The 72,089-nt window shown below is 41.2% G+C and overlaps 1 protein-coding gene and 1 long non-coding RNA gene across 5 annotated transcripts; one reads left to right on the forward strand and one right to left on the reverse strand.

Moving 5' to 3' along the window:
• The first annotated feature begins 7,152 nt into the window (after positions 1-7,152).
• On the forward strand, positions 7,153-14,179 carry ZBTB14 (zinc finger and BTB domain containing 14). Of its 3 annotated transcripts, none has more exons than XM_042962650.1 (3): positions 7,153-7,240; positions 9,653-9,736; positions 10,938-14,179. In XM_042962650.1, the coding sequence occupies exons 2-3, from the start codon at positions 9,734-9,736 to the stop codon at positions 12,282-12,284; spliced, it is 1,350 nt and encodes a 449-aa protein (XP_042818584.1). In that variant the 5' UTR covers positions 7,153-7,240; positions 9,653-9,733; the 3' UTR covers positions 12,285-14,179. The 3 variants fall into 3 exon arrangements, with proteins under 3 accessions (XP_042818584.1, XP_042818585.1, XP_007089547.1); XM_042962651.1 differs by having other exon boundaries at positions 7,199-7,240; positions 9,469-9,736; XM_007089485.3 differs by lacking the exon at positions 7,153-7,240 and adding an exon at positions 8,237-8,996.
• A 36,383-nt stretch (positions 14,180-50,562) lies between these two features.
• LOC122232747 lies at positions 50,563-56,857 on the reverse strand. Of its 2 annotated transcripts, XR_006210137.1 has the most exons (3): positions 55,777-56,857; positions 53,803-53,892; positions 50,563-52,111 (listed from the first exon to the last, which is right to left on the reverse strand). It is a non-coding gene; the product is annotated as an uncharacterized LOC122232747 (long non-coding RNA). The 2 variants fall into 2 exon arrangements; XR_006210136.1 differs by lacking the exon at positions 50,563-52,111 and having other exon boundaries at positions 53,669-53,892.
• Positions 56,858-72,089: the final 15,232 nt, after the last annotated feature.

The following is a 72,089-nucleotide window of genomic DNA, read 5'->3' on the forward strand; positions in this document are numbered from 1 at the left end:
TCTTCTAGGATTTTTATGGTTTCAGGTCTCACATTTAGGTCTGTAACCCATTTTGAATTTATTTTTTGTGGATGGTGTAAGAAAGTGGTCCAGTTTCTTTCTTTTGTTTACTGCTGTCCACTTTTCCCAACACTGTTTATTGAAGAGACTGTCCTTTCCCCATTGGATATTCTTTCCTGCTTTTTTCAAAGATTAATTGACTGTATAGTTGTGGGATTATTTCTGGGTTTTCTATTCAGTTCCATCGATCCATGTGTCTATTTTTGTGCCAGTACCATACTTTGTAAAATAATGTGAAGTCCAGAATTGTGATGCCTCCAGCTTTGGTATTTTGATAGGGATTGCATTAAATGTGTAGAATTCTTTGGGCAGTCTAGAAATTTTAGCAATACTTATTCTTCTAATCCATGAGCATGGAATGTCTTTCCATTTCTATGTGTCATCTTTAACTTATTTCATCAGTATTTTTAGTTTTCAGAGTACAGATCTTTCGCCTCTTTATATTTATTCCTTGGTGTCTTATTATTTTTGGTGTAGTTGTAAATGGGATTGTATTTTTAATTTCTCTTTCTACTACTTCATTCATTTGATGTATAGAAACGCAACAGATTCCTGTACATTGACTTTTGTATCCTGTGACTTTACTGAAGTTGTTTATCAGTTCTAGCAGAAAACTACCCCAATTTAGAGAAAGATAGAATCCCACAGATTCAAGCAGCTCAATGAATCCCAAATAGAATAAACTTAATGAACTCCATACCCAGAAATGCCTTAATCAAAATGCTAAATAAAAACTAAAACGAAGAAAAAATCTTGAAAGCAGTCAAAGAAAAAAAAATTACCTGTACAGAAAAACGGTCTGTTTTGAAATAATACACTATTTCCAGAGAGTGGTTAAGATAGTACAGAATGGTCCCATAAAGAGTTCACCCAGCTCCTTCTGATGTTAACCCAAGAAGATCATGAAGGAACCCTCTGGATGACCAGATTTCAGAGAAAGGAGACGCAACGGGCTATCTTGCCATGGGGATCCAGGGTCTGGTGTCCCGGTAGACCTGATGCTTCTTCAGATTCAAACCCGCACTGGGGGGATCCCTCTGTTCAGCCAACCCCATCCTTATACAGGGGTTCCTCCACAAATATAAGGCACACTTGTGCTTGTGCACCTTGCCCTAGCAGATATTCAGAACTTTTTCTTGACTTAACTCTCCCACCTCAAAGAGGAGCTGCTGGCCCAGACTCTTCCTTCGGAGTTCAGATGTGACAGAGAAGTCTTAGGGGGCAGTTTCCGAGAAGAGAATACCCTGTTATGTCCTTCTTCTAGAAAGTGAGAACAAACCTCTCCAGAAATTCATCCCGCCAAGCGACTTCCCTGGCCAGCACGTCTGAAATTAGCAACAAGAAATGTCTAAAGAAAGTGCTGGATTCAATCTTCTGTCCACAAAACCAGAAAACGGAAGTAAATCACATCTTAAGTAGACCCTATCTTCCCAAATGCATACTTCTGAAGATATAGAACAAAAACAAGGTACTTTTCCCCCTTTCTACTAAAGTAACTTTGCTTTTTTGTCTCTTCGTTTTATTGCTATTAATTAAGGGACTATTCAAGGCCTAAATGGAAGTTTGATATAATTATACTTCTTAGAATAATGTTCTATATTTGAATGTGACTCTTATAAATTAATTGCTCCCATTTTATTCCATTTGTAGGTAATGTAATTACAGTATTTTTTTTTCTTAAGGAGACAACTAAAATAATCCAGAAACATAGCAATAATATTTCTTTCTTTCCATTAAATTTTTTTAAGGTTTATTTATTTATTTATTTATTTATTTTTAAAAATTTTTTTAACATTTATTTATTTTTGAGACCGAGAGAGAGAGAGAGCATGAACAGGGGAGGGTCAGAGAAAGAGGGACACACAGAATCTGAAACAGGCTCCAGGCTCTGAGCTGTCAGCACAGAGCCCGACGCGGGGCTCAAACCCACGGACTGTGAGATCATGACCTGAGCCGAAGTCGGACGCTTAACCGACTGAGCCACCCAGGCACCCCTAAGGTTTATTTATTTTTGAGAGAGAGAGAGAGAGAGAGAGAGAGGGAGAGAGGGCCAGAGCACAAATGGGGGAGGGGCAGAGAGAGAGGGAGACACAGATCCAAAGCAGACTCCAGGCTCCAAACTGTCAGCACAGAGCCCGATGTGGGGCTCAAACCCATGAACTGCAAGATCATGACCTGAGCCGAAGTTGGATGGTTAATCGACTGAGCCACCCAGCCACCCCTCCTTCTTCTAAAATAAGTTTGAGTTTGGGGGCACCTGAGTGGCTCAGTCGGTTAAGCATCCAACTTTGCCTCAGGTCACAATCCCGTGGTTGGTGAGTTTGAGCCCCATGTCAGGCTCTGTGCTGACTGCTCAGAGCCTGGAGCCTCCTTCAGATTCTGTGTCTCCCTCTCTCTGCCCCTCCCCTGCTGATGCTCTGTCTCTCTTTCTCTCCCCAAAATAAACATTAAAAAAAAAATTTTTTTTAAATAAGTTTGTTTTTCCTTTTTCTGTTCCACTGCTATTATTTAAGTACCTATTGAATAGCTCCAATGAAACTTCTTAGGATGATGTTTTACAAATGTATATTCTGTAAATGTGAGTCTTATTAGTAATTTGTTTTCTTTTCATTTGGTTTTTAGATACTGTATAGTATTTTCATTGTGGTTAATCAACAAGTTTCTTCTACTGATCCAGAAACAGCAAGCATACAGCAGCTCAAATGCAAGTTTGACTGAAATTATACTACTTAGGATAGTGTTTAATAAATGTATTTTATTTAAAAGTAAATTTCACGGGGTGCCTGGGTGGCTCAGTCGGTTAAGCCTCCGACTCTTGATTTTGGCTCAGTTCATGATCTCAAGGTTCCTGAGATTGAGCCCCATTTAGGGCTCTGTGCTTACTGGGGGGAGCCTGTTTGAAATTCTCTCTCCCTCTCTCTCTGCTCCTCCCCAGCTTTCTCTCAAAAATAAACATGTTTATTTTTGAGAGACAGCTAGATAGAAGTGAGTAGAAGAGGGGCAGAGAGAGAAAGAGAGACAGAATCCGAAGAAGGCTCTGGGCTCTGAGCTGCCAGCACAGAGCCCGACGCGGGGCTTGAACCCACAAACTGTGAGATCGTGACCTGAGCCCAAGTCACAGTTGGGCGCTTAACCAACTGAGCCACCCAGGCGCCCCAATAAACATTTTTTTTTAAGTAAATGTCATGAGTAAATTGTTAACTTTTTTTTCCTATTGCTAGATAACGAAGGCTAGTATTTCACTTGATTGTATTTAAAACATTCCCCACGACCTAAACTATGGCAAGAGTTTTACATGAGTGGTCTCACCATTGGAGGTATTTGAAATTCAAAGTCCATGTCTGCGTTCCATGGGCCTAATCTATTCTAGTCGTGAGACTAATAAATTCACCTAAGTAAATGTTAGTTTAAAAGAAAAACCCTCTGATGGCTCTCACTGTGCTTAGCGTAAAAGCCAAACCCCTCACTGCAGCTGCAAGTTCCTGAACGTGCTGGGCCCTGCCGTTCCCACTGACCCAGGCCATGCTCACTGTGCTCCCGTCTGCAGGACAGAGTGACTGGCACTCTGTCAGAGCCTCAGGCACACCTAGCTCCTTCCACCTGCTCGTTCATAGTGTTCCCCCTGTGCCCGAAATGCTATCTCCCCTCTTTGCCTATCCTTCATCCTTCAGACCTTAAATGTGTATCTTTCCAGATACTTTTATTGATTTCTCAGTCAAAATTAATTCTTTTCCATCACATCTTATGCTTTTTAACTTATTAAAGCATGCGTTACAATGTGCAGTTGTATAATTATGCATGTGATTATTTGTTGAATGTGTGTATTCCTACCTCTGTGTTATTAGGGATTGGATATATTTATTGTTCATTTACTGTAGCCAGTGTTCTCAGAGCAATGAGGGCAGGTTGCTTATTGGCCCCTGATGGGACATTCTTCCTTGTGTAGGCATATGAGGTGTTGCTGGGATAACAAATCACAAAACACAATCTCCCAGGGATTTACAAAAACAAGTGTTTATTTCTCACTCATGGATCTGCGGATCAGCCTGGGCTTGCCCGGGCTCAGGTTCTGGATCGGCTTCATTCTCCCAGGTGTGCCTGTCATTGAGGGGCCCAGGCTGTAGAGGCAGTAGCATCGTGGGCATGGTCCTCTCACTGTGGACCACACAAGCACAGGAGTCAAAGCAAAACACACACTGCTTCTCCCAGCCTCTGCTCCAAACTCATTCTCTTGTCTGCCCATCTTCCACTGGTCAAAACCAGTCAGAGGGCCCAAGGTCGGTGTGATAGAGAAATCAGCCTCCCCCCCCCCCCCGCCCCGACTGTGAGAACCCCAATGATTTAACACTTCCAAAGGTCTCTGGGAGCTGCTCCATCACCACCCTAGGCCCCGGCACCTTGAATTCCATACCACAGACCCCATACATCAGGCCTCACAGTTCTTAGAAGCAGGCTCCACTCAGGAGGAGTCTGTGGGCATTCCAGGGGAGACATAAGGGGCTCCCAGCCAAGTACTTGGACAGAGAAGTCCACACAGAGTGATAGTAGGAGAGAGAGATTTCCTTCAAGGGCCTCAGGTTGGTGCATTTCAGGAAGGCCCTCACCTCCCCCTCCCCATCAGTCCCACAATGCGCCCTTGTAACTCTCCTTGGTATCGAGTTCTGGGTTGTCACTTATCTGTCACCAAAATTTATCGAGGGCCTAATGGGTGCTGCACAATGCCGAGTTAAGGCTGGTGACCAGGCAAAGTGCCAGGTCCGGGTCAGGCCCTTCCTGTATGGTTTCCCAATCCTTCCCTCTGCCTTCCCATGGAGTTGCCCTTTTAATTTAGCCTCAGACCCGTGATCCTCATGAAGCAAGGAACAGATGGGCAGAGCCCATAAAACGAATGAGACAAGAGGGTTAATTGACGCCTAGATGTCAGGAATCTGCCACTTGGGAAGTGCAGTCTAGTGCTTGAGATCTCTTCCGAACTATTTTCATTTCCTCAGATGAGTCCGGTGCTGGGAAGACTTTACCTAGCCGTACGCAAACAGACTGTCTTTACATAGGAGGCAGACCAACACACGCAGACTGAGTTCGTGAACCTCGGCAAGTACGTGGTATGGAAGAATGGGGAACGGTAGCAGACGATGAACCATAAGTGCTAGCCACGCCCACCACTGGTACAGGCAGTCGCAACCTTGTTGCTTGATAGCATAGCCCTATGATACAGTACTATTATCATCCCCTTTAAATACAAAACAGGATTGAAGCGTAATCTTAAAATCTGTGTAAATAGGAATAAACAGGCCCAGCCGTGGCGTTAGGCTACATAGGGATCCGGAGCCAGCATGAACTTCGGCCGTTCCGGTCCTGCCCCGCCACTTAACCCCACTCTCTATGGAGAGAGGGCAGGTCACTTAACATCATGGAGCTAATATTTGAGCTAGGCGCTTAACCAAGCGTTATTTCATTTAATCCGTGCAACTGCTCTAATAGGTGCTTCCTTTATCTCCATTTCAGAGAATAAGAAGGTGAGGTTTAGAGAAGCTAAACAATGTACCTAATATTGGAACTGGATGTCTGACCCCTAAAACTGGTCTATGCTGTCCTTTTTCATTCAGCAGACCTCCTAAATGCCATGCTTTTGTGAACATCAAAAAGGATGTGCATAAAATTATCTATCGTTCAGAACATTGAAACGCATGTCAAATATTATAAAATCCACTGAAACCCTCTAGAATTTCTTTAGAATTGAACACAGCCAATGATATTATTTCTTAAATGTTTGCTATGTAATCATCACACAAGCCCGAGAGGAAGGTCCTATTCTAATTTTTAGATGTCAAATCATGCGTGCTTTTGTGAAACGCTGTTAAAGCAGGTATGATAAAGCAGCATAAGCAACTCCAAGGACATGCGGTAGTGCTGTCCCGCTTCCTATGTTTGGGTGAAGAGAAAACCTCAGGAGCGGAAGGGACTTCCCAGGTCCCCATATGCCAGACACAAGCCCAGCCACACCATCAGAAGGAACAAGACATACTTTGAACACTAACAGAGCCATTACTTTTGCTGAACAGGGATGTTAAGAACAGTGCTGTTCTCAGAGTTCTCTGAGGAAGCTTCAAATGAAATTAAGTCCAATCTCACTACTGCCACAAAAGAGCGAGGGCCTCCAGCCCCCGAGATTTCAGAGTGTTCGGGTAAATGCGGGAGCGGGGGCACAGGTTTGGCTGGATCCAGAGCTTTATGGGTGTTCCCTTTCTCCTGGGTGACTCGGGTCACCCCTCACATTCCAAATGAAAGATGTCATTTTATTCATTTGCTTTGCTAACGTTTGTCGAGCGCCTATCATTCTCCCAATACACACAAGACACCAGCAACACCAGCCAAGACACAACGTCCGAAACCTCGTGTCCGAGCCTCTGCCAGTGTGCGCGAAGGGCTAAGGTGCCCGGAACCCCCACGCTGGAGCCGTGGGCGAGCCCCGCAGGCGCAGCGCCCGACCTGCGCGCGCCCGAGGGCGGCACTGCCCCACGAACATGCACACGCACGGGAGCGCCGCGCTCCCGCGTCCCCGGCGCAGCGCCGGCGGCGGGCGCGGGCGGGAGCCCAGGAGTCTGGGCGGGAGGCGGGAGCACCAGGCAGGGCGGGTGCCCGCGAGCGGCGCTCGTGCTTACGCTCGTCTGCTCACGAAGCCCCGCCCCCGCCCCGCCCACCCCTTCTCCCGCGCGCGGGCTCCGCGCGCCCCAAGCCGCGCGCGTGCGCGCGCGTGCGCAGGCCAGGGCCCTCCGGGGGCGGCCCCGTAGACTCCATCCTAAAGCGTCGCAAGGTCCCGGATTAACCCTTTCCTTGTAGGCCCATTTAGAGGCCCTGTCGGGTTCCGTGCCTGCGCAAGCCGGTGGCGCGCCTTCCCCCCAGCCCGCACCGCGCATGCACGGGAAGGGGGGGGTGCCGGTGGGGGTGTTCACGGCCGGCTAGACATTCTGTGCTCGTGCAGGAGGAGGGCTGCTACCATCAGGGACGTGCACGATTCCCTCCCACCCCGCCCCCTCCCCAAACTCCAAAAAAAAAAAAAAAATTCAAAATACACTGCCACCCACCGTGCCCCCGCGCCCCGCGTCCAACCCGTCCCCGGCCTGCGTGCAGTGAGCGCGGGGAGCCCACGGCGAGTGTCTGTGGCTGTGCCAGGCTGCAGGTAAGCGCGGGCCGGGGGTGCGGAAGGGGCCCGGGCCATCCGCGAGGCGGCCGCGGGGGCGCGGGGGCGGCCGGCCGCCGGCGCGGCGGGGCGGCCCGGAAGAAGCGCGTTCTCGCCGAGCTCTGGGGCACCAGCCAGTTCCAGGATGTGCGGGCGGCCGCTGGCGGCGCGATGCGAGCGGCGCCGGGCGTGGGCCGGGGCCGGGCCGGGCGAAGGGACCGGGCGCCCTAGGGACCGCGCAGGCCGGCGAGCGGGCTCCGGTAGCGGCCGGGCGGCGGCGGCGGCGGCGGCCCCGCGCGCGCGCTCGCCGAGTCTCGGCGGCGGAGTTCATGGCCGCCCCCGCTCGCACCGCCGCAGTGCACCGCGGTGGGGGTGGGGGTGGGGACGGCTCAGAGCCCGGCGCGGAGCGCGGCCCGCCGGGCGCCGCCCCTACGAGCCGCGGGCCCCGCCGCGCCGCCCCCAGCTGCCTGCCGCGGAGGGGGCCGGGACCCCCGCGCACGCACTCCCGGGTGCGCCCGCGGAGCTTGGAAGCCGGCCGCGCGCCGCCCCCGCCCCCGGCCGCGGGAGGGCGGGGGAGGGCCCGGCGCGAGCCGGCCGGGGAGTGCGCGGGGCGCGAGCTCCGGGCTCGCGGGGCGCGGCGCGGGGCTGCGGAGCCGGGCTGCACGCCCGCTCCCGCTCCCGCTCGCCGCCGCCGGCCCTCCCTCTTGGGCGCGGAGCCGCGGCCCCCAGCCTGCTCTGGACTGCGATTTTGAAAGGGAAAGTGGCTCTTTCACCTCCCGGCTGCGAGGCGGGGAGCTTTTGTTTAGGAAGGGATGCAAAGGGCCTTATCCGACCCCCCACCTCCCGGGCCGAAAGGGACGAGAGCGAGGCCTGAGAGGCTCCGAAGTCCTCTTGGGTCTTGCGCTTCGTTCCCTGCTTCCTCCCCATCCCGAAGTTGCGAGCTTTCAACCGGGAAGTCGCGCCGCCGCCATTGTCGCGGCTGCTCCGGGGTAGGGGAGGCGGCTGCCGCTGCTTATGTAAGTTTGACTTTGCTGGAGCCCCTGCTCCCTGCTGTCTAACGGCGGCCCAGCGCGCCAGCGGTTTGGAGAACCACAATAAAGGGGCAGCTTTGTTTGGAGGTGTAGTTGGGGCTACAGCTTTCCCTGCACCTACACAAATACCGGCAACGGCCGTCTTTCAGTTTAACTCACCTGAACTTAGCAACTGGAACGTCTCAGCAGAAAGTAATGGTCCTCGGCGATCTTGCGAGAGAGTGGGGACCAAATATCACACTGCACCCTCCATCCCACCAAATTCAGCACCGTGGTGTGTCGCCATGGGTACTGCAGGGCCACTCCTCTCCCTAGTCCCATGCACTTTTATCCCACAAGCCTTAGGGAGAGTTACAACAGTGGGAAGCGAATAGGTAGGAAGGTTTTGCGTGGCTGTCTTCCCTTGGAGATGACTGCAGGCCGAGGTGCATCGAAGGGACTGGCGGGGTCCGCAGCTATTAGTAATGTTGCCCAGCTCTCACAGTGTGCAGATGAGAAACCCCCTGCTACTTTAGGCAGCTTAGGGGTGTGTTTGTTTTTCTGGAGAGGGAACTTGGGAGGGTTTTCAGAATGTTGGTCTCTAAGTTCGGTTCTTGCACCACAATTTTTGTGGAAGAATATTGCAGCTCAGTCCTTGGTTCTACCACACCGAAGTTTGCGTGCTCACTGTTCAGTCGAGGAAAGATGTTTTTCAGAATATTGGTCTGCAGGATGGAGTCCCTCTGGTAAGAGTTAAAACCCCCTAAATGCTAGAATTTTTTCAGTCTCCCAGTAGGGATAGAGGTGAAAACACCAGGATTTCTCAGTTACAACAATAAACAGCAGTGTAGTTTAAGTGGTAGGTGCACATCACATAGAAGCGTGGAAAGAAGAAAGCAGCTACTGTTCTCTCTCCTCCAAGGTTAATTGTGGGGTATGGGCACGTCTATGACTTTATATTGATTTTTAAAACGTACACACTATATGCTTCTATGAGCCTAGAAATAAAGGTGGAGGGCTACATGCCCAAGCAGGAAATGGTGGGGGTAGGGGATACTTACTGGCTTTTTCTGTATCTGTGTAGCTATCAACCTCTGTGCAAATCTGGGCATGGGCTTTGTTAGGACTTCCTTAGTGGTTCTCCAACCCATTCCTCTAATCCCAGTGTACCGCCCCAAGTGCCACAGCCTTTATCTGTTCTCATTCATATCTGTTCAGAGCTGGACCTGATGCTGCCAGTCACCCTCCTCTCTGTTCCCAACCTGAAAATGGGTACATGTGCAAGTGGCAGGACGAGAAAGGAAAGTTTATTTTTAAAAATCAATTCTTGAAAATATTCTTGTTTAGAATTTGGGATGGGGGAAGGTCCTACCTTATTCTTGTTTGTCCTTTTCTCTTATAGGACTGGCGCATCCCTGATCAGAGTTATTCTGATCTGAAGAATTTGGTGTTTGAAGCATTAAGATAATAGCCTGAGTTGTTCATGGTAACTATAACTCTGGATATTAAATCTTGAAAATATGGTTTGGTGTTTGCTTTAAAAAACACAGTGTGTATAACGTATACAACATATAACGTATATGCACAGTAACATATGTGCACAGTATGATATATATATATACGTATCGGTTATGCATTAGAACTTCTGTTTCTTTGGGGAGAATGCTTTGTTAAATAAAAGGAAAACAATGTTTCAAAAAGAAATCATACAGAACACATTCTTTTAAAAAGATAATTCTTTAGAACGGTCTTTTGCGCCAGATGTCTCGTGCCAGTTCAGAAGTTTTTTAGCTTATAAAATACAGCACTTGCCAAGCACATCCAGTCCCGATGACGCTTTCGTCCGGATGGCAGATAGATTGGCATCCAGGTGGACTGAAGACACTTATCACTGTCCTCCCAAATGCCATCTGATTGTCTGAGGGTCATATTAAACCATAACCCTCATTCAGAAGTAGCCCAAGGCCGGTGAGGAAAAAACCCCAGAAGACAACACTAAGTGGGATGTTTTGGCAATGATATCTCTTTCTGGTTCTACGGGAGTGATGCATCTCTTCTGTCCAGGAAGTAGAACACTGGGTGCTGTTAGTTGCTTCACGGAATTAGAGTAGACACGACAGGAGTAGAGGCTCTTGGCCTCGCACCTCTTTCTTAAACCTTGAGGTTATTTGTTGTCATTACCTCTCGTTGTCAGAAGCACAAGTTTTGGAGTAGGTTGCCTGGATTGGAGTCCCAGCTCTCCAGTAAATAACCAGAGTATTGAGCAGGTTCCTAAAGTCATGTATAAAGCGGGGGGGGGGGGGGGGGGGGGGGGGTGGGGGGGGGGGTGGTGGCGGGTAGGAATGCCTGTGTCCTAAGGTTATTTAATCAGTACATTTGTGAAGGCACGCAAAGCACACAGAACAGGGTCTAGCATGTATTACGTGCCCACTCAAAGTGGCTGTTATTATTACTAAACAAATACTTTTTAAACTGAAGATGAATAGAAGTGACAACATGGCCATCCCCAAGCTGGGATGGATATCCCAGTCTTTCGTACTCCTGTTCTTGAACCACTCCTAACATTGACTTTCTGAAATTGCTAGCTACTGAAAATTCATAAGGAAATGAAAGCCCACCTGTGTTTTGTATGTGGAAAAAGTATTGGTCGTAAATCTGAAACTCTGTTTTTAACAATTTTTTTGCAGGAGTTTTTCATCAGTATGTCTGAAACCATTAAATATAATGACGACGATCATAAAACTCTGTTTCTGAAAACACTAAACGAACAACGCCTGGAAGGAGAATTCTGTGATATCGCCATTGTGGTCGAAGATGTGAAATTCCGAGCACACAGGTGTGTTCTTGCCGCCTGCAGCACCTACTTTAAGAAGCTTTTCAAGAAGCTTGAGGTTGATAGCTCTTCGGTAATAGAAATAGATTTTCTTCGTTCTGATATATTCGAAGAGGTCCTGAACTACATGTACACAGCAAAGATTTCTGTGAAAAAAGAAGATGTCAACCTAATGATGTCATCGGGTCAGATTCTTGGTATCCGGTTTTTGGATAAACTCTGTACTCAGAAGCGTGATGTCTCCAGTCCCGATGAAAACAACGGCCAGTCAAAGAGTAAGTATTGCCTCAAAATAAATCGCCCCATTGGAGATGCTGCTGACACTCAGGATGATGACGTGGAAGAAATTGGAGACCAGGATGACAGTCCTTCCGATGACACGGTAGAAGGCACCCCCCCGAGTCAGGAGGACGGCAAGTCGCCGACGACAACGCTCAGGGTTCAGGAAGCAATCTTAAAAGAGCTGGGGAGTGAGGAAGTCCGGAAAGTAAATTGCTACGGGCAGGAGGTAGAATCCATGGAGACCCCGGAATCGAAAGATTTGGGGTCCCAGACTCCTCAAGCCTTAACATTTAACGACGGAATGAGTGAAGTGAAGGATGAACAGACGCCAGGCTGGACAACAGCTGCCAGTGACATGAAGTTCGAGTACTTACTCTATGGCCACCATCGGGAGCAGATAGCCTGCCAGGCGTGCGGTAAGACATTCTCTGACGAAGGCAGGTTGAGGAAGCATGAGAAACTCCACACGGCAGACAGGCCGTTTGTCTGTGAAATGTGCACAAAAGGTTTTACCACACAGGCCCACCTGAAAGAACACCTAAAAATCCACACAGGGTACAAACCCTACAGTTGCGAGGTGTGTGGAAAATCATTTATCCGCGCCCCAGACTTAAAGAAGCACGAGAGAGTTCACAGTAACGAGAGACCTTTTGCGTGCCACATGTGTGACAAAGCCTTCAAACACAAGTCCCACCTCAAAGACCACGAACGAAGACACAGAGGGGAGAAGCCCTTTGTATGTGGCTCTTGCACCAAGGCATTTGCCAAGGCGTCTGATCTGAAAAGGCACGAGAACAATATGCACAGTGAAAGGAAGCAGGTGACCCCCAGTGCCATCCAGAGCGAGACAGAACAGTTGCAGGCAGCAGCGATGGCCGCTGAAGCCGAGCAGCAGTTGGAAACGATAGCCTGTAGCTAGAGGTGATGGGACAGGACCCCGCTTCGCCTGAGCCCCGGAGACTGAGACTGCATTGTTCGTCATACATGAACGCCAGTCGCTGTATTTTTGTGGAAACTTACGGAGCATTGTACTCGCTGGACTTAAGGCAGTGCTTGGTTAGGTAGTTTTAAAACTTTGCAAGGAAGTCAGGTTCCTTGGTTCCGACCAAACAGTGTCACTGTCCTGTCTGGTGTCTGGTAGTAATGTTGCCAGTAAGTCCCCCTCCCTCTTTTTTATGATTTTAATTTGAGAACTCCTGTGTCCAGTCCAGAAGTAGGAGACTTCTATTCCATTTTTAATTCCTCTCGACACTTGCTGCGCTGGTGAGTGTATTGCACAGAGTGATAATTGAGTAAATTGATTTCCTGATCATCACGCTTATTTGTGACTTCACAGTCAAAACAGCCTTTTTAATAACTTAATAAGAGTACGTCATGTAGATGCAGAAAATACTGGTGGGTGGTTGACCAAGAACACCGCGTGGATACGAACACAAGTTCCAGAAGTGCAGAATGGCATTAGATTTGTATTCGGTTTGTTAATTTTATATCACTGTTTTTCACTATTTTTGTGGACAAATGATGGTTGCTTTGCTAAAATGTTTCTTCATTTTGATTGCCCGTACTTCCCCCAAAAGATGTAGTCACAAGTCCCGAACACGAGGCTGAGCAAACCCACAGGGATGATGGTGGTCTGGGGGCTGAGTTCTTTTTGTTCCTCTCTTTTGGGGCATTGTCACTCGGCGGCAGATGTGGTTTGTGGGGTAGACCAGTTATTAGAGGGATAGCAAAGGGGGAATAGGAACCTGCTCTCAGGGACAAGGTTTTCATGTTTGCAACAATTCCAAGATTTTCTAGATCAAAATAATTCTCAATTGATTTTTGAACTTGGATTTTTATTTAGGATCAAATTAGGACAAGAACAGGTATGCTTCTTCGGATACATTTGTGTCACTTAAGAGAATGTCATCAAGCGTTTGGGCTCTCTGCAGCACGTGATTTATAGGAGATGTAATATCGTTACTTAAATTAATAAATTGAAAATCTTTTAAGTGTGTAAATAGTGTAGAAGTGTTGGTCTTATGTATTTCAAGTAAAAGTAGACAGCTGCACTTTTTTTTTTTTTTTTGCACATTGGATTAAAATAACTTTCATAAGCAGCAAACATCAGTCTCTTTTTTAACCAATATTAAAGACTATCAGACCAAATTTTTATTTTTTTGAAGTATATTTCATCATTGGTGGTTACAGTTTTAAGTAGAATTTGGTTGCCATTTCATAGTCATAAACAGAATTATAAACACTGTTCCAATTTTGGTGTATGAAAACTTTTTTTTTTTAACCGTTTCTTTAGGAATATATTGAAATGCCAAAATAGTTTGAATTATGTTCTGTAATAAAGTATTAGTCAATTATTTTAGAATGTACAATTTTAGGAAAATGTCATTTTTCAAAATTTATTTTTGATTCCTAGAACTTTTTTCCTCAAGATACATTAAAGTAATTTCATTTCATGCTTGTTGCATTAACACCTGTAATTGCTGTTACAGGAGAAATTTTATTTTTTAACTTGATGTATATGTTGTGCCCAAGATCATAGGATGGAGATGCTACCTTTTAAAGAAAGTTATTTATTGGTAAAATGTTTAGTTTAAAATTAATTTAATCTTCTTTCTTAAAAGTCGTTTATTCTGTCCGAAAAGTAGTGTTGTCACTGTGTTTATATGCTGTTAGTGGAAGGGGAACTGATTGGCGCTCCTTGGCTGTTTTAACCAAAGCAGAGGAAAAATAATTTAACGTCTTGTCGATAGCTACTGCAACAAACCATTTTTGGGGGCTTCATTTTTGTATATAAAAGAAAATATACTTCCGTTATTCCTGTTTTCATTTTTTTCATAGCAACGTTTCACACACCCAGCTTTCTGCCGAAGCACATTTTCTATGCTATCTTCATCATGGTTTTACACAGAGTTGCAAGTTAAACACATGCTATTGATCCTCAGTGAAACCAGAGTCTCGGTGGTACCCCAAAAAAGCTTAATTTTCAGCACTTGATTTGTATTGTGCACATACCTATCATCTGTCCACTTTTGCATGAGAAATGAATTTGTGGTTTACCGTGGCTAACACCGGTTACGGGGTCTGTATGTGTGCTAGCATGCTTGTTCCCTTTGTTTTTTGGTGGCAGCAAAATCATGACGTGGAACCTTTCCTGTTCTCTGGTCTTTCAGACTGCCTCTCCCACCCAGCTAACTTGAGTGGTCCCCTGGATGGTGAAGCCTTCATGTTAGACCTCCAGTCACAGGGCGTTAATTCTGAAATATGCTGACCCTGAATCTGCGATGTGAGAGGAAAGGAGATTCTAAATGTTAATGTTACTACCTTTACATTATCTGAAAGTCAGCCACTTTTTTCCTTTTGTACAAAGAAAATGTCGGTAGGCTTGGTTTTAACTTTTATGCCAAGGTGCAGTGTATTGGCAGTGACAGAGAATTTTAGAAAATCTGAATTTTAGGGAATTGCCTGTCGATTAACTTCATGAATTTGGGATTGTTAGAAATCGCAGAAGTCACCATCAAGTGAGCCAGATGCTAACAAATTCCTACTATTTTGTTGAAGAAAAAATTGAGGTGCACATTTATGCAGTCTCCAGCTCAATGGATTATGTTGTGCAAGGATAGCCGAGTCACTGGGAACCTGGAATTCATTTTCCTGAGTGATGCTGTTAGTGGTGACCAGTTCCCGGAGCAGCCATGAAAGCCTTCCCTGTAAGTGTGTTATAGGACTGGTATAATGTAAGGAGTTGAGGCTTCCAGGGAAGTGAATAATGGAGAACTCTCGCTTTCCTGTCATTTACCTTGAACCTCTACCTCCCTTTTCTCCGACGCCCAAACCTCCAACCCCCTCCCCACCGCCATGAATGGGAGACAAGACGGCAGGCTAGAGGCAAGGTGACCACTGACAACCATCGCAGAGGTGAGGGCCTTAGGTCATTCTGCGTCATTCTCATACTTCATGAGCACTTTAGTGATTGGCAGCTCCCCACCCCCCTCGTGATACACTGCCATTTTGAGATAGCCCTAACTGCTCATTGTTTTCTTGCATTTTGTCTTCATTGTAGCATACCCCCTTGTGACTGGGAATTTCTGCCTCTTGAAGCTATACACACTAAGTTTAATTCTTCATCTCTTTGATGACCCGAGATGTGTCAGGTAGTGTATCATTCATTGAACATCTGTTGAGCATCGTGTATGAGGCCCTGGGCTAGATCCTGGAGATACAAAGGCCGAAGAAATGTGGCTCCTGCCTAGCAGACTGTGCTTCCTTTCTCGGTCTTAAGTGTTCTTTTTTAAAAAATGAAGATGCCGTTTGGCCATCACCTATTATCCATGATTCCTTAGAGGTTGCCACGCTAATTTTATGTCAGGGCTTCTAGATGTAACTTATCTGGGTTATGACAGTTTTCAGCAGTGGTGTATGTTCATGATCTCTTCAAGAGAGATCATGAAAATTAGCAATATTCATGCAAATTTTTTCATCCTGATAAGGAAATGTGGTTTAGTGGAAAGACTTTTGGAAGCAAACTTGAATTGGATCCTGGTTCTGCTTAGAAATTAGATGGTGTAAATTTAGGCAAGTTCTTAACTGCCCCGAGCCTTAATTTAGTTTTGCCATTTCTAAAATAGGGATGGGGATTTCTGGTATACTGATATACTTTAGTTTTACTTTGTAGAAAGAATTTTATGTAAGATTAATGGAAATATTCTCAAAAGAAGAGCAAAGTGATTGAGTAAACTGGAATTCTGAAACTAAAAGGAAGACCAAGATTCCTGGGGTTGTGTCTTTGGGGGAGAAGGCTACACATCACCCTGGAACTCATACAGACTAGGAAGGAAAAGGTCGAGTGTCGTCTGAAATACGCTCAGTTTTAGAAAAGCAAATATCAACACGCTAGGAAACAAAAAATGAAGGTATATCACATGTGACGATTATATGTGATAACCAATATGAAATATCTAGCCTAGCCCCTACTGCTTTTTAGCTGCCCTGTAAATGTTCCCTTCTTCCCAAAGGACATCCTCATCAGAGAGGTAGAAGCAAAGTTGAAGTTCTCTTTTGGCTAACATCTGTCAGGTCTATAATCTTTAGCCCCAAGCTGTAGACCTAAACCTCACTTAGTCTTCTAAATTGGAAGTGTCTCCAGATGCACTTCTGTAAGCTTCAGTCCCTTCATGGCTCACTCATGTATTCATTTTAGAGTTGTCTTTGGTTTTGTAATCTCCCATCATTCATGTGGATCCTTGGATTGTGGCCAAATGTAAACCCTGGCCTCTGGATGGCTCCTTGCTTTCTGGGGGGCATATCTGATGGCAGGGTCAAAGCTGAAATTTGGAGAGCTGGCTCTCGAGTTTGAAATCACTTAATTTGTTTTAATTTTCTTTTTAAGTAAGCTTGATGCCCAACGTGGGGCTTAGAGATCCAGAGTCGCATGCTCCACCAAGCACTCTGAAATCACTTTATTTAATGTGTTGATTAAAGTGTATCGGTCAACAAATGCTTATTGAATGCCTTGTGTGTGCCAGGCACCGGAGCAGGCGCTAGGCCTACAACAGCACTGACCCTATTCCCGTATCACAGCTCACTCTTCAGGGGCGGGTTAAATGATTGCCTTTCTAAGTTTTATAGAATGTTACAAAGATTTACAAATAATTATCACACATATATAAAATGCTTTTTAAAAAAAGTCTGTGATACGTATTTTAATCCAGTTCTAGAACACACTTGAGAGAGTAATTAAGGGTTTTAGATAGTCACGAAATGTGTGGTTACCAAAAGGAGCATTCTCGAATGACTTTTTTGAATATACACTGGAAACGTATACTTGTTAAATATTACCATTTCCATGGAATGGTTCTCATTTTATCTCACTGGTAATTTTGGAAAGAGGAATGGTAATATGAGACTAAGGATGATATATTTCTTAAAAATCATGGATCCTGACATCAAGAAAGGATACTGATAGAAAGAAAATTAGAAGTATAAAAGAACAATAATCTGGGCTTCTAGCAGCTTTTAACAAGTATATTAATAACTCAGAAGGTCATAGTGAAGGCAGCTCATTGCGCAATACAGAATATGTTCAGCAGCAGCTCTGAAATGACAACACAGTCAGTAGGCATTCCCTTAGAGCCCACCAACAAGTTAAGGATGACGATGTGCAAAGCATAGGATAGCAAGTCAGCTAATGGAAACCGGAATAGAAAAGGTATTTCTTCTGTTGGTTTCAGATCACCATGAGATAGCCCATCATTCTGATGGAGTTCTGCAAAACCATCTTCTGTTATTAAACTTATTGGGAATGTAGTCATGTTCTGTTTTCAATCAGAGGGAAGAAGCCTCAGATGGATGATTCCTTTTTTTTTCCTTTTTAAATTTTTAATTATTTTTTATATGAAATTTATTGTCACATTGGTTTCCATACAACACCCAGTGCTCATCCCAACAGGTGGCCTCCTCAATGTCCATCACCCACTTTCCCCTCCCCCTCAACCCCCATCAACCCTTAGTTTGTTCTTAGTATTTAAGGGTCTCTTATGCTTTGTCTCCTTCCCTCACTGTAACTTTTTTTTTTCCCCCTTCCACTCCGCCCTGGTCTTCTGTTGAGTTTCTCAGGATCCATATATGAGTGAAAACATATCGTATCTGTCTTTCTCTGCCTGACTTATTTCATGTAGCATCACACTCTCCAGTTCCATCCATGTTGCTACAAATGGCCAGATTTGATTCTTTCTCATTGCCAAGTAGTATTCCATTGTACATATAAACCACAATTTCTGTATCCATTCATCAGTTGATGGACATTTAGGCTCGTTCCATAATTTGGCTGTTGTTGAAAGTGCTGCTATAAACATTGGGGTACAAGTGCCCCTATGCATCAGCACTCCTGTATCCCTCAGGTAAATTCCTAGCAGTGCTATTGCTGGGTCATAGGGTAGATCTATTTTTAATTTTCTGAGGAACCTCCACACTGTTTTCCAGAGTGGCTGCACCAGTTTGCATTCCCACCAACAGTGCAAGAGGGTTCCTGTTTTCTCCACATCCTCTCCAGCATCTATAGTCTCCTGATTTGTTCATTTTAGCCACTCTGACTGGCGTGAGGTGGTATCTGAGTGTGGTTTTGATTTGTATTTCCCTGATGAGGAGTGATGTTGAGCATCTTTTCATGTGCCCGTTGTCCATCTGGATGTCTTCTTTAGAAAACTGGCTATTCATGTCTTCTGCCTATTTCTTCACTGAATTATTTGTTTTTCGGGTGTGGAGTTTGGTGAGTTCTTTGTAGATTTTGGATACTAGCCCTTTGTCCGATATGTCATTTGCAAATATCTTTTCCCATTCCGTCGGTTGCCTTTGCAGTGCAGAAGCTTTTTATCTTGATGATGTCCCAATAGTTCATTTTTGCTTTTAATTTCCTTGCCTTCAGAGATGTGTCAAGTAAGAAATTGCTGTGGCTGAGGTCAGAGAGGTTTTCTCCTGCTTTCTCCTCTAGGGTTTTGATGGTTTCCTGTCTCACATCCAGGTCCTTTATCCATTTTGAGTTTATTTTTGTGAATGGTGTAAGAAAGCGGTCTAGTTTCATCCTTCTGCATGTTGCTGTTCAGTTCTCCCAGCACCATTTGTTAAAGAAACTGTCTTTTTTCCACTGGATATTCTTTCCTGTTTTGTCAAAGATGAGTTGGCCATACATTTGTGGGTCCAATTCTGTGGGTCCTATTCTATTCCATTGGTCTATGTGTCTGTTTTGTGCCAATACCATGCTGTCTTGATGATTACCGCTTTGTAGTAGAGGCTAAAGTCTGGGATTGTGATGCCTCCCACTTTGGTCTTCTTCAGTATTACTTTGGCTATTCGGGGTCTTTTGTGGTTCCATACGAATTTTATATGTATTCTTCCAATCCATGAGCACGGAATGCTTTTCCATTTCTTTGTATCTTCTTCAATTTCCTTCATAAGCTTTCTGTAGTTTTCAGCATACAGGTCTTTTAGATCTTTGGTTAGGTTTCTTCCTAGGTATTTTATGATTCTTGGTGCAGTTGTGAATGGGATCAGTTTCTTTATTTTTCTTTCTGTTGCTTCATTATTAGTGTATAAGAATGCAACCGATTTCTGTACATTAATTTTGTATCCTGCAACTTTGCTGAATTCATGTAACAGTTTTAGCAGACTTTTGGTGGAGTCTTTCGGGCTTTCCATGTAGAGCATCATGTCATCTGCAAAAAGTGAAAGCTTAACTTCATCTTTGTCAATTTTGATGCCTTTGATTTCCTTTTGTTGTCTGATTGCTGATGCCAGAACTTCCAACGCTATGTTAAACAACAGTGGTGAGAGTGGACATCCTGTCGTGTTCCTGATCTCAGGGGGAAAGCTCTCAGTTTTTCCCCATTGAGGGTGATATTAGCTGTGGGGTTTTCATAAATGGCTTTTATGATGTTTAAGTATGATCCTTCTATCCCGACTTTCTTGAGGGTTTTTATTAATAAAGGATGCTGAATTTTGTCAAATGCTTTTTCTGCGTCTATTGACAGGATCATATGGTTCTTTTCTTTTATTAATGTGATGTATCACATTGATTGATTTGCAAATATTGAACCAGGCCTGCAGCCCAGGAATGAATCCCACTTGATCATGGTGAATAATTCTTTTTAAATGCTGTTGAATTCCATTTGCTAGTATCTTATTGAGAATTTTTGCATCCATATTCATCAGGGATATTGGCCTCTTTTTTTGCTGGGTCTCTGTCTGGTTTGGGAATCAAAGTAATGCTGGATTCATAGAATGAGTCTGGAAGTTTTCCTTCCCTTTCTATTTTTTGGAACAGCTTGACAAGGATAGATATTATCTCTGCTTTAAATGTCTGGTAGAATTCCCCAGGGAAGCCATCTGGTCCTGGACTCTTATTTGTTGGGAGATTTTTGATAACTGATTCAATTTCTTCACTGGTTATGGGTCTGTTCAAATTTTCTATTTCTTCCTGTTTGAGTTTTGGGAGTGTGTGGGTGCTTAGGAATTTGTCCATTTCTTCCAGGTTGTCCAGTTTGTTGGCATATAATTTTTCATAGTATTCCCTGATAATTGCTTGTATTTCTGAGGGATTGGTTGTAATAATTCCATTTTCATTCATGATTTTGTCCATTTGGGTCATCTCCCTTTTCTTTTTGAGAAGCCTGGCTAGAGGTTTATCAATTTTGTTTATTTTTTCAAAAAACCAACTCTTGGTTTCAGTGATCTGCTCTACAGTTTTTTTAGATTCTATATTGTTTATTTCTGCTCTGATCTTTATTGTTTCTCTTCTTCTGCTGGGCTTTGGGTGTCTTTGCTTTTCTGCTTCTATTTCCTTTAGGTGTGCTGTTAGATTTTGTATTGGGGATTTTTCTTATCTCGAGATAGGCCTGGATTGCAATGTATTTTCCTCTCAGGACTGCCTTTGCTGCATCCCAAAGCGTTTGGATTGTTGTATTTTCATTTTCATTTGTTTCCATATATTTTTTAATTTCTTCTCTAATTGCCTGGTTGACCCATTCATTCTTTAGTAGGGTGTTCTTTAACCTCCATGCTTTTGGAGGTTTTCCAGACTTTCCTGTGGTTGATTTCAAGTTTCATAGCATTGAGGTCTGAAAGTGTGCATGGCGTGATCTCAATTCTTTTATACTTATGAAGGGCTGTTTTGTGACCCAGTATGTGATCTATCTTGGAGAATGTTCCATGTGCACTCGAGAAGAAAGTATATCTGTCACTTTGGGATGTAGAGTTCTAAATATATCTGTCAAGTCCATCTGATCCAATATATCATTCAGGGCCTTTGTTTCTTTATTTATACTCTGTCTATATGTTCTATCCATTATTGTAAATGGAGTATTAGAGTCTCCTGCAATTACCACATTCTTATCCATAAGGTTGCTTATGTTTGTGATTAATTGTTTTATATGTTTAGGGGCTTCCGTATTCGGTGCATAGACATTTATAATTGTTAGCTCTTCCTGATGGATAGACCCAGTAATTATTATATAATGCCCTTCTTCATCTCTTGTTACAGCCTTTAATTTAAAATCTAGTTTATCTGTATGGCTACTCCAGCTTTCTTTTGACTTCCAGTAGCATGATAAGTAGTTCTCCATCCCCCCACTTTCAATCTGAAGGTGTCCTCAGGTCTAAAATGAGTCTCTTGTAGACAGCAAATAGATGGGTCTTTTTTTTTTTTTAATTTTTTTTTCAAAGTTTTTTATTTATTTTTGGGACAGAGAGAGACAGAGCATGAATGGGGGAGGGGCAGAGAGAGAGGGAGACACAGAATCGGAAACAGGCTCCAGGCTCCGAGCCATCAGCCCAGAGCCCGACGCGGGGCTCGAACTCACGGACCGCGAGATCGTGACCTGGCTGAAGTCGGACGCCCAACCGACTGCGCCACCCAGGCGCCCCGGGTCTTGTTTTTTTTATCCGTTCTGATACCCTGTGTCTTTTGGTTGGACCATTTAGTCCATTACATTCAGTGTTATTATTGAAATATATGGGTTTACAGTCATTGTGATATCTGTAGGTTTCATGCTTGTAGTGGTGTCTCTGGTACTTTGTGGTCCTTGCAACATTTCACTCACAGAGTTCCCCTTAGGATCGCTTGTAGGGCTGGTTCAGTGGTGATGAATTCCTTCAGTTTTTGTTTGGGAAAACCTTTATCTCTCCTTCTATTCTGAATGACAGACTTGCTGGGTAAAGGATTCTTGGCTGCATGTTTTTTCTGTTCGTCACATTGAAGATTTCCTGAGATGGATGATTTCTGTAAGTGATTTGATGGCTCTGCTGGGTTTTTGTTTGTTTGCTTTTTGCTTCTACATCTCACTTTGAACTTCCATCACTAGATGGTCAAGAGAATCAGGAATTTACCAAAACCTAGCATATATTGAATATTTACCAGGTATCAGGCACTATATACACAATCTCTTTGTATGCTTTATGACCTCTCTGATATACATATTAGTACTGACAAAGACATCAAGATTCAAGTTAAAAATCCTGCCAGGGTCAAGTTGTTATCAGAGTCAGAGCAGAATATCAGGTCCATATGCCTCCAGATGGATGTGGCCCTGTGCACATCTTTACCAACATCAGTCTTCTGTTAGGGAGGTGAATGGAAGAGAGAGAGGGGCATTGATGCAAACAGCTTCCTTGGGTTTCTGTAATAAATTCGTCCCAATAATTTGACTTCTCAAGGACATTTCCCATGCAAAGGACCAAATACTAAACATTGTTTTACCCTGATTCAGATCTAGAGGCTGCCCCCACATAACAGAAGGCTGCAGATAGAATGTCATGGATGTTTTGCAGCACAGCACAAAGCTGCCCGTCGGCCTTCTACACAAGTTCCGTTATCTGGTGAGCTGGACAGACCACAGCAGGAAAAGGCCTTCCAGTTTGATGTCAAAATTAACTCCGTAAAAATGGTTATCTATGTTAGGAGATCCCACCTGCCTCTCCTTCCACCCCCTCTCTCTGAAAAGCTCTAGAAAGTTTTACTTCACATTCTAACTCTGCTTTTGAGCTATGTCACCACCTCAGGTTAGTTGCATAATCTTTCTCAATTTCTTCAGCCAAAGTACAAACGGTGAGTCCCTGCAGTTTATAGCACTCTTGTTTATTTCAAAAGATAAACTCGTTTTTTTCCATAAGTAATAGATAAGAAATTTAGCTTAAAAATGCTTTTCAAGATCAGATATAAATGATTTAAAATATCACTGACTTCAAACAGGGCGGCAGAGATGGTTGGAAGGTTAATAGTTGGGATTCTTAATTACACTTCATTTTTCTGCTGTTTACATAATTACATGTAAATAATGGGTAGGTGTGTGCGTGCTGTTTCTCTGAAAATTGTGAATGCTTTGGCTGTTTGGATTCTTCCCACAATCTTTCAGCTAATAAGAAACAGAAAATATTAATCAGACTGGAAAATTATGGGATCAGTTGGCCTGATCAGTGCCAACAAGATTATATTTAATAGTCTGGATACCCTAGAATAAAATATGGGCTTCAGAAGAGAGGAATGAGAACTGGTAGGGATGAATTAATTTTAGATGCTCTACAATTTATCATTATTTTCCCAAACTCACTTATGTGAATTTTGAGATCATAAGAGTTTTCTTATTTTTTTCAGTGATATTAATGCAGAGAAAGCAGTTTAAATTTGGTGATAGAGTTGAACTAGACCATATGCTAATTATTAATTATCAGTTATTAATGGGCATCAGATAGCTTTATAGTTCACAGTAATTAATTCACAATATTAAGAGGTAAATATCATTCTGGGCAAAAGTAAAATAGACTTAATCTAAATTCTTTGATTCTGCAAACTGCAGAGAGATTAATCTCTGAACTACAAGTGACCTGAAGTAGAATCATTAAATATATATACAGGATCTATTTAGTTTATACAAAGCTTTGGCTCTTTCTAAAACTTCCTAATATAAAAGAGTAAGATTTGAAAGATTGGATTTAAAACACTTAAAGTTTTTAATTTTTACTTTTTGTAAGTTCATTTGTTTTGAGAGAGAGAGAGAGTGTGAGCAGGGTAGGGACAGAGAGAGAGGGGAGAGAGAATCCCAAGCAGTGCAGAGCCCAATGTGGGGCTCAAACTCACAAACTGTGAGATCATGACTTGAGCCAAAACCAAGAGTCTAATGTTTAACAGACAGAGCCACCCAAATGTCCCATGGATTAAAATTTTTTTTAAGTTTATTTATTTTTGAGAGAGAGAGTGAGAAGGGAGGAGCAGAGAGAGAGGGAGACAGAATCTGAAGCAGCTGTGGGGCTTGAACTCAAGAGCTGTGAGATCATGACCTGAACTGAAGTCGGAGGCTTAACCGACTGAGCCACCCAGGTGCCCTTAGCGTCCATGGACTTAAAACTCTTGAGTTCCTAAAGTTTGTTGTTTCTTATTTTTACTCTCTATGAGGATCTACTAGTTATCTTCAAGTATTGTTTTTGCTCTTGGTCTGTATACAGCATCTGAATTTTTAGCTGGGGCACTGCACTTCTTTTTTTTTTTTAAGTTTATTTATTTTGAGAGAGAGCGTGAGGGCAGGGGAGGGGCAAAGAGAGAATACCAAGCAGGCCCAGCACTGTCAGCTCAGTGCCGGATGCAGGGCTCAGTCTTAGCAACCCTGAGATCATGACCTGAGCCGAAATCCAGAGTCAGATGCTTAACTGACTGAGCCACCTAGGCAACCCTGGAGCCCTGAGTAAAATCTCTGAAGCTAGTTTTGTGAGGATTTTTCTCTACTGAAAAACTTTTGGACTGTTCGTGCGAGTGACACATCCAATATGTAATTTAGGGTGTGGGCTCTCTGCGTAGACTGGCTGAGTGTGAATCCTGGTTCCACCACGAACTGCATGGCCTTGGACAAGTTATAGAACCTCTCTTGGTTTCAATTTCCTCATCTGTAACATGAGATTTAATCAAGGGAGAATTATGTGAATAATCCGTGGAAAGTTCTTAAGCACGGGAAACACAATATCCTTGTTTTCAGTCCATCAGCAAAAGATGAGACTCCTGAGTTTCAGTTTCTTTTTAGCCTTAAATTGATTGTACAAACTTTGAGCAACTGATTTGATCTTCCTAAATCATCTCCCTGTTTGAAAAAGGGGGCTTGTATTAGATGGTCTTTAAAGTTATTTCAGGATTCAAGCCTATTGTAATTATTTAATTAGTTGGGATAACCCTGTAGGCGTTTGTAATGTAATTGCTTGAAGTCGACCTACTTTTAACTCCAAATGGGCACCAAAGATGATCACAACATCCAGGTTCCTCAATGTCAATGAGAGATAATAAGGGAGAGGCGTTTGGAATTGGTGACCGTTTCTTAAGTTTATGCTACTGTTCAAAATGTAGGGAATGTGAATGATTCCACACAAACTGTCACAGACTCTTAAGTTAAATAGCTCAAACTGTTGCAGGATTTTTTTTTTTTTTTTTTTTTTTACCATAACACCCAGGATTCATTGTCTCGCTGCTTTGAAGAATGAAGAGGTGGACACAAAATAAGCAGCAGCCAAAAGTTTATCAGAGTATAAGGTTAGAAAGGAAGAAGAGAGGGGTGCCTGAATGGCTCGGCCAGTTAGGCTTCTAACTTCAGCTGAGGTCATGATCTCATGGTTTGTGGGTTTGAGCCCTATGTAGGGCTCTGTGCTGACAGCTCAGAGCCTGGAGCCTGCTTTGGGTTCTGTGTCTCCCTCTCTCTCTGCTCCTCCCCGGCTTGCTCTCCGTCTTTGTCTGTCTGTCTCTCTCTCAAAAATAAATAAACATGAAAAAAAAAAATACTTAAGAAAGGAAGAATAGAAGGAAAGCTCTCTCTAGAGAGGGGACATTTTAAAATGATTGCCTAAGGACTGTAGGCAAGGGTCCTTGTTTTATAAGGTTCTAGTCAGCCTTCTCCCTTCCCTTCCCCCTTGTTCCTTCTCAGGTTCTACTCTTACTGGCTTGATAGCTCCCGGTGCTGGGTTGTCCATTCCTGATTGGCTCATTTCCATTGTATGAGGGGTGGTCTCTGGCCATACTTAGGTCTTTGGTCAAATCCCTGAGGGGATACTTGAAGGGGGAGTAGGTGGTATCTGTGACATTCTTAAGAGGAACCTTATGCCTGAGGGGGTTGGCTGTGGTCAGACACTCCCAGCATTGTTCAAAAATAGGTGCTTTTCCCTACCCAGGGACCTCAGGCCCTAATCTTTCCCTCTCTGGCTACTGAATCCTATCTTCTCCTATCATAAAACCGTACTTCCTGCTCCTGTTTTAAGGACATTCTCAGACTTTGGAGATGCATCTAAAAGAAATGCAAATTTTACCGAAAAAAGGTATTCTTTTATCCCAAGCTGTCCTCCTTTTCTTGATTTACTCTCTGGCTTTGGTGGAGGAGCACATCTGCAATCTGAGGAGTGAACTGAAGGTGAACTTTTTGAGATTCATTTTACCTTCACTCTTATTGATGGTTGGCCTCGGGCTAGAATTCTAGATTGGGAAATAACCTGTCAGGAAGTGAATAATTTCATGTTCCTGCACAATCAGAGCTTCTTGAGCAAACTTTTAATGGCACCTGGGTTGAAAAACTAGCCTTAGAGGCTAAAGGGTAGTTGAATAGCCTAGATAACTCCAGAAAGACTTGGAGCTTTATCTCCCAAAGTGTGCGCATTTGAAAGGGGATGAACGTGCTGAGCCTAGAGCCAGTCATTTACATTCCAAAGGATTATTAATGACTCGGGATCCACGGTGTCCAGGCTTCTCTCAAAAGGTCAGTTTTAGGGCCTGTATAAACTCCCAGATTTATAAGCTCAGACAGACCTCTCTGTACAGGGTGACATCTGACTCTCATCATGTGACCTGTAGGGTACTGGGTGTGGGGAGCCGATGCAGTTACTGCTGTAAGTAATAACAACTTTGATTTCTGCTCCACCAATCTCACATCTGCTTTGAGGGTAAAAATAGATATGAGTAAATATAGATATTAAAAACCTATAATCTATCTTCAAAATTTCAGACATATCTTGAGAAGTTTTGTTATGCCCAGAATTCGTGATCCCCAAAGACCACCGGGGAGCCGAGTCCGATGCAAAAGCAAAAGAACCTTTATTCGAGCTAGCTCGAGCTCAGTCCCCTACCTGCACCGACGCAGCGGTGAGATACCAGGGAGAGAGACCGAGTTTCAAAAGGACAAAGGTTTTATTGGGGTCTAGGGGCAGTTGAGGTAATGGCTGTGGCCTCAGCCGATTGGCTGGGGAAGGGTCGGAGTCCTGTTATGCAGGTCGTTGGGCGTGTTTTGATCAGGAAGTTTGAACGGGTGAGCGGGAGGTTACTCAAGGGGAGGAGGCGTGGTCTAGGTGAAGGACACAGAACAAGATGGAGTCGGCCGGCGTAGGCCCGCCCTTTCAGTTTGAAGTCATTTTGATTTCTTTTTCTCATGTGTAGCGTGTATATTTTTCTCCCTTTAAAGCTTGAAGAATCTTCTCTTTATCCTCCTGTTCTGAAATGTCATGTTTCTTGGCGTGAGTCTTTGTACTGGAAACTGGTAAATCCTTTTAATCTGGAAACTGTCCTTCAGCTTCTGCACAGTTTTCTTGAATTATTTCATTTATAACTTCCTCGCCATTGTTTTCTCTTTCTTCAGTTTTCTTAAACAAATCTTCTAAAATCCTTGTTATTCCTTATTTTCCATCTCTGTCCTTGATCTGATTTCTGAGAGATTTCCTTAACCTTATATTTTCAACATTTATATTAAGGTTTAAGAGAAAGCTTTTTATTTGAAATAATTTTAGATTTACAGAAATGTTGCAAAAAGAGAGTTTCCCTATACCCCAGTAAATTTCCCCTAATGTTAACATCTGACATAACCACAGTATGATTATCAGAACTAAGAAATTAATATTGGAACAATTCCATTAGCCAAACTACAAACTTAATTTTGGATTTCACCAGTTTTGTTGTTTTTGTTGTTTTTTACCAGTAATGTTTTTTGTTTTGTTTTGTTTTCTGTCAATGGATCAAATCTGGGATATTGCGTTGCAGTTATTTATTCTATCTCTTTAAACTTCTCTAATCTGTAATGGTTCTCATTCTTTCCATGTGTTTCATGACCTTGACACTTTTGGACAGTGCTCGTGTGTTATTTGTATAGAATGTGTCTCAATTTGAGTTTGTCTGATAATTTCTTATGATTATGCTGAGGTTGTGCATTTTTGCCAAGAATACCACAGAAGTTATGTGCCTTTCTCTGTGAATTATATCAGGGGGTTCCTGATGCTGCCACATCTTATTCCTGGTGACCTTTAACTTGTTCGCTTAAGTAATCTGGTTCTTGTAAAGATGCTCAAATATAAACTTACTATTTTTCCTCTTTCTAGTTAATGTCTTGGAGATGGTACTTTGAGAAGATGTAAATATCCAATTCCTCCTCAAATTTGAGGTCACTAATTTTAGCATCCAACTTTGGTAGAAATTACCTGTAATAGTTATTACCATGGTGTTCTAATAGTGATTTTTTTGTTTTACTCATTCTTTCTGGATACATTAATTGAAATTTTTTATAAGGAAGAAATGTGCCTTCTCCCCCAATTATTTACTTATACAATTATTTATATCAGAGCTCATGAATGTTTATTTTATTCTATGGGCGATATGCCAATGCTAACATTATTTTGTTACCCAAATTGTTTCAACTTTGGCCATTGGGCTATCGTAATTTTTAATTTCCATGCACTTTGTTTTGTTTTTGAATGCCTCCCACCTACTCCCTTTCACAGCATCCTGTTCTTGTCTCATGGCTGCAAAATCTTCTCTTATATTTCTGAAGATACTAATGATTGTTTTTGAATGTTCTCCCTGGATCAATCATTTGTTTACTCCAAGTTTTGTTGGTTTTTTTTTTCCCCGTTCATTTTCTTGTTTGACTTGGTTTCTCTTTTTTGTGTTAGAGACTTTCCTCAGATGACTGGTAATATTTCTTTGTCACCTCATTTCTAAAACTGGGTAATGAAAGCTGATGGGAATCTCTGAGCCCACTGAGGAGGCTTCACTCTCTGGTGATCTCACTGGGATGCTTGTTGGTTATCATCTGATGTCAACATCTTTAGATCCTTCCTTTTGAGGTGGTCAGACATGGCAAAACATATTCTCACATCTCCTGGTTGGGAGGAAGGTTTTAGCTGATAGTGTTCTCAGAATCTACAGGAGAAGAAGGCTGAAGAATCCCATCATTCGGTATGTACGTGCTCCTGCTAGTCTTGTTTTTTATTATTTTTTTAATGTTTATTTATTTTTGAGAGAGAGTGAGAGAGAGAGAGAGAGTGAGTGAGGGCAGAGAGAGAGAGAGAGTAACACAGAATCTGAAGCAGACCCCAGGCTCTGAGCTGTCAGCACAGAGCCTGACACGGGCCTTGAACTCAAGAACTACAAGAACATGACCTAACGCTAAAGTGGGACACTTACTTGACTGAGCCACCCAGGCACCGCTCTAGTCTTGTTTTTTAAATTCCCACCTTCAGCTGGCCCTGGTGTCCCACAATCCAGAGACTTCCTATTTTACCTCAATCTGGAGAAAGTTTTTAAAAAATCACTTTATTGCCATTTACTGGCAGTATGAGGTGGTAACATAAGTAAATAAATACCTGTGTTTGTCTATCAGAAGTCCCAGGAACTATTTCAATATGAAATTTCTCAAGGGAGTTATTAGAAGATCTTAAATTAGAATGAGCCGAAATGTACCGAGTCCTGCCTGTTAAGCCTTTGGAGTCAATCAGTAAGTCTGAAGTTCTTATTTCTTTCCTTTGAACTAAATTAACATGAGAACATTCAAATTCTGCACTTAGGTTGTAGGTCTTTATTATGTAATGTTTGGAAAGAAATCAGCACACAGCTATGTTACTGGCTTGGATGTCATGAGACTCAAATAAGTTATAAAAGCGTTACTGACCTTTTTCGTTCCCAGGTAAAAACATTTTAGCAAGATGTTTCTAAATGAAATATAGAAAGATATTTATCTTATTAGTAACAATAACTTATGTGTCTATGGTAACGTTCACTGGCTTTAGTTCCCTACTTTTTTAAACCCCTTTCTACAGACACTTGTGCTTTATTTACAATCCAACTCCTCTAGCAGCAGGTGCCAGAGACGCAGTGAGAGCATCCTCACAGTCTAGTGGGGGTGGGAAAAGGTTCATAAACAATTCCAATTTCATGAAAGGGGCATGTATGGGGAGGTGGGGGCGCGTGGGGGGGGGGGTGGTGCCACACAGGGCAAGTGTAACTAATTCAAACAGGGGGAAGGGAGGGGAGGGAGAGCTCTTGGAGGAGGGAGATTCTTCAATATAAATGATCTCCATATTGATTTCTAGTAGGCATCTCAAATATAACCTATCCAAAACCATACTCCTGACCTGACCTCACCTCTCTTCCCCACATCTTTCCTGTCTTACTAAATGGCAACTCTGTCCTTCCCATTGAGGGTATAAATCCTATACTCTTGCAGCTAACATCCAATCCACATGCAAGCCACCAGCACCCCCTGTTGGCCCAGACTTCAAAATCTGCCTACCTTCTAAATTGTCGTTCTCTCTTGCCATGATATTGCAGTGGCCTTCTGGGCTTCCTATTTCTACCCTTGCCTTGCTCCACTACATGCTGTGCTAAATATAACAGTAGAAAAAAAAATTTTTTTTTTTTTTATATATAGAAAATTTAAATCTCTTCCATCACTTTCCTGGGGTCCTTTCGGGCACTACTCAAATGTCACCTTATCAGTGAATCCTTCCTGGACCACTTTATACAGACAGCCCTGCCTACCTCCACCTGGATACTCATTACTCACTGTACTCATCACTGCCTAACACGTTATATCTTACTTTTGTGAATTTACTATTGTCTATTTTCTGTATTTCCCTACTGGGATATGAGCTCCAGAATAACTACAATTCAGTCTAGTTTGCCCATTGTGGTATTCCCTAGATCATCCTAGAGCTGTGTAAATTTCTCTTAACATTTCTGTGTATGCCTTTCGGACTTTTTTCTATATAAATAAATGTATTTAAATACACATAGGATCATGCTGTATATCTTGTTTTGATCGTGATTCTTTCACTAAACAGCATATAACAAATATTTTTCAGTAACAACACTAGTGTTGTACGATAGGATTTTTATTTCTGCATAGTATTCCATTATTTGGATATTGCCATAATTTACTTATTCAAGCCTTAACTTTTACTCTTTTTGTATGCTTAATTTTTTATGCACATAAAGTATGCCATTCTTTACAAAAATTTTTAAATTTATTTTTGAAAGAGAGACAGAGCACGGACAGGGGAGGGGTAGAGAGAGAGAGAGAGACACAGAATCCGAAGCAGGCTCCAGGCTCTGAGCTGTCAGCACAGAGCCTGACACGGGCTCGAGCTCATGAACCGTGAGATCACGACCTGAGCCAAAGTTGGGCACTTAACCAACTGAGCCATCTAGGCACCCCTAAAGCACACCATTCTGACCAAATATTTATTCATATCTCTGGGCACAGTATATATCCTTGGGATGCATCTTAAGAAGTAGACTTTTTGGGTCAAAATTACAAAGCTTTGTTACTGCCTGCCAAATGGCATTTCAGGAAGTTGAGTCACTTATAGTTCTCCCAGTTGTGTTTGACAGTTTTTTGTTTTGTGTTTGACAGTTTTTTTTTTTTTTTCTTTTAACACTTAACATTAGAAGGTTTAGGAGGTATGGAATAATACCAGTTTTTCAAGATGAAACTTAAGAAACCAGAAAGAACTGGAACCTTTTCTTTAAAGACAAAAATCGTCTTCTTTCAGTCTATTGCTTTATTTGTCACTCTAACACCTTGTGAAAGTCATTTAAACATGGTGAAATAAACTTTTCTGTGGTTTCCTGAAGACTAGCTTTACCTTTCATAAGACTTTCTTATACTGATACTTTCACTGGGCTCCACTTGTTTTCCACAAAAGAAATTAAAAAAAAAAATTTTTTTTTAACGTTTATTTATTTTTGAGACAGAGAGAGAGAGACAGAGCATGAACGGGGGAGGGTCAGAGAGAGAGGGAGACACAGAATCGGAAACAGGCTCCAGGCTCTGAGCTGTCAGCACAGAGCCCGACGCGGGGCTCGAACCCTCGAACTGCGAGATCGTGACCTGAGCTGAAGTCGGACGCTTAGTCCACCGAGGCACCCAGGCGCCCCTCCACAAAATGAATTTAAAATAATAAAAAACAATAGTACTTTTTGGAAGGCCACCCTAGAGCAAGAAATAACTACCAGTCACGTGTAGGCGCCACATTTTTTATTTGCGTTCAGGAATGCCCGGGCACCAGAAAGTGCTACTACTTGTGTTGTCATGGAGTAATAAAAAGAGGATGCAGTGAAACAGGGGTGCCTGGGTGGCTCAGTCGGTTAAGCGTCCGATTTGGGCTCAGGTCATGATCTCATGGTGTGAATTCAAGCCCATCATTAGGCTTTGTGCTGACAGTGTGGAGTTTGCTTGGGACTCTCTCTCTCTGCCCCTCCCCGACTTGTATGTATGCTCTCTCTCAAAGTAAATAAATAAAGAACTTTAAAAATTAAAATAAACCCCACAAAATTTAAAAAACCACAAAACTACAGAATAGTTATTGCTTAAATTTTGGGGGCTGAAACTTTGTATTTGTCTCAACTATACTGTAGCAGGATTCTTGCCTAGAGGGACAGGACACCGATGCTCTTCTTTCCAGGAGGCAGCTTTATTTCTGCTGGACGGGCTCAGCAGGCTAAGACCCGCAAAAAGGCTGAGGCCCAGGCACAGCGGGGTGTAGCCTTTCATGCAATTTCTACTTCTTCGTCTCCCATTTATGGCGACACATAGAGTCTGACTGGACCCAGTCCAGGTTACAGAGTTGCGTCAGAGTCATGCATGTGGGTATAAGAGTTGGTTGGGCCACCTTGCACGTTGCCTTCCTTTGTTGTGAGAAGGCCTCCACCACAATACATAATATAACAACTTAGCCATTCAATTTTTGTTAAGTATGTAAATAATTTTTTAAGAAGCACACTTTCTTCTTTCTTGTCATAATTATTGAGCAGTTTGTAAAATACTTAATTAAGTTGCATATTTAACTTAAGAAGTACAACGAGCATACGACGTCCAGGGTGGGGATAGGGCAACACAACAGACTCTTAGTGGGCATACACTCAGCTGACAGAGGCAGGAACGTGTGACTCTTCTAGAAAGTAGCCCACAGCCATGAGACTGCACTGGGCTCTAAGCATCAGGCAAGGGACATAGTGCCATTTATAATTAGTATCACATTCATGTCGTGAAGGAGTCATTTATTTTTAGGGAAGCACATCATAATTCAGTTTTCACTCCTGTTGTTCATTTGAGTTTTGTGGGTTTTGAAATTTGTATTTAATTTGTAGTTAGAATAGTAGCTTAAGAATTATAAGCATAAGGATTTATATTTGGTTGAATTTTTATATGCTTAAGTAACATTCTAATGAAGAGAATTGACACCAACATCAGGGAGAGGTGGTAATTTTTGGCTTTAAGTTTAAAAAGGGATTTGGGGGCACCTGGATTTGGGGTGTCAGTTGAGCGCTGGACTCTTGGTGTTGGCTCGGGTTGTGATCTCATGATTCTTGGGATCTGGCCACGTTTGGCTCTGTGCTGATAGTAGGGACCCTGCTTGGGGTTCTCTCTCCCCCTCTCTCTCTGCCCCTCCCCTGCTCGCTCTCTCTCTCTCAAAATAAATAAAGTAACTATCACTCACAATATATCTTATTTACTTTTGCTAAAGCACAGTATTTTCATTCCAAACTTTCCTCTCAGACCCATCACACTTTTTTGCCCTGGCTCATCTTTTTATCTTTCGTCCTTTGGACTATTATAAGTTTTTGTTTGTTTGTTTTACAGGATCTCTCTGGTTTTAGTTTCCCTCTATCCTGTATAATCCATTGTCTACTATTTCCAGATGTTTCTTTTTAAACGTTTACGACAGTTATCGTTGGCAAACACAGTCTGATTCCATCCTCCTCTTCCTCCCACACCGTTTTCAGTGAGCATGGTCATTCACCTTATTTTCTTGTGTTGGTAACTGTTTTGTTACCGGTTACTTAACACCAATAAATAAAGTTGGGTTGCTTCGTCTCTTTTTTCTCATATCTTTTAAATTACGTGTCAGATTGACTGTATCTGTTTTTCAAAGTTTTGGTAAAACTCACCTATAAAACTACCTGGACCTGTTTGTGTGTATTTATATATTTGCCCTTTTTTGTGGGTAGGTTTTATTGCTGCTTCAGTTTTTTTTTTTTTTTTTTAATTATTCTAGATCTATTCAAGTTTATTTCTTCTTGGATTCATTAAATTATATTCTTTAAAATCATGGATTCCTAGAAGTCTTCAAATTTTTTGTCATTAGGTAATTTATACCCTTTTCATAGGTTAAAAAAATCTCTACTCAATTTGAAGCTATAGCCCTTTTACATTTTTATATTGTATATTTGTGTTGTCTTCTCTCTTCTTTCTGATAGTCTTCCTAGTTCCTTGTCTATTTTTTAAGGAACCAGTTCACTTTTGCTGCTATATTCTGTTTTTCTTGGTCTTCTACTTCATTAATCTCTGTTCTTACTTTTTCAAAATTTCATTCTATACCTGTGCATTTATTATTCATCTTTTTCTAAGCTCTTCAGTAATATACAACTCATTTATTTTTATCTTTATTGTTTTTATTTTGTAAGTTAAAAATTAAACAAATTTTGATATTAATGTTTTTATTAGTTAGTCCTAAATATCTTACACATACATTGTAATTCCATTCCTGAGTTATTAAAAGTTTGAATTAAAAACATTTTTTTGGGGGTGTCTGGGTGGCTCAGTCGGTTAAAAATCCAGCTCTTGACTTTGGCTCAGGTCATGATCTCACAGTTTGTGGGTTTGAGGCCCATGTTGGGTTCCACACTGCCAGCGTAGAGCTTGCTTGGTATTCTGTCTCCTGCTCTCTCTGCCCCTCCCCCACTTGCCCTCTAACTTTCAAAAAAAAACTTTTTGTGGTAAATTTCAAATTTAATTACATTGTGGTTTAAAAAAAAAAACGTGGCCAGTACAATGTTAGTTCTTTGCAATTTACTTTGTAGTTTACTGAGATTTGCTTATGGCCTAGTAAATTTGAAACTTAAAAAAACAGTCTCTATTTGTTGTATGAAGTTTTCTTTTCTTTATTTATTCATTCATTCATGCATTCATTCATTCATTCTTTTAATTTTAAGTAGGCTCCATGCCCAGTGTAGGGCTTGAACTCATGACCCTGAGACCAAGGGTCTCATGCTCTACTGAGCCAGCCAGATGCCCTCATGAGGGTTTCTAAATCCATCTTGTAGATAATGATTTTACATTTTGTTTTGCACATATTTTATATGAATGCTAAAATTTTTATAACCCTGTGTATTAGTTTTTAATGATTGTGCATGTAAAAATGCCACTCTTTTTGGTTTAATAACTCATTGTATTTGGTTCATTTTACTGTGTATGTTTATACTATATTCTGAGGTTCATATCTAAGTTCATATCTATGAGGTTCATATTCTAAGTTTATGATTACTGAGGTTTAAGATTGTATCATTTTGGTAGTTTTTTTTAATTACTGTATAATATCTCACTTTTCTTAATGCATTTTTGCTTAAATTTTTTTAATGAAATTAGCATTTGCTAATTAACTTTCTTTGAGTTGTTATGTACCTAAGATACCTATCTTTATCCCTTTATTTTTTTTTATTTTTTATTAAAAAAAATTTTTTTTAACGTTTATTTATTTTTGAGACAGAGAGAGACAGAGCATTAACGGGAGAGGGTCTGAGAGAGAGAGGACACAGAATCTAAAACAGCTCCAGGCTCTGAGCTGTCAGCACAGAGCCCGATGCGGGGCTCGAACCCACGGACCGCGAGATCATGACCCAAGCCGAAGTCGGATGCCCAACCGACTGAGCCACCCAGGCGCCCCTTCATCCCTTTACTTTTAACCTTCTGATTAATGTGTTTAGGTGTGACTCCCATCACTATATAACTGAATTGAAAAAAGAAATCCAGGGCGCCTGGGTAGCGCAGTCGGTTAAGCGTCCGACTTCAGCCAGGTCACGATCTCGCGGTCCGTGAGTTCGAGCCCCGCGTCAGGCTCTGGGCTGATGGCTTGGAGACTGGAGCCTGTTTCCGATTCTGTGTCTCCCTCTCTCTCTGCCCCATCCCCGTTCATGCTATGTCTCTCTCTGTCCCAAAAATAAATAAAAAACGTTGAAAAAAAATTAAAAAAAAAAAAAAAGAAAAGAAAAAAGAAATCCAGTCCGATAACATTTATCTTTTAACTGGTGGATTTTATTAGCACTTTTTTTTTTATTCCTAATACAGTCATACTATTTCTACTATGATTTTGAGTCTTCCCTTATTCAACTTTTTCATTTCATCTTTTTTCTCCTGTTCACTTTCTGTTGAAGTTCTCACTACTGACCTCTGTTCATTTTTTTTCCCTAGTATTTAAGAAAGTATAGCTTTTATTCATATTTTGTAGTGATTACCACTAAACATTTAACATACGCATGCTTAGACCTAGAAGTTTCTAATAAAGACTAAAGTTATTTGGAATCTCTATTGTGTTCTTGAATGTAGTAAGAACCTTAGTTCAGGGGCACCTAGGTGGCTCAGTTGGTTGAGCGTTTGACTCTTGATTTTGGCTCAGGTCATGATCTCACGGTTTTGTGGGTTCGAGTCCCACATCGGGCTCTGTGTGACCCTTCAGAACCTACTTGAGATTCCCTTTTTCTCCGTCTCTCTCTGCCCTTCCCCTGCTCATGCTCTGTCTTTCTCAAAATAAACTAACAACAACAACAACAAAAAAAACAAAACACCTTAGTTCATTCTAACTACCTATTGAATACTTCTCCCATCTAGTTATTTTTTAAAAATTTTTAAAATATTTATTCATTTTTGAGAGAGAGAGAGAGAGCACAAGCAGGGGAGGGGGCAGAGAGAGAGAGAGGGAGACACAGAATGTGAAGCAGGCTCCAGGCTCTGAGCTGTCAACACAGAGTCTGATGTGGCACTCCGACTCACAAACCACAAAATCATGACCTGAACTGAAGTCAGACGCTTAACTGACTGAGCCACCCAGGTGCCCCACCATCTAGTTATTTTTTAATAGTTTTTGACTTGACTTTTTAGAAACTTATAAAAATTATCTTTTTTTTTTACAGTCAATAGCTAAATTTAGCAAAATAACTTAGCAATTTTTGTTCTTACCATTGTTTATTGATCCATGACCTTTCCTCTTAATTCATTTTATACACATATACACAGTCTTTTAATAGTTCTTTTAGTGAGAGTCTGTGAATAACAATCCTTAATCTTTATATCTTTGGAAATGTCTTTACTTTGTTTTAACTTTGGAATAACAGTTTAGCAGGGTATAAAATTCCAAGTCATTTCCTTCAGCATTTTGCAGACATAATTAAAGTGCCTGGGACACCTGGGTGGCTGAGTCAGTTAAGCTCCAACTTCCTCAGGTCATGATAGTACGGTTTATGGGTTTGAGGCTCACATCCATGCTGTGTTGACAGCCTGGAGCCTACCTCAGATTCTGTGTGTGTCTCTCTCTCTGTCCCTCCTCCACTCATGCTGTCTCTCCCTCAAAATAAATAAATAAATTTAAAAAATGAAGTGTCTTCTGTCACCTGTTGCACTGATAGGAAGTTTACTATTAGCCTACTTGTCATTTCTTTCCAGATAACTAGTTCTTTATCTCTTAGATTTTTAAGAATTCCTTTTTATTCTTGATATTCTAGTATGGACTCTATTTTTCTTACCTCTATAGTGTATATTTAATGAGAGGACTCATCTTTATTTAATTCAGGCAAATTACGTCTGGAATCTCCTAAATATTGCTTCTCCATTAGTCTGTTACTCTTTACATTCTGTTTTTATACAACTTATATCACACACACACACACACACACACACACACAGGCACACGCGCACACACACACACACACAAACTGTTCAATCTATCCTTCATATTTAACAAATGTTCTTTTAAGTTTTGGTCTTACTTTGCTTAACTCTTTATCTCCCTGAGCAAGATTCTGGGTGAATTACTAAGTACTATCTTCCATTTCAGTAATTCATTCATGTCCAGGCTAGCATTTATGTCATCATTTGCATTCTTCAGTTTTCATGCATATTAGTTTTCTATTGCTGTGTAACAAATTACAACCTTAGTAGCTTAAGTTAACATACATTTATTATCACTATTTCAAAGGCTTAGGAGTCTGGGACAGTCTAATTGGGATTCTCTGCTCACTATCTCACAAGACTGCAGTGAAGGTGTCAGCTAGGGCTGTGATGTCAGCTAAAGCTCCCGGCTCTCTTCCAACCTCAGTGATTATAGGAAGAAGTCAGGTCTTAACGATTGTAGGACTGAGGCCCTCAGCAACAACAGGCTGCCTGCTATTCCCTGCCACATGATAGTTTACTCTTTCAAGACCAACAGGAGAGTATCTGCTGCTTTTTGTCTCTTACCTACAGATCCTCCTTTAAATGGATCACCCAATTAGGTCAGGCCTACTGAAGATAATAACCCTTTGATTGACTCAGAGTTAACTGATTTGAGACCTAACTGCAAATGCAAAATTCCTTCACTGTTGCCATAGAACGTAACCTGATTGTAAGAGTGATATCCCAACATATTCACAGATCCTACCCAAAGTGTGGGATTGATACAGAGCATGAGCACCAGGGAGCAGAAACCTAGAGGGCTGTCTTATAATTCTGACTAACATGCTTGTTTTTTTTCCTCAGAAATTGTAAATGAACTATTTTCTCTATCTTTTTAAATTTCTGCTTATTTCCCAATAATTATTTTTATTAATTTTTTGAAATATATTTGATATACAGTAAGCTCCATAGCATTAAAATGTACAATTTGGTTAATTTTCACGTACATATTACATGACACTATCCCTACGTAAAAGATAATGCACATTTCTATAACTCCCAAAGGTTTTATTGCAAATACACTTCCTATGAATGCTTCTATACAAGCCTCTGTGTCAATATGTGCTTTCACTTCTCTTGTATAATCACCTAGGAGTGGATTGGCTGTGGTGCTTGGTGGTTGTATGTAAGAAGCCACCAAATTGTTTTCTAAAGTGGTTGCACCATTTAAAATTTCCATCAGCATTGTATAGGAGTTCAAATTGTTCTATGTCCTTGACAACACTTGGTATTTAGCTATTCCAGATATGTAGTAGTATCCCATTGTGGTTTTAATTTGCTATTTCCCAGTGAGTAATGATTTTGAGCATCTATTCAGGTGCTTTTTGACTATCTGTGGATCTTCTTTCCTTGTTAAAGAGTCTATTCAAATATATTGCTCATTTTTTTTTGATTGAGTTGTTTGCCTTACTATTTATTTTTAAGGGTTCTTTATATATGCCAGACACAAGTTCTTCATTCTTCCATTTCCCTTCTCTCATTCTAGGACTCAAATCATACATACATGTTAATCTGCTTGATGTTTCACAGATCCACTTAGGTTTTCAGTTTTTTTCCTTCTCTGATTTCATTTTATGTAGCTTCATTTTATGTACTTTGTTCTCAGTTTCACTGATCTTTTTACTGTAGTTGGTAACCACATCCAGGACGATTTTTATCTCAGACATTATCATTTTTATCTCTAGAGGTTTGATTTGGGTCTTTTATTTATTTATTTTTTTTTTTTTATTAATTTTTTTTTTTTTTTTTTTTAACGTTTATTTATTTTTGAGACAGAGAGACAGAGCATGAACAGGGGAGGGGCAGAGAGAGAGGGAGATACAGAATCTGAAACGGGCTCCAGGCTCTGAGCTGTCAGCACAGAGCCCGACGCGGGGCTCGAACCCACAGACCGTGAGATCATGACCTGAGCCGAAGTCGGATGCTTAACCGACCGAGCCACCCAGGCGCCCCGGGTCTTTTATTTTTTAATGTGTGTTTGTTTGTTTAGAGAAAGCGTGCGCACATGCAAGCAGAGGATGGGCAGAGAGAGAGGGAGAGAGAAAATCCCAAGCAGGCTCCGTGCTTTCAGCACAGAGCCTGACATGGGGCTTGATCTCACAAAGGGTGGGGTCATTATGTGAGCCAAAATCAAGAGATGCTTAACTGACTGAGCCACTCAGGTGACCCCTGATTTGGGTCTTTTCTATTTCCTTTTTGTTTTCTTATACGCTTATGCTTTCCTCCGCTCTCTGGAACATATATTTATAATAATTGTTTTTAATACCCTTGTCTACTAATTCTACCATCTGTATCATTTCTTGGTCTGTTTTTTTTTTTTTAATTTCTCTTTGTTATGAGTCATATTTTCTTGCTCCTTTGTATGACTGTAGGTATGACTTTGTGTTTTGTTATTTTAATTCCAGTATAGTTAACATACAGTGTTGTATTAGTTTCAGGTGTACAATATAGTGATTCAATAATTCTATACATTGCTCAGGATCCATCATGATAAGTGTACTCTTAATCCCCTTTACCTACTTTACCCATCCCCCCTCACTTCCCCTTTGGTAACCGTCAGTTTGTTCTCTATAGTTAAGGGTCCTTTACTTGGTTTGTTTCTCTTTCTTCTATTTCCCCCTTGGATTGTTTATTTTGTTTCTTAAATTCCACATATGAGTGAAATCATATGGTATTTGTCTTTCTCTAACGTATTTCACTTTGCCTTATGCTGCAAATGGCAAGATTTCATTCTTTTTTATTCCATTGTATCTATATACACCACATCTTTATCTGTTCATCAGTTGATGGGCACTTGGATTGTTTCCATATCTTGGCTATTGTAAATAACGCATTAATCATAAGGGCGCATATATATTTTCAAATTGGTTTTTTGGTATTCTTTGGGTAAATACTCAGTAATGCAATGACTGGATTGTAGGGTAGTTCTATTTCTAACTTTTAAAGAAAATTTTCTTTTATTAACGTTTATTTATTTTTGAGACAGAGAGAGACAGAGCATGAATGGGGGAGGGGCAGAGAGAGAGGGAGACACAGAATCCGAAACAGGCTCCAGGCTCTGAGCTGTCAGCATGGAGCCCGATGCGGGGCTCGAACCCACAGACTGTGAGATCATGACCTGAGCCGAAGTCGGACGCTCAACCGACTGAGCCACCAGGCGCCCCTATTTCTAACTTTTTGAGTAACCCTCCATACAGGGGCTGCACCAGTTTGCATTCCCACCAACAGTGCATGAGGGGTTTTTTTTCCTCCACATCCTTGGTGACCCTTGTTTCTTGTGCTGGTAACTTTATTTTTTAATCATGTGGAAGACACTTTGAATTTTACCTTGTTGGATGCTAGACTTTTGTATTCCTTAAATTGTTTTGGGCTTCCTTCTGGGATGCAATTTACTTGAATAGTCTGATGTCTTTAAGACTTAATTTGATACTTTGTTAGATTCAACAAAGGGCTAATGTGGTCCCTCTGTGAGAGTGCCCCCTGTGGATTTTCCTAGATGTCCCAAGTGGTCGGTCTTCCACCCTGGCTGGTGGAAATACATTCTATCCCTGGCTCTCTGTGAGATTCACAGATTGTTCTGCTTCTTTCTGGTCATCTCTTTCCTAACCTCCATAGTTTCTTCATTTATACGTGTGGATCAGGACTCAGCTAAAGACCTGAGGGGATCCCTCTACAGATGTAGAGAACTTAAGGCTCTCTGTTGCTCTGCCCCATGAATACCAGCTGTCTTGGCCTCCACCAATTCTGAACTTGGCGCACATCTAGGCTATGATTGTGTGCTCCCTCCCTGCTCTCTCACTGGAAATTCTCTCCAGGCAGCAAGCTAGGGCAATCATGGGGCTCGTGAATATTTTATGCTGTGGGTTATAATCCAATACTGGACTACTTTATTGCTCAAATTATTCCAGCTTTAACTATTGTGAGTGAATTTTTTCAGGATGGCTCCCAAGTTCTTTTGACAGGCCCATCTTTTTAATTGTTTTGAACACTTCCTTATTTTCTGGCACTGCAAGATGCTCCAGGGTCATCTTGTATATTCTCTGCCCCATCCCTAGAATCAACCATTTCTCTCTGGTTCCTTTTATTGGAGAATAGTATAAGAAATCAAGATCTGGGCATTGGATGTCCATTATCTCTTTAAAAGCAAATTCAATGAGCTTCTGGAACTTAGATGAAGCTCACAATAATTTCCCCTCCATCTGCATACTTTAACATGAATGGTGGTATACAATATGATATTTTTTTAGTTTATTTATTTATTTTGAGAGAGAGAGAGAAAGAGTGAGCGAGCAAGTGGGGGAGGGGCAGAGAGAAAGAGAACGAGAATCCCAAGCAGGCTCTGTGCTGTCAGAGCAGAGCCCGATGCAGAGCTGGAGATCAGGACCTGAGCCAAAATCAAGACTCAAATGCTTAACTGACTGAGTTACCCAGGCACCCCTACAGTAGGATATTTTTAATGACATTATTAAAATATAAAAATTTAAAAATGACAAGATTGTACAATTGAGGATAGATGCACTTCATTATAATTTAAATGAACAATAGGGTAGCTTCTCAACCATTTAGTTACTAATTTTAATCAGTTGTATATTAGGATATAAACAGTGTTGGTTTTTAAATTTAGAGTAATAGACTTTTAAAGTAAATGGTAATTGAGCATTGACTGATGGTATGTAATTTAAAATAATATAATTTCCACGTTTTGTTACGTTGAGAGTTAATTACAGAAGTATTATTAAGTAAAGAATGATTAATTTGAAGCAAAAAATTAGCTCCTAGACTCATAAATAACAGCTTCACAACTGTCTCACGTTTTTCACTTTTCATATCTTGTTACCAATCTACATCTTTGAGACTATTCGTGGTCACAAGCCCCTTCTTGTTGTTCATAGTTAACAATTCTTGAATTGGGATTCATCCTAACCCCACAGTAGTTGACCACCCTGAGTGTCACAATTCCACAAGAAGATATAAACAGAAAGCAGGTGAGGCAAAGCAATGCCAAGTGCTTGAGCAATTGCCCAGTTATCCAGAGCCTGTTACAATGGATCTGTAAAAGAGAGCTGTGTTTAAATATGTTTACCCCCTCTCATTTGTTTGTTTGTTTGTTTGTTTTACATTTTATTTATTTTTGAGAGAGAGAGAGAGAGGGGCCAAGTGGGGGAGGAGCAGAGAGAGAGGGAGACACAGAATCTGAAGCAGGCTCCAGGCTCTGAGCTGTCAGCACAGAGTCCATCGTGGGGCTTGAACTCGTGGAGTGTGAGACCATGACCTGAGCCGAAGTGAGACACCAGGTGCCCCTGAGTTTTTGTTTTTGTTTTTTTTTTTTATTAAACTTTACAAAATTTCAGATACTGTTTATGCCTCACTAAGTTCCTTGATTCCCAGGAAATATGTGCAGTGACTTCGGCCCATCCTCTTTTTCATGCTTAGTAGCCATTATAATTAGTATCTTCTCTTTTTGACCTTAACTACAGCCTAGTGTAGTACTTTGTAATTTATCATCTTTTATTATACTAAGTTCCTTGGTTATTTAATTATTCATTTATTTATCCTAACAGGTGAAGTTACCTGAGGTCTGTAATTTATACATTTCTCCTTTTTAGTACCCCCAGCTCTTAGCATTCTTAGGTTCTAATGGATCATTGGATATTTGTTAAATAGAATTGATATTCAAATATAGGCCTATTTATGACTTAAATGACATTAGCTCACAGATTTGGGCAAATATAACGATTGAATTCAATCTTTGAGTTAGGTAAGTCTAAAATCAAGGAGGCCTGTAGGGGGTTGTTTCCTCTGAGATTCTAGGAAAGAATATTCCCATGCCTTCTAGCTCCCGATGCTTGCTAACAATCCTTGGCTTCTTTGGTAGCAATTCCTTAGCTTACAGCTCCATCACTAAATCTCTGCCTCTGTTGTCATACAGCTTTCTTCCCTGTGTGTTTCTGTGTCTCTCTGTGTCCCCTCCTCTTATCAGGACACCAGTCATACTGTATTTAGGACCCACCCTAATCAATATGACCTCATTGTAACAATTACATCTGCAAAGATCCTATTTCTATGGAAGATCACATTCTGAGTTTCTGGGTGAACATGAATTTTGGGAGGACATTATTCAAACAAGTACAGACCCCTTTCCATTGTTCCTTTTCTTTTTTTCTTTTCTCATTGTTTCTTAGAACCTTAATCACTTACAAGATAAGCAGTGAGATGGTTGTGTTCTTACTTGCTTTTGATGACCTTTTACAAATCATTCCTTGTTATGTTTTTCTCAGCATTCATGAATTATAAGATCATCAATAACTCATGAAGATACATTATTTATTTTGAACATGCTCATTAGTCAAGCTTCATATATTTTCTTGGGCTTTTTGCTTGTCTTCTTTAATTATTCTGCTCTTTTTGAGCTTGTATGAACTTCAAAGGTCAGTCAATGCATTTTTCATAACTTGTAATGAAGTTTTTGGTTTCATTTTGAATAGGCCTTTCAAAAATGGAAAATGTCTCTATCAACTTATCCTTTCCCATTTTTAAGACAACTGAAGATTCTGTATGGCTGTATTTTTTTTTTTTGATGCAAATATTTATGGCTGCCAAACAAAGGCTTGGCTTCAAACAACAGAGTCCAGTAAGAGAAATGTGAGACATACATAATATTACATCATAAAAATGGCAATGCCACCCCTGCATCAAAATGAACAGTGAACTTGACTGGAGATACTTCTGACTACTGTCCCCATTTTTGTAGACCAAACAGACTTCCAAATCTCTTCAGGTAAATCAAATGAGCTATTTGAGGAAATTGAACAAAAGATGTAATCATGGCTGGTGTGGACAATGCACCCGTAGGGAGTAGTTAGAGTTAGTTAGGAGGCTGTTGGCCTCATGGCACATTGCAGAGTGACCAGAAGCCCCAGAGGACCAGCTGTGCCTGGGCACAGGAAGCCCGTCTCCCAATCCCATCCACAAAGAAAAGGATGTCCAAAGACTAGTGATCTCTAACCAATCACTTCATCCCCTTCTCCTCCCTTGGGAAGAAACAAGACAGGAGATGTTGAAAACTGGAGAGAGAACCTCCAATATTCCTGACTGAAGAGAGGTGAAGAAACACTTCCCACGCATTTATTTGTAAGGCCTGTCATTTATGTCTCCAAAACATACCTCAGATCAATCCCCCCTCTTTCCACCTCTGCCACCCCTACCTTAAGCCAAAGCCCTTTCCTTTCCCACTTGGATTATTGCAATGCAGGCCTCAGCGGCCTGAGCTCCAGAGGAGAGGGTGTATGAAGTCCCATGTAGCCTCCAAGTCTATCAGAAACCTACATTATAGGGTGTTTTCCTAGGAATTAATCAATGATGCTGCCTCATTCCCATCTCCCAGTCTGCCCTATTGTGTGTGCTTCAACAGTCAGGACCCTAGAAGGAAGAGAGTTGGCTCAGAACATATTTGGATCTGCTCAGCATGCCTAAACGTTGCTCCCTCTTCCTCTGTCATATGCAATAACTTAGCATTAAGTCAAAGCTCAGAGGTCATGTCCTGGACTGGCAAACACCTTCCCATCCCATTTTCTCCATCCATAATGTATCAACTTGGTAGCGTATATGTAGTTTTCTACTGCTACATACTGTGGCTTAAAAATAAATGTATGATTGCACGGTGTCTGTGGGTCAGGAGTGCAAACGCAGCTCCACTAGCTACTTCTGGCCCAGGGTGTTTCATCAGGTTGCAGTCATGATGTTGGCTGGGGCTGTAGGTATCTGAGGGCTTGACCGGGCTCGCCATCTGCTGCCAAGATGGCAAGTTTATGTTGAGCATCTGAGGCCTCAGTTCCTTACCACATGGACTTCTTCTTAGGCTGCTTGAGTATTCTCTCTATATGGCATTGGACTTTGCCCGGAGCCAAGAATCCAAGAGATATCAACGTGAAAGCCAGAATACCTTTCATAAGTTAATCTTAGAATCCATGCACCATTATTTCAGACACGGTCTATTCATTAGAAGAAATCACTAAATATGGCCCACAAATATGGGAAGGAGAACTACACCTTTTGAAGAGGGGAGGATCAAAGAATTTGGGGGCGTATTTTTATTTTTAAAGTTTATTTATACATTTAAAGAGAGAGAGAGGTGGGGATTGGCAGAGAGAGAGGATCCCAAGAAGCTCCTCACCATCAGCACAGAGCCAGACATGGGGCTTGAACTCACAAACCGTGAGTGGAAACCAAGAGTAGGTCACTTAACCTACTGAGCCACCCAGGCACCCCTGGGGAGCATATTTTTAAATCCCCCCCCCCAATGTATCTTCTCTTTCTGAATTCTGTCCCCGTCTTATCAATTCAACCCCTTTGCCCATTTCAAACCTCAGCTCCTCACTCACCCATCCCAAACACACACACGTTTTCTGATCTATTTTTGGTATCAGTTAGAATTGGTTTGGACTGTAGTAACAGGAAAGTACAAAATAGCAGGAGCTTAAACACCAGTAGACGTTTATTTCTATCATGCTGTTAAAAACATCTGGAAGCAGGCAGTGCAAGGCCAGTAAGGTGATGCCTTCCTCCTCACAGACCTGGGCTCTACCATCCCCAGATTATGGTCCTGATCCTTATGATCCTGAGATATCTGTTCGCGTTCCAGTTATCACAACTGAAATCCAGGCAGCAGGACAAAGGAAAGGAGGAAAGAAAAGTCTGCCAGCAGCCATTTAAGAAGGCTTCCTGGAAGCTACAATACTGCCTACAATCTCAATGCTCAGCACTTAGTTACTTATAAACATATGATATAGGGGCACCTGGGTGGCTCAGTTAAGTGTCCGACTTCAGCTCAGATCGTGATCTCGTGGTTTGTGAGTTCCAGCCCCACATCAGGCTCTGTGCTGACAGCTCAGAGCCTGGAGCCTGCTTCAGATTCTGTGTCTCCTTCTCTCTCTGCTCCTCCCCTGCTTGCACTGTCTCTCTCTCTCTCAAAAATAAATAAACATTAAAAAAATTAAAAAACAAACATGATACAAAAAAATGGGAGCATATGATTTATAAGGTAATGTGAATGTAGTTTTTTTTGTTTTTTTGTTTTTTTGGCAGGTGGCCATATGCTCAGCTAAAAAATCAGAAGTTTTCTTGCTAAGGAAGAAAGAATGAATATTGGCCATGGCCGTGAATATTCCTTTAGCTACACGAGTGCTTTTTTTCCCCACATGGGAAACACTGCTTCAGTGTTCTGGTATGGCAGTTGACTTCCCCCAGCACTAATAATGATCCAAGACAAATCAACAAGACACATTCACAGAACAAATTGACTCCTTTGCCCAGGGAGACAATTCCAAAATCTTTCTGAGTTCCCACATCCTGCTCCCAGTCCAGGGTGTCTGCATCATATACAATCCCTTCCATTACATTATATGTTGCTTCTTACGGTATGAAAGCATATAAATTAAAAGATGTACCTGGATATGCAACCAAGATACCACAGTAAAAATTCCCATTTGGGCAAGGGGAGGAGGAGAAACTGGGAGGTATCAATGGTCAAATACCTCTGAGCAATGGTGAGCACTCTCTCTCCTAGTAAAGGAATGGATTCTTTGCTTAGCTCATTTGGTAGTCCCCGCTGAAACTCTCTTGTCCATTGTCCTTTTAGATCCCTATCTCTGCTCTCCGGGAAAGCCATTCTCCTCCGTGGCTGCGTCTGAAGTCAGCACTAGGGCTGGGGACCGCTTTGTGATGTTTGCAGTTTTGGAGGCTTTCTTCCTGCTGCTGTGGGTTTTCTGACCCAGGGATTTCCTTTTTTTTTTTTTTTTTTTTTTTTAAGAGTTTAAATGGTCACAGGCCAGGGTTGAAATTTCTCTTGCAAAACTGTTTCTTTAAAATTTGATAATCTTTTGATCTATTTGCTTTTAGTTAGTTTCATATGTGTTAGTAGCCAGGGATAATGTCTTAGATAATTTTTTATGTCCTGGCATCTAAGCTCTGCCTATTCTCCTTTTTCCTTCCTCCCAACACCTCAGATCTCCAAAAATTGTCGGCAATCTTGAGACATTTTGAAACAATAGGCAGAACCTGATCTTTGCTAATGGTCTAGGTCCTACTGATTGGCAATTGCTTGATGGAGAAAAGCTTGGGCTTGGGGTACTTTTACTGGATTAATGGCCTCAATTTATTACCCCTTCCCCTATACAAAATGTACACATATATTGTATTATAAATTTTAATGAAATAAAGGATGTGTAGCACACAATTGACAAATAATGATAAAATATACAATACTCTATTGCAAATTCCTTATAGCCATTGAGTCTTACAGAATGCTTTCTTTGATTTTTGCTGAACTCTCACTTCTGTAGCTATCCCATGGTTGTAACTGAGGAATAAGCATAGTTCCAACATGAAGGTTGGTTGATATTTTCATTGTTAATGAGTAAAAGGAATTTTGAAACAATGAAGTTGGAACTTCAACTGTTGGTTAGTAAGGTGACATCTTTGTGGAACTGGGTAAATTTCCAAATATTGGGAGAATATTTCTGTAATTTCTTTTGGTATTCACAATATAATGGCTACAGACTTAATACACTTTAAAATTTAATCTGCATTATTATGTTCTCTATCACTTTCTTTTTTAAAAAAAATGTTTTTAATGTTTATTTTTGAGAGAGACAGAGTGTGAGCAGGAGAGGGGCAGAGAGAGAGAGAAAGAGACCCAGAATCCAAATCAGGCTGTCAGTACAGAGCCCTATATGGGGCTTGAACCCACTAGCCATGAGATCATGGCCTGAGCCAAAGTGAGAGGCCCAACTGACTGAGCCACCCAGGTGCCCTGTTTCTCTATCACTTTATTAAGCGAGGCAATCAACAAAATGATAACTCAACCACTGATTTGTGATTTGTCAGTTTCCATGTATAAACACTTTAGCAACAGCTGGTTTCAAGTTCCTAGTGACAACTGAAACGTGATATATTTCCAGAAGACACCATAAATGCAAATAGGAACATAGACAGTAGTAAAATGTAGTAAAGTAACTAAACAGTCATAAATTTTGAGTATTTATTATCATTGTCTTAATATAATTTAATCATAATAATTTAATTTTAAATAACGGCTGTATTTAAAATCTGGCTTGCCAAAGTCCTGAGAATGTAGCAATAGACTTACGAGCTGGTAAGAATTTGCTCCAGCACACCCCTGCCTGACTCTGCCCCTTCACCTTAACCTTAGGCTTGGCCATTAGATTTGCCTTGGCCAATAATAGATGCTTAGTATATCTCAATTTTAAGTAATTTGACCAAGTTGTAAGGTGGGCACATGGATAAAATGGAGAAACATGGCACAGTGGTAAAATTAGATGGATTTGCAGGTGTTTGACACTGTTCCTAAATGTAGCAATCTGGCCTCTGCCTATTCTCCCATAGGGTCCCTAATCTACCCCCAGCTTTGTTGAACTACCTACAATTCCCTAAATGTATCACATTCTCATACCTCTGGGTTTTGGAAATACTAGTCCTTTGCCTAGATGTTCTTTTCCTCCTTTCCTCATTGCTACTCATCCTTCCCGTATCAGCTTTGGCATCTGTCTTAGGAAGCCATCCCTGGCTCCTTATCTTAGTCTACTCCAGTTGCTGTACCAAATGCCATAGACTGGGTGGCAGAGAAGAAACATTTCTCACAGCTCTAGAGGCCGGAAGTTCAAGAGCAAGGTGCCCGCAGAGTAGAGACAGGAAGCAAGATCTCGTGCCTCTTTTTAGAAGGGCTCTAATCTCATTCATGAGGGCTCCACCCTATGGCCTAATTGTCTCCTAATACCAGCACATTGGGGGCTAGGATTTCAACTTACAAATTTTGGAGGGACACAAGCATTTAGTTCATAAGACCCTCCAAGGCTGGGGCCTCCCCCTTTGTACTACCACAGGCACATTCTTCTTACCTCCCTCTGGCATTCCTGCATTATAATGGCCTGTTTGTCTTCCCAGCTGTAAGCTCCTGGAGAGTCAGGACTGTCCTAGTTGTGTCTTCAGCACCCATAGCACATCGCCTCATATGTAATTGTCTGATGACTAGTATGCGTGCACGGCACGTTACAGACGTGCTTGCCGCCTCTTCTCAGAACTTACTAATGGAATGGAAAACGTAAAACAAACGTATCAATTGTGTACATGATATGAAGTATGGAGGATGATAGGATCAAAATTCAATCAAAGATTCAATAAGACTTCAACAGGCGATAAGAACAGGGTGAAAATTAACAGGGTAAAATTCTTAAAAAAAATTTTTTTTTGACACTTTCCACTGTTTCGTGAAGAACTGCATTTATAGATTTGATTTCTATTTTATTCTTTATTTTTTTAAAGTTTAGTTTTTAGAGAGAGAGAGAGAGAGAATGTGAGTGAGGGGCAGGGAGAGGGAGACAGAGAGAATCCAATGCAGACTCCCGCACTGTCAGCGCAGAGCTGGACGTGGGGCTTGATCTCATGAACCGTGAGATCATGACCTGAGCTGAAGTCGGATGCTCAACCGACTGAGCCACCCAGGCACCCTAACAAGGGGAAAATTCTAGAGAGAAATTTAAAGTTATGCGTTTAGGTTCATATCGTGCAGTGGTTCCCTGACCAATGTCAGGGAAATGTAACTAAAACCAAAATCTCTTGTTAACCTAGAAAAACTCTCCTTAAAGGTAGAGGAGAAAGAAAACAGGTTTATTATTGAGTAAACATTAAACCAGAATGTGGATCACAGGAAAGCCACTAAAAAAATGGCAAAGACAGGAAAAAATCCCACCCATTTTTTTAGGCAGGCAGATGAACCCATCACAACCATCTTCTCAAAATAAACAGTAACTAATTCTCAAGAAGCCTGATTGTCTTCATACAAAGGAAGAATAAATTTCTCATATGTTATGACATAAAATAGGTTTGTAATTTGGAGCCAGGTACTTTCTGAAGTTAACCTCTGATTCTCCCAGCAAACTGGCACCTAGGCGCCCTGTCTTCCCTGATGATTACATTTCAAAGTGATGGCTCCAAGTCCCATTTCAAAGAGAAATTCCTGGATTGTTGAGAGAACAAAGGGCCCACTTAGCCTTTAAAAAGATTCCTGCACATTTCAGGAGGCAGAGGAAGAGCATACAATGATAGGTCTTCTCAAGTAAACGCTTTCTTTTTTCTTTGCACCAGGGAGAATTAAATATTTTTCTTCTGATTTGTTTTATCCTTATGCCAACGGCATCAGCATCACCTAAGAACTTTAATTAGAGATGCAAATGCTCAGATCCCAACCCAGGCCTACTCAATCAGAAACTCTGGAGATCAGACCCAGCGATCTATGATTTTTAATAAGCTCCTCAGGGGAGACTGATGCTCCCTCACGCTTGAGAATCGCTGCACAGGACAGCGGACAGCGGGCCATTTGAAAGGGGTCTAGGGAAGATGAAGAATTTTATTTAACTTGAGTTCATAATTATCTGCAGTTTGCATTACCTGCTCTGCTAGCAAATTACCTTTAATTAATTGGCACAAAATCAAGATGTCTGAAATAAAGAGATTGAATGAATTACACTTTAGCTAAGACAGTCAAATCTTAACTACTTGCATAAGAGGGAAATAAAAGCAAAAGCATTACCAATAAAATAAAATAAATAAATGCTCATTTGGCTCTGGAGTGCATTCTCTAACTTAATATACAAAGAGTTGCCTGATTTTCTGGCAACTCAAAATGCTCAAACCAAGTAAAGCTATAGAGCGAAACTTATATAGGGAAAACTTATATAGAGAGAAACTAAACAATTGTGCAACTTTTTTTCACATTGGACCCCTTCTTAGGTTCACCTGGCTCTCTACAGGGGTGTGAGGGGGGCAGTCTATCTTTTATCAGTACTCCTCAATTTTGGATGTCGATTTGGAATCACTTGAGGATAAAAAGCCACACTGTCAAAGCGGTCTCCAAAGCAGCAGGTGAGGGAGGAACAGTGGATTGTTGGGGTGCATCGGCTCACATAAGCAGTCTGGGCAGTGAGCTCCACACCCCCCCACCCCACTTCCTCAGCATGGGCAGAACCAGACATGGACCCAGAGGAGAGTTTCACTTTCATGAAGAGAAGTGCAGAAAGCTTGAGGTTGGAGGCTGCCCGCATCCTGGAAACTGTCCTCTAGCTTGGGCCTGAGGACAGTCGAGCTCCTTGTGCACGCTCTGAATTTGTACTTTTATTTGAAAGACCTGCAAATAGACCTGTGAGAGGGTAGACTGTTAGCTTTGTGTTCTAGAGAATTACCAAGATCAGGAAGTGTTTTGCATATTGTTGGTGCTGAATTAATTTTTGTTGGATAAATGAATACAGTTCTAGAAAAAAAATTGTAATTCTTACAATCAACATAATTTCAGTTTTGTCATCAGAGGCTTTTGGGGGGTCTTAACACTACCCAGCATGTAACAAAGTTGAGTGACTTAGTTGTTTTATGATAAAGCAGCGCAGACCTGATGTCTTATTATAGTCTTAAATTCTATCCCTCCAATTTAAGTTCATCGTGTCAAATGTGCATTCTGACATATAAATCTATAGTGTGAGGAGCTGAAGGACAAAAACTTCTAGAAGTATTAAGTGAAGGTGTCTTTAGATGACAGCATTTTGTAGTTTGCTGCTACTCAGGTGTACAAAATTGCAATGGACTTTCAAGCCAATAATTACAGGACTTATCCCAAAACATCTTTTAATTATCCAGTTGTTACTGCTGGTGTTGATCCCCTGTATTCGTGTTAAGTCATCCCATTAAGAACCTTCTAAAGCTAATCCCCTACTATTAACTCTTAAGTGGCGGTGGAAATGGGACAGTAAGTTTATTCTCCTCAGTGAGGCTTCAGAGAAGGGCCACTGGATGAAATGAAAACAGACTGCTTTGCCTCTTTGCTTTTCCTGTTGAAGCTAGTCAGGACTGTAAAAGTGCTTGTACTTTAAAATACTTGGGTCTCTATCGGAGGGAAGTGGTGTGGTTCTGAACGGTCAAATAGGACTCCTTTGGAAGTCTCATGAATTGCTATGTCGGGCAGAACTCACACAGTTGTGTATTTAAAATATACAAGATGTATCAACTTGGACTTGGACTTATAACTTCGAGGTTTAATCCTCTCCCTTAAGGGTGAGAAATGCTGGGCAGAAAATTAACACCTGATGCAGGTGGTCTAGTGGTCAGAACAAGTATGACCCCCTTGCTTACTAATCATGCATCCATGGGCCAATTTCCTGCACTGCTGGCTTGTATGTAAAAATCTCCCTTCCAATGTCATGTGTGAGGTTAGCTGTGTCTAAATTCCTCCTAAGTACTGAATAAATATCTTTTGTCTGGTGGGGGGGGGGTTGAGTTGGTGGGGAGGGAAAGAGGAGAGCTTCAGAGATCCAGCTGAAGTTCTAGCACAGGGATGGAGGTGAATTGTTTGGAGCAGTTTGAAATGTCATTTAAAGAGTCTGCTTTATGAACAGTCTTTTTTTTTTTTTTTTTTCTTCGTCTTCATGTCAGGTGTCTTTATTGGAGATTGTTTACCATGGCTTCTATTTGGTAGCTGCTTTTTGTTCTTTTATTTTTTATTTATGTTTTTTATTATCCAATTCCACTATAATTAATGTTGTTATATGAGCTTCGACATACGTGTAGTGATTCAACAATTCTACACATTACTCAGTGCTTATCACGATAAAAGTGTACTCTTAATCCTCTTCGAGAAGAGTCTTTTATACCTCAAATTTGACCTGCTCCTGAATGACAGCCCTAATGAATTGGTTTCTGTGGCCACTGAAACAAACAGCATTTATTATGCCAAGAGTTCCTGAGGAAGTCCACTTAAAGTGAGGCTGGTGGCATTTGATTTCTTACGAGTTCCGGATTGTCCTGTTTTAGACTCTCCCCCACGTGTCCTTGGGCACACACCTGCCTCTGTCCTTTGTTCCCATCATGGATGTACTGCAGTTTAGCCAGAAGAACTTGGATGTAGCAGTTAAAGCCAGGTAAATGGAAAATCTGGAATTAAAAAGCAAATATGAGGAGCTCCACAAGCAATGCCTGGAGATGGGGGAAATTATGGATGGATTTTCAGGGGCTGTACCTGAGGTGATGGAGGAGGGTGAAACAGAAGGAGCTTGCCAAAGCCAAAATCTAGGTCTCAAAGGAAAAGATCCACTTACTATAGACACGAACTCCACAAAAAGATCTTTCTCTGAACTTTTCAAGAGATTTGAAAAGCGCAAGGTGACTGAAGGCTGTCCCAAGAATGAAGAAGTGTACTGAGCACTACATATTATGAATTGAAATGTCAGGCCAAAGATATCAAGCAATAAAGGCCCACACAGAAGAGAAATTCAACCTAGCAGATAAGGAAATGGCTCAGGTCTGGAGGAGGGCTCCAGTGTCCTGTTGGCCCTCTAGGTGAGCCTGGCAAGGGACCAGATACAGAACCATGCTTGGAGACCATTCAGCAGAACGCTAAAGAAAATGATGAGCTGATCATAATTGATCATAAACTGATCCGTTATGATCTGATTTCAGAGGTGGAAAAATCTGATGTGGAAGTCACTGACCTGTGGCCTTCTCTCCCCCCATCCTATCTTTCTATGTAACTATAAGAAAGCCTCATGTGCTTTCTTCTGTTTTTAGATCTCAATGATCCTCCCCCCCCCCAAAAAAAAGGGTAGAAAACTAAGTATGAGACATTTTGACTTCCGAGTTACATTTTCTTCCAGCTGTATTTGACTTATTAAATGTTGATGCTGGCCTTTCCTTAAGAAGTTTTTGTATACTATCAAATATGTGAGATTTACTGAAAAAATATTTTGGTGCCATATCTTATAGACTTTTTTTTCCTTGTGAAAACAAAACAAAACACTCCTTTGAACTATCAGTCAACATGTCCAAGATTCATTGTGTTAGTACATATATGCTGCAAAAATGTGGTATATAAAAGATCCTGTTGAGGGGACCAGTTTCCTTATAAACTCCTATAATGCTAACCGGCAATGATAAATATAATTGTTATAACCTGTCTTTTAATCATATCTCACAATCTTACAAAACTATAGAGGTTTTTACTACAGTCCTAAGGTATATAAATTGTCCATAAAAAAGGCAGTGATGAGTTTTTCAACTCTTCCTCCTTCCTCTCTTTCTTACTCTCTTTCTAGAGAGCGAGAGAACACACACGTGTGTGCATGCAAGCAGAGTAGGGGCAGAGAGAGGGGGAGAGAGAGAGAGAGAGAGAGAGAGAGAGAGAGAGAGAGAATGAATCCTAAACCTAAGCAGGCTGTGCTCTGAAGGAGCACATTGGGCCCTGCACTGACAGCGGGGAGCCTGCTTGGAATTCTCTCTCCTTCTCTGCCCCTGCTCTGCTCACTCCTCTCTCAAAATAAATAAGCATTAAAAAAACAAAACAAAATAAAACAAAAACCTTTAAAAGGAAAGGCAATTCCAGATTTTCCTCACTAGGGGGTTTCAAGAACCCCTTTGGCAACAGGACGTCTGGATCTTCCTTTTTCTTCCCTTTGACCCCATGAGAGAATCACAGAATTTTGAACCTAAATTTAATAATCAAGCCATGTCTTTAATTATAGAAGAAAAACTGAGGCAAAATGTGTAATTAAAAAAAAAAGAGTGCTAAGTAATTTAATATAATAAAGCCAAGTGGCTCTACTTTAAAGAATGTACCATCTTTTTTTTTTTTTTTTTTTTTTTTTTTTGCCACAAGTCATATGCATCTTTAAAGAATCAGTAACAAATCTAAAAACTGTTTAAGTTGGGTTCTGCCTCCTTTGTAAGCTGCACATGTTTTTAACTCATTCACTATGGGGTAAAAAGTTAAAAAGACCATGAAAAGAATCCAATATGCACCCTTCACATGGAATATGCACTTACAATTTTTTCTCAGGACAAAATCGTGTTCCTGAAGTCACATATTTTGTCGTCTTCATCTCTGCCTTTCCTGTTAACACCTAGTACTGGGCATGTGGTAATGTTAAGACTTATATGTAAGGTCTTAAAAGTAAACACTTTTTCCATGTAGTGTCCAGCGCCTGGGTTTCTCTGCCCAAAAGGCACGATCTAGGAGACTTGTGGTTTCGGAACAGAAATGAAGCATGGAACCAGTATGGAAAGCTGGTTCCTGCGGGAGAAATGTCAACTTGGCTGCCAGGCTCACTAACCCTACAAGCTGTCTCCTGGCCTGAGCTATCCAGAATCAGAGAATCAGTCTCTACAGAGGTGTGACAAACCCAGGCACTTCCTAGGTTGGCCCTGATTTTCAAAGGCGGTCAGCGGCAATCTTCAGAGACGGCAGGTGGCAGAGGGTGATCCTGGGGGGCCTGTTCAATTTCTAACAGGTCTCCTCTGACAGCTGGGCAGGGTACAAAGGCCGTGGGGCTGGCCAGAACAGGAGGCGGACAAGCTTCCAAGCGAGGAACGGGGCCCAGCAGCTGGCCACTAGAGAGCTCTCCGGAACCAAAGCCGAGGGAAGAGGCTCGAAGCCTTCTTTTCTACTCATTCCGGCCAACGGCCCGCTCCGGCGCGTCCACGAAGCGTCCTAATGAGCCAGGATGGGGCTCTCCCTCTCGATGTAGGATACTACCCACTCCTCGGCCGCTCCAGTGAGGCGGCTGATTAGAAATACCACCTTCACGGTGTCGCTGGAGAATCTGGCCTCGAAGAACCTCAAGGAAGAGGCTGCTTCGATAAAAAGTCGGGAAGCCGGGAGGAATTACATTAAACGTTTCGGGCATGGGGCAGGCAGGCGGGCGGGCGGACGCACGCACCTAGGCCAGCAGCTTGGCCGTCTCGCACAGACGCCGCCGCACCCGGTCCGTGAGCTCGTGGCGCTCCCCGCGCAGCGCATAGTTCGGAGTCAGGAGGGCCCGCATCCTGACCATCAGGGCATCCGTCACCGCCCGCCGCCCCGCTCCCCTCCCTGCTCGGTCCCAGCCGCCGCGTCGCCGGAAGTGCGTGTCGGCCTCGGGGAAGGGGGGCGGAGAACGGATCCCGGCAGCGGGTCCTCGCGGGGCGGCCCCGCGGCTCGGGCCGGGTCTAGTCCCAGGGCCGAAGGCCGGTGGGCGGGCTCACCGGAACTAGCGGCGGGGGGAAGTGCGAACCCGGAGCTCCGAAGCCCGCGGGCGGGAGCGGAAGGAGGAAATCTGGGGAAGACGGGCGCCGCGCTCGGCGGAGGAATCTGAGTGCTTGGCAGCGCGCTTGAGCCTCGCGCCGCTCCCTCCGCGGGATGGGCGCGCAGGTGCTTAAAGGGAAAGCGGCCGGTCAGGCCGCCGCGCACAAGTTGGCTGGCTGCGGTCTCCCCCTGCTCATCGCCAAGATAGTATAGTCCTAATGTTTCCTGAGCGTGTTCCGCGTTCCTGGTTCTTCACGTGTCAGGCTCAAAGCTTGACAGCTACGGGGAGGCGGTTCTCCGTATCTCCAGAAGAGACTACACGGGGGGCGGGACTGGACGGGACGAAGAGCATCCGTCTCTTTCCTATGGAGTTTCTTCTGTGCGAGGCGCCGTACAGAATCCCATCCAATCCTCCGGACTCTGTTAACCCCCAACTGTTTTTCCTGGAAGCCCAAAGGCAGCTCGGGGAGTACACAGATTTTACTCCGCCTACAAAATGGGTGGAACACTGGGAAGAATGTTTCCTGAGTGCCAGGTCTTTGGACGCGAACTTAACCTTCAGGTGGTGGGCAGGGTTCGTAGATGGGAAAGGACCACGTTTAGGTTAATGCTGTATATATTTATGGCAATGAAGGGAAAGTATACCATCTGCTTCAATTCAGCCACCATCTACAGTGCTGGTTGTGAGCACTGCCTCCCTCCTGTAATAAGACTCTGCTCTGACCCACCTAAACAGACTCATTTTTTTCCATCCATGTTGATATATATACGAAGTAGAAAAGGCTTCAACTTTGTGTGCGTCTGCAACTAGCAATTTGTTAAACGATCACCAGCTGCATGTTGCCTTACGACGTGGAAAGCTCTGCCAAGAACCACTCTCAGACCCTGGGACCCCAGGTCTTTGTCCTCCTTTATCCAAACGTGAGCCCCTCAAAGATTGACCCTGTGGACCCTCCCTTGCCAGAACCACCAGAGGTGAAATAGGGTCGAAAATTTCGGTAGCGTAGTTCAGGGACTGAGAAATTTAAATAACATCTTAGAGGAAACATTTTTTTAAAGAACATGGTTTTTTCCTTTTTTTTTTTTTTTTTTTTACTTATTTTAAAATTTTTAATATTTATTTATTTTTGAGAGAGAGAGCGCAAACAGGGAAGGGGCAGAGAGAGAGAGAGACAGAAATCAAAGCAGGCTTCAGGCTCTGAGCTGTCAGCACAGACCCCTATGCGGGGCGGGAACTCACCAACCACGAGATCATGACTTGAGCCGAAGTCCCACGTTTACCCCACTGAGCCATCAGGGGGCCCCTTGAATTTTTAGAGATGAGAACTAATACTTTATGCCAGAAGCTTCCTCATGTCATTTACGTGGGTATAGTAGGTTTTGATTCTGGCTTTTAAACTGATTTATTTGGTATTTTACTGTTAGAGATTACTTTTTATTAATAAAATAATTATTTCCTAATGAGACTACAGGCATTGAACTGTGTTAAAATACTTTCAAAAGCAAAAAAAAAAAAAAAAAAAATACCTTCAAAAGCAAAATGCCAAACTAGGTGAATTTTAATGTATCTCGAGAAAGAAAAATATATACAACAAAAAAGTTATCAATGGGTGGTAAAACTTTTATTGTATATGTTTTTGTATTTTTGAAGTGACTATTGATTTTACAATTAAAAAACAATACAATTAATTAAAATAAAAAGTTAAGGAAATATAATAGAAATGCTTTCCATCGTTGACATGCTAGTTATATAAAGGGAATTTTGGAAACCACAAAGGATGGAAATAGAACTTAATTCTGATTGCATTTCAGATCTCAGCTTAATCTAGAGAACATGTAGTGTTCTTGTAATCCTTTATAGCTAGAAATTGATTTTTTTGTTGAGGAAAAAGATAATATGTCATCATATTCACTTCATCTAAAAAAGGAAAGCCATTTACTGAGTCAGTATAATTTACAGAATTTCTCTGGAGCTACAGATAGAATCAAAATGTCATTTAAAGTTTCAGAGCCAAAATGAACTCTTACTTTGGCCTCAATATGAGATTTATGAACCCAAATACAAGACTGGGCAATCATGCTGAAAATACTCAGGATGTGCCCTGCTATTAACTAATGAAAGCCACATATATTCTTTTCCAAATACCATACATTACAAAATACATTAAAAAACTACATTGCCAGACATATGATAGATGCTTAATAAATATATAATGTATATATTTAAGTTATGAAATTTACTAATAAAGCAAACAATCTTGAATGACTCAGGTTAAGACTTGGATTGTGGAATTTACTATGTGATATTCTCCTATCCTGTCTTCCTGAATTAACCAATATCCTGAAGTTTGTTAATCATCCTGACTTTTAAATATGTGTAGTTTATATTTATCTATACCTATAGATCTATTTGCTTAGCATTGCTTATTTCTGAACTTATAGAAAACTTGTATCAGATTGCTTTAGATTACTGCAACTTGGTTCGCTTATTCAAAATTATGTTTCTAAAATTGCTTCAGGGGTGCCTGGGTGGCTCAGTCAGTTAAGCATCAGACTTTGGCTCAGGTCATGATCTCGTGGTTCATGAGTTCGAGCCCCACATCGGGCTCTGTGCTGACAGCTCAGAGTCTGGAGCCTGCTTCGGATTCTGTGTCTCCTTCTCTCTCTGCCCCTCCCCAGCTCATACTATGTCTCTCTCTCTCTCTCAAAAATAAAAATACTTAAAAAATTAAAATTGCTTAAAATTGTGCCATTCATGCATTAGTTTGGCTTTTTATGAACTTTATTTATTTATTTTGAGAGATATAGGGAGAGGGAAGGAGGGGCAGAGAGAGGAAGACAGAGAATCCCAAGCCGGCTCCACTCTGTCAGCAATAAGCCGAACGTGGCACTCCATCCCACGAACCTCGAGATCACCACCTGAGTAGAAATCGAGAGTGGGATGCTTAACCAACGGAGCCACCTAGGTGCCCCTCGTTTATTTCTCTGAGTTGCTATACAATATACTGCTGTGTGAATGTACCATCATTCATGTGTGCATTTTCCTGATACTGGATATTTGAATTGTCTCTAGCTGTTTGCTATTACAAATGATAATATTATTATTGTATGTATCTCCTGGTGCACATGTTAAGAATTGCTTTAGGGTTACAATTAGGTTTAGGAGTGGAATTGCTAGATTAGAGGGCAAGTGGATATTAAACTTTATATGATAATGCTACATTGCTTTCTAAAATGATTGTACCAGTTACATTTTTACCAACACTTGGTATTTTCAGACCTCTTCAACTTGCCAATCTAGTAGGAGTAAAATAGTGTCTAATTGGTTCTTTTAATTTGCATTCTTTATTTTTGAAATATATTTGAGCAGCTTTTCATATGATTTTTGACTATTTACATTTCTTATGTGCCATGCTTGTTTACGAATTTTAGCTATTTGAGAGAGGTTGTTTTCTTTTCTTTCTTTCTTTCTTTCTTTCTTTCTTTCTTTCTTTCTTTCTTTCAAGTGTAACTGACAGAAATTCTACTGTTATACAAAAATTATAGTGTTAGTTTCAGTACATCACAGTGATTCGATACTTTTTGTATAGTATGAAATGATCCCCATGAAGAGTCTAGTTATTATCCATCACCATACAAAGTTATGATATTATTGGCTATATTCTCTATGCTGTATATTACATCCCCATGATTATTTTATAACTGGAACTTTGTACCTGTTAATCCCCTATATCTCTTTCGCCCAATCCCCAAGCCTACCCCCTCCAGTAACCAACAGTTTATTTCCTTATGAATCTGTTTCTGTTCTGTTTGTTTTCTCTTTTAGACTCTGTGTTTGAGTGAAATCATATGGTATTTGTCTTTCTCCTTATTACTTATTCACTTGACATAATGCTAAGCCCACCCATGTCATCACAAATGGCAAGATTTCATTTTTTATGACTAATATTTTATATATATATATATATATATATATATATATATATATATATATATATATATCACATAGTTTTTATCCATTCATCTATGGATGGAATCTTAAGTTGCTTCCGTATCTTGACTATTGTTAAGTGATGCTGCAGTGGACATAAGGGTGAATATATCTCTTCAAACAGATGCTTTCATTTACTTCAGATAAATACCCAGAAGTGGAGTTCTTGGATTGTCTGGTAGTTCTTTTATTTATTTTATTTTATTTTTTTTATTTTTAAAGGAATCTCCATACTGTTTTTCAAAGTGGCTGCACAATTTACATTTCTACCAATAGTGCTTGAAAGTTCTCTTTTCTCCACATCCTCACCAACACTTGTTATTTTTTGTTTTTGATAATAGCCAATCTGAAAGATATAAGGTGATATCAAAATCAGCTTTGATTTATATTTCCCTGATGATTTGTGATGTTGAGCATTTTTCAAGTGCCTGTTGGCCATATGTATGTCTTCCTTGGAAAAATGTTTATTCAAGTTCTCTGCCCATTTTAAATCAGATTGTTTGTTTTTGATGTTAGGTTGTGTGAGTTCTTCACGTATTTGGATATTAACCCCTTATCTGATGAATGATTTGCAAGTATCTTCTCCCATGCAGTAGGTTGCCTTTTTGTTTTGTTGATTGTTTTCTTTGCTGTGCAAGGCTTTTTAAAATTTTTTTAAAAATGTTTTAAATTATTTTTGAGAGAGAGAGGGAGGGAGGAAGAGAGGGAGACAGAATCTGAAGCAGGCTCCAGGCTCCAAGCTGTCAGCACAGAACTGTGAGATCGTGATCTCAGCCGAAGTCGGATGCTCAACCAACTGAGCCACCCAGGTGCCCCACTGTGCAGAGGCTTTTTATTCTGGTGTAGTCCCAATTGTTTATTTTTGCTTTTGTTTCCCTTGCCTGAAGAGACATCTCCATATATATGTTGCTAAGGCCAATGTCTATGAGATTACTGCTTAGGTTTTTCCTTTAGGACCTTCAGGTCTCACATTTAGTTTTTTTAATCCATCTTGAGTTTATTTTTTGTGTATGGTATAAGATAGTGGTCCAATTTCATTCTTTTGCATATTGCTGTCCGGTTTTCCCAGCACCATTTGTTGAAGTGACTTTTCTCAGCATCGTATATTCTTTCCTCCTTTGTCATAGATTAATCGATCATATGATTGTGGGGTTATTTTTGGACTCTTTACTCTGTTCCGTTGATCTATGTGTCTACTTTTGTGCTAGTGCCATGCTGTTTTGATTACTACAGCTTTGTATTATATCTTAAAATCTGGGATTATGATACCCCCAGCTTTGTTTTCCTTTCTCAAGATTGCTTTGGCTATTCAAGGCCTTTTGTAGTTCCATACAAGTTTTAGGATTCTGTTTCTAGTTCTGTGAAAAATGCTCTTGGCATTTTGATAGGGATGACATTGAATCTGTAGATTGTTTTGGGTAGTATGACATTTTAACAATATCAGTTCTTCCAATCCATGAGCATGGTGTAGCTTTTCTTTTATGGTTTTGCATGTTATTGTAAATGGAATTTTTTTCTCAACTTTTCTTTTTGGGCTATTCATTCCTAGTGTATGGAAATACAACTGATTCCTGTATCCTTCAGCTCTGCTAAATCAATTGCTATTTGATAAGTTGTAGTAGTTTTTCTTTGGATTCTTTGGAGTTTTCTATATAGAGGATCGTGTCATCAGCAAAGGCAGGTACTTTTACTTTTCAATTTGTATGCTTTTATTTCTTTGTCTTGCCTAATTTCTCTGGCTAGAACTTCCAGTACAATGCTGAGGAAGTGGGGAAAGCAGGCATCCTTATCTTGCTCCTGATTTTTGAGTGAAAACTTTAGTCTTTCACCATTAAATATGATGATTGTTGTGGTTTTCCATATAAAGCTGTCCTTTATCAGTTTAAGGAAATTTCCTTGTTTTCCTAGTGTGTTATGTGTTTTTTTTTAAATCATTAAAACCTGTTAGATTTTGTCAAATGCTTTTTTTTTTCTTTAACACTTTTAGAGAGAATGTGAGCATGAGAGAGGGACAGAAGGAGAGAGAGAGAGAGAGAGAGAGAGAGAGAGAGAGAGAGAACCTTAAGAAGGCTCCACTCCCAAGGCAGAGCCCCATGTGGGGTTTGATCCCACAGCCCCAGGATCATGACCTGAGCCAAAACCAAGAGTTAGACACCCAACCGACTGAGCCACCCAGGTGCCCCTGTCAAATGCTTTTCCTGCACCAGTTGAGGTGATCATGTGTTTTTTTTCCCCCTTCATTGTATTAATGTGGTATATAGCATTGTTTTTCATATATTGAACCACCTATACATTCTTGGGCTACATCCCACTTGGTCATGATGTATAATTATTTTGATATTCTGCTGGATTTAATTAAATAGTCTTTTTTTCTGAGGATTTTTATATGTATATTCATAGGGGACATTTCTTGAAGTGCCTTTGGTAATAGGGTAAAATTGGCCTCATAGAATAAGTTAAGGAGTGTTCCCTTCGGTTCTTTTTTTGGAAGAGTTTGATGGGTATTGGTTTTAATTCTTTTTTAAATGTTTGGTAGAATTCACAAGTGAAGCTATTTGGTCCTGGACTTTTCTATGTTGGAGGATTTTTTTCTTTTCTTTTTTTTTTCAAATCACTGATTTAATGTCTTTACTTGTTAAAGGTCTATTCAGATTTTCTATTCCTTCTTGAGTCAATTTTGGTAACTGTATGTTTCTAGGACTTTGTGTATTTCATCTAGGTTATCTAGTTTTTTGGTGGACAGTTACAGTATTTTATTTTTAATTTTTTTATTTCTGTAGAGTTGGTTGTAATGTCCCATTTTAATTTCTGATTTTAATTATTTCCATCTTCTCTTTTTTCTTTCTTTGTCAGTCTAGTTAAGGGTTGTCAATTTTATTGATTTTTTCCCCCTAAGAACTACCATATTATTTCCTCCTCTTGTTTTTCTATTTCCTATTTCCTTGATTTCTGCTCTAATTTTCATTATATCCTTCCTTCTGCTCACTTTGGGTTTAATTTACTCTCCTTTTTCTAGTTTCTTAAAGTGTGTTATGGTCTGAATTGTGTCCCCTCAAAATTCATCTGTTGAAGACCTAAACCTGAATGTGGCTGTATTTGATAATAAGGCATTTAGGGAGGTGATTAACATTTAATGACGTCATAAGTATTGTTACCTTTCTCTGGAGAACCCTGACTAATACTTTCTTCTTTTATTCATTTCTAAATCTTCAATCGAGGGTATATTCATGGATATATTCTTTTTTTTTTTTTTTTTTTTTACGTTTATTTATTTTTGAGACAGAGAGAGACAGAGCATGAACGGGGGAGGGTCAGAGAGAGGGAGACACAGAATCTGAAACAGGCTCCAGGCTCTGAGCTGTCAGCACAGAGCCCAACGCGGGGCTCGAACTCACGGACTGCGAGATCGTGACCTGAGCGGAAGTCGGCCGCTAAACCAACTGAGCCACCCAGGTGCCCCCATGGATATATTCTTACAGGAAAATATCTTTGAAGTGTTTTCTACCAAAAAAAAAAAATTCCTCATAACAAGAACCAGGATAATAATTTCTTGTGTGTGTATGGTTCTACTACCTTCTCAAGATATTTTAAAAGGCTTAAGAAAAAAATACATTGAATGACAGTACATGACTCCTTTGGACAGGGACAATGTTTGAGTAGAGGATGTTAAATTTATTAAAAGGGGTGTGTGTGAAAATTGCCATTTTCAGGACTGGCAACTTCGAAATTTGTAGACAAACTGGCAGGCTGAAGATTCCAGTATGAGTTGATGTTGTAGCTCTGAGTTCAAAGGCTGAAAGCTTGGGCAGAATTTCTATGTTGTGGGCTAGAAGGAAGCAGAATTCTTTCTTTGGCAAACTTTGGACTTTTCTCTTAAGATCATCAACTGATTAAATGAGGCCTACCCACATCACAGAGGGCAATCTGCTCACCTTAAAGCCAACTGATTTGAAATGCTAATCATAATCACATGAAAAAAAAAATACCTTCACAGCAACACATAAACTAGCGTTTGACCAAATAACGGTCACCATCGTTTTGCCAAGTTGACGCATAGAATCATCTGTGTAGAAATTCGATCATTTTAGAATAATATTTGAAGATATTCAAAGAGATGGCCAAAACAAAAGTGGGAATTTATGAGAATTCACCTTAATGTTGGTTTTATTTGATTTCTATTTCTATTAGAAAACGAATCAGGAATATTTCCAAACAGCCACTTCCTTTAGGCAAGTAAATGAATAACCATGCCCCTATCTAGTAAGGAGTTAGTCAGAATACATTTGAAACTACCGGAAGCCATTATGACAAAGGCCGCTGCAACTGTCAAATAAAGGGCTGTTTCTGCTGTTGAGGATGCGCCCTTTATCACTTGCTCACTCTCTTTGGGGGATCATTGACAGTGACTCAGACTGTGAATCAGGAAGCAAGATGTCCCCCGATGTCACATTAAAAAGACTTGTGAGACTTACAAACTACAGGGGTTTGATGAATGGATAGACTATGGGATTGAAATAGCATTTTTAAATGAGTATATTTTTCTTGCAGATGTCCTTGGGAGACAGTTCTTCTGCTTCCTGGAATTGGCTTTGTTTTGACATGGGCCCCATACTAAGGTAACAGCCTCTTTTGATCATTTGTCAGCATGTCAGGAACCCCAACTACATTCACCAACCTTTTGGATTTGTTAGGGGCATCAAATGAATAATGCATGTGAAAGCATGCTGAAAGGGATCAAACATGAGAAGGTTGATGAGACAGGAGAGACAATGTCTGAACCAAAGAGATGATAAAATGTGTCAGAATTTATCAGGGGGCACTTGTTGGTTTCAAAGCTTTTACAATATTTAAATGAATTTTGGCATTTTAGGCAGGAGGGATGGTTTTATTGAATTTTAGAGGTTTCTGTATGGGAAGCAAAGCATTAAGGAATTCACTGAATTCAATCTTTACGTAGCAGAGGCAGTCATATGGCTTATATGCCTATGAGTTTAACAAGGGTAAGTCGTCCTTAGAAAGAATTCTAAAAGCAACTATTTTAGTTTATTGTATAGAGTAGCATTTATAAAAAAAATTTTGAGAAGTGTTCTCTTCTGATTCCTCTCTTTTTTCTGCATTCCTGTACATTCAGATACTCCCCGTCCTATGCCCTCATCTGTCCTTCCCCTATGCCCTCTCTGTTACATCAGTTTGGACCAAGGCTTCAGTGTCTTGTAGCCCCAAATTTTCCAGATCTTTGCTTCTTGCTTCCTTCTGATCTCTGGACCACTATTTCCAGCTTCTCGGAAGTGTCAAAAGAATTTATCTTACCTCTGCATCAGCTTCTGCTTCTGAATCTGTATTTTGGTATCACCATTGTATTAGTTCAGTTAACTAGCTCCCCTAGTTAAGTTAATCTCCAAATCCTAGTGGATTAACATAATATATGTTTATTTCTTACTAGTGCAAAGTCCAATGAACAGAAAAGGAACATGAGCTCTCCTTTCAGGAACCCAGGCTAACAGAAGTTCTTCTTTTCTTTTCTTTTTCTTTTCTTTTTTTTTTAATGTTTATTTATTTGAGAGAGAGCATTTGAGTGAGTAGGGAAGGGGCAGAGAGAGAGGAAGGGAGAATCCAAAGCAGGCTCCACACTGTCAGTACAAAGCCCAAGAGCCCAATGTGGGACTTGATCTCACCGCTGTGAGATCATGACCCAAGCTGAAATCAAGAGTTGGATGCTTAACTGACTGAGCAGCCAGGTGCCCCCAGAAGCTCTTCTTTCCATCATCCCCACACTGACATATAGCTGATAGGAGAAGAGAATGGAAGAAAGGCCAGGTGAGATTTTTATTGATTAAGACAAAATGGTGCTCATCATCTCCACTCACACTCCTTTGACCAAAATCCAGTCACACCTAACTGTGTGGGAGGCTCTGGTTGTGGGCTCAAAAGTAAGAAGAAATCATTTTAATGGGAATTTAAGAGTATCTTTCATAACATCTTCCCATTAAAATTAAAAACCTTCTCATCTTTAAGTTTCCCTTCTTTTGTAGCCATCAAATTCAGTAAGTAAATTCTACTCCACGTGATCTGTCTTCTCTTTTTAATTTTCGCTGTCACTATCCTATTCTGGACCTTGATCATTTCTTCTTGATACTTTGGAACAGTTTTCAAAATAACACTCTTGATTATGATCACTGTAATTCATCCTTCATGTTGCCAAGATTGTCTTTCTGTGATACCAAACTAATGATGTCACTCCAATGCTTAAATATGCTTCAAGAGGCTCAGGAGAAAATATAAACTCTGATAAGGGATCATTCCGTTTTCATGCCTCATCCTCTGTGTGGTGAGCATTTACTTATATACTCATTGCCTTTCTCTGGGGTCCCTACTCCCTAGAAGAAGAAACTAGTTACTTCTTCCTCAGTGATACTACATATCTCCAGAATAACAGGTAACACATTCTCAACAGATTTTAAACTTCACAAGGGCTTGCTGTCTGCTATGCTTCAAGGGCCAACAAATCTTGTCGCTTAATAAGCATTCAATAACCACTGAATGAATTGATTGTAGTTTTTTGTGTACATCCTGTATGCCTACTGGATTATATAAAAATTAAAGATGAAGATTATGCCTATTAATTTCTGAATTCTTTATGCCTGGCACATGGTTCGTACTATATAATTGTTACTGAATTGAGTAAAACAGGTCATAGGACACATGAGACAAAATTAATGAGGATGGTCGACTTAAGATGTAGTAAGAAATTCTGAAGAAAGAAAGCATTAGACATATACATGCAAATAATGCTGTTATTTATTTATGAAAAAAATATTTATGACTGCCAATTATGTGTCAAGATCGTCTTAGGTGCTAGGGATATGACAATGAATAAAAACAGATACAATTGCTGCTATTCTGGAGATTGTGACCTATGATTAGAGAAAACTGGGGCAAGCATACTGAAAGAAAATTAGTGTTGAGAGCACATGACAAGGGACCAACTTATACCGTGGAGTCAGAGAAGTGGGCCTTGAAGAAAAGGAATTTAAGGTGAGATCTGAAGCACATGAAAGTATTAACTAGGTTGAAGGGAGGGAATGGGGGCTATCACACAGGCAACAGGCAAAGTCTCTGTTAAAGTAAGTGTGGTATGTTTGAAGATTCAAAAAAATCCCAGCGTGTCTAGAGCACAGAGAGTGAGGGGGAGAGCAGTGCAAGGTAGGGCTGGAGAAAAAGGCAGGGACTAGACAGTGGGCCATGTTCCAAGTTTTGGTCTTCATCCTAAGAGCAATAGAAAGCCTCTGAAGCGCTAATTAACGGGGGACAGGATTACTTAGTTGTTTTGAAAAGATGATTCTGATTGTAGCTGGGATCAGAGTAGACTAGACGTGGGGAGACCAGTTAAAAGGCTACTGCAGGCGTCCTAGCAAGGGATGAAGGTAGCTTGGATTAGGAGAGTAGCAGGAGACAGGAGAGAAGTGGACAGCTTTGGGAGTTCCATAAAGGGTCGCACAGACAAGAGGTAGTGATGGATTGCACGCAGTGAAGGAACAGCTTTACGCTTTCATTTACTAAGTTAGGGAATATTGGAAGAGGATAGTTTCATTGTGGAGTCTGCCACTGTGGAGGCTGCCATCACCAATAACCAGAACCGTCCTTAGTCTCAGTTTCAACCAGTTCTAATGTTTCCAGCACACTCTCTCTAATTCCTTTACTCCAATGTTGTTTTTTTCCCCACCAGAACCTATAATACATTGATCTCTCACCGTTTCACCACAAGCCCACTTACATTCAATTCTCCTCCGTCTGTTCCTCACCTACCCTCAGGCTAGAGAAAAACTCAAAACCACGCTGAATGGGCTCAACTTAGGTGATCACTGACATCAAATGTGGCCATCATGCTGCCTGGAAATCATACTGGCTTTCACTAGAACTCAGTCTCCAGCTCTCCTTGATGACTGTTTCATACTGACCACACCCAAATCTTTCTTCTGCAGTCCTCACTCTAAGCTGAGGAGCTTGCATCCATTGCCCTGAGAAACACGCAATCAAAAGAGAACTTCCACAAACTCCTGCCACTACATCTCCCCATCTGCAGGTGTCTGTATTCATTTATGTCTTCTTTCCTTCTCTTACTCTAGATGAACTATACTTACCCCTGGCATAGGCTAATTTCCTCACCTGTAGTCCCATTTCCTCTTAGGATGGGACTACTCAAGGGCAAGGGCGATAACGCCGCAAACTCTCCCCACCCCTTCCCTGCCTCATCTCTTCTCTCCTTGACCGAAATCTTCTCTAGATCTCACTTTTCTCCCCAGCTAATGTCCCTTGCCTTCCCTTAACAGGGAAGCTCCTCAAAAGTTGTTTGTATTCACTGTCTCTGTTTTGTCTCCTCCAATTCTCTCTTGAACCACTACAATCAGACTTTCGTACTTGCTACTTTACTTATCCTGAATGTATCAAGGTCACTGCGACCTCTATGTCATTTTTCAATCCTTGTTTGACTTGTTGGTAGCATTTGGTATAGGGGATCACTCTTTTCAACTTGAAACTCTTTCTCTTGGTTTTCAGGTATCACACTCTCTTGGTTTTACACCCATTTCCCTGGATGCTACTCCTTGTTTCCTTTGCTGGTTCCTCCTCACCTCCCTGAGTTCTAAATATTGAGAGCCTATATCTCATTTCTTGGACCTCTTTTCTCTTTCCTTCTTTAGTGATCTTATCCAGGCTTATGGATTTAAATACCATCTATGGAACTGAAGACTCCCCAGTTTTTCTCTTCAGCCTAGACCTCTCCTTGATCTCTAGACTTGTATATCCAACTGGCTACTTGAGGACTCCTCTTGGATATCTAATATGTGTCTCAAATTTAACATGTCCCAAAATGAGTTTCTGCTCCTCGTTTCTGAACTTGCTCTTTCTGAAATCATCTCCGACTGAGTAAATGGAAACTTCATTTTTCCAGTTGCCCTGGCCAAAAACCTGGGGATTATCCTTGACTCCCCTCTTTTCTTCTCAAGCCCTGTATCTAATCCATCAGCAAATTCTGTTGACTCCATCTTCAAAATACATACAGAATCTGACCACTTTTGACAACCTTACTTGCTCATGCTTTGCTCCAAACCAGCTGGATTATTGCAGTAGCCTCCTAACCAGGCTCCCTGCTTCTGCCTTCACTCCCCATCTGGTCAGCTCTCACCCCTGCCCAAAGCCAGAGTGGTACTTCTAAAACCTAAGTCAGATCATATCATTTTCTCTGCTTAAACGCCTCCAATAGATTCTCATTTTATTTAGTGTAAGAGCCAAATTCTTTACTTATGCCTAAAGGCCCTATGTGATATAAACTTGTTAACATTATGATTTTACTTCCAGCTTTCTCCCTTATTCGTTCAGCCTCACATATGTGGCCTGATAGCTGTTTCTTGAAGACACCATGCCTGTTGCCACTTACAGGACTTTGCACATTTTGTTCCCTTTGCTCATGTGCCCACTCTGACTACTTTCTCAATGCTTTTAGAAAAGTCTTTTTTCAAATGTCACCTTCTTAGTGAAGCTTAACCTGATCACACTATTTAAAATTTCCAACTTCCTCCCAACATTCCCTATTCCCTTCTCCAACTTAATTTTTCTCCATAGCATTCATCCTGGTGAAAACAATGTATTTTCATATAGTTTTCCTTTCATTGATCTCCCCTCAAATGGAATGTAAACTCTGAGGACAGGAGCTTTGTCTGTCTCGTTCATTAATACATCATCAGTTCCTAGAACAGTGCTTGACCTACAGTAGATACTCAGTATTTATTAAATAAATGAATTGATAAATTCAAGTGCACATAGTGAGTAGGCAATTCAGTTTGTGAGTCTGGAGCTCAGAGAAGAGGTCTTCACTGGGGAATAAATTTAGGACTCATTGGCACATATCCAAATTGGCTCTGACCAATTTAGGCAACATTGCTAATAGTATCCCATCTTTACTTTTAAAAATGGTCTGGTTCAAATGATAAATTATATAATTCTCCTAAAAATGCATGATAATTGAAATCAGAGGACTGGAGGGGATTGACTACAGAAAGCCTATAAAGTAAAAAAGAAGAGGAACTAGGAAGAGCCCTTAGGTTCCCTAACTTTGAAAGACTCGTAGAGGAGGAAGAGTCTGAAAATAAGATTGGGAAGGAGCAATCAGAGAAGAAGGAGAAAAACCAGAAGAATGCACAAAAGAGAAAAGAGAAAAGAGTAGTTCAAAAGGGAAGAGCGTGGTCAGTAGAGTCAAAATCTACTGAGAAATCAAATAATATAAGGACTGAAAAAATACCTGTTACATCTTGGGAGTCAATAATAATCTCAGTAATAGATCTTTCGGTGGAGTGATTAGGGCAGAAGCCAGACTGATGAGATGGTAAGAGGAGAAACGAGGAAACGAATGAGTTATAGGAAGCTCGAAGATTTTGGTCGTGAATATCAGAAGAGAATGAGCAAATTCTGGATTACCCACTTAGCATACTGAGTTTCGTGCCTACAGCTCCTAGCAAAGTAGGAATACCAATATAAGACAGACTTGGAAAGAATGTAGTACTTGATAGTTTGAAGACAAGGAATTAAAGGAGTTATAATTAAAAAAACTCATAATTTTATTGGTTTTCTGTGAGTAATTTTAAAGTTTGCACTACATTTGTGCTTCAATATTGAGGTCCTCTGAACAATGTAATCCGAATATGGTTATAGGTGCCAGTAGGCAAGACATAAAGAAATATTGTTTTCTATTTTTGTTTGGAAGAGATTGGAGCTTGTTGAAATGTTGGTAGAAATGATCCAGATGAGAATACACTCCAGAATACACTGCTGGAGGGGGAAGAGAACATCGGTTGGTGGCATTTTATCTGAGGAGGTGGGAGAGAATTAGGTCTGCAGACGGATGAAGGATTGGCTTTACCTCTCTACTGTAACTGCACAGATGAAGACGAAGGAAAGGCTGAGCACATAGATAGCTGTGTTTGTAGACCTCATCAGGGAGGGAGAGAGCTTTGCTCTCAGAGTTCTTCAGTTGCTCTGAGAAGGAATGAGGGAGGTGTCTGGTGCTTAAAGCGGTTCCAAGAGAAAGTC

The sequence above is a fragment of the Panthera tigris genome, chromosome D3, assembly GCF_018350195.1.
Source record: "Panthera tigris isolate Pti1 chromosome D3, P.tigris_Pti1_mat1.1, whole genome shotgun sequence".
Classification (NCBI taxonomy): Eukaryota; Metazoa; Chordata; class Mammalia; order Carnivora; family Felidae; genus Panthera; species Panthera tigris.